The sequence below is a fragment of the Triticum urartu genome, chromosome 4, assembly GCF_003073215.2.
Source record: "Triticum urartu cultivar G1812 chromosome 4, Tu2.1, whole genome shotgun sequence".
NCBI classification, from domain to species: Eukaryota; Viridiplantae; Streptophyta; class Magnoliopsida; order Poales; family Poaceae; genus Triticum; species Triticum urartu.
Genome location: NC_053025.1, coordinates 20525218 through 20595794, shown reverse-complemented (window position 1 = coordinate 20595794; position 70577 = coordinate 20525218). Strand labels below are relative to the sequence as shown.

Below are 70577 nucleotides of genomic sequence, written 5' to 3'. Positions count from 1 at the left end.
CTTGCTCACCTCTTACTTTGATAAATAATCTTAGAAGTAAAGCTCCAAATCATATGTTTTGTGTTGGTTTTCTATGTTTGTTTATGTTGGTTCTCATGCGTCCACAACTTCATACTACATGGGTAAGCTTGTTACACAACCCATACCACGGATAAACCTCATTGACCATCATATTTTCATTCCAGGTGATGCCTTGCCAGGGAGCCAAAGCTGGTGGTGGGAGAGGCGCCATGCATAGACAAGGACTATTTCGAGATGAGAATGGGGTTCAATCTAATTTATCCAGAGCAACAGTCCTCCTCTATAATGAGCCTCCAATATAAGCTAAGCTTGGCCTCGCCTTAAAAGATGGAGTTAAGTTAGGTTCAGTTAGCCTCCAATATACTGTATAACTGTACTGAATTGGTACCCGGATGCTCTTAAAGTGCACATAATCTTTTGCCATCAGATTAAAATATGTAATGTGGTCGAAGAAGAAGAAGATAGCTATGGTAGCAAATGCTGGGTTGATTAAGTTCGTTGCTGCCATTTATGTAGTTGTTTCTTCAAGATACGGGAGCTCTAATCCATGTAAATCACTTTGGTTCTTGAACTGGTGCATCTACTTGCTTGGGGCAGCCATAAAAGAGTACCGTACTGCTGCAGAGCATCATTATATAGTAGTATCAGCGTACGTTTGATGGAAACATGCCTGACTTCGACTAGAGCCTCCCTTAAACGTGCCCGACTTCGGGACAATGCTGATACGACGTACTCAAAGACCTCATGGTCATGATCTTTCTTGTAGGAATCTTCTCTAGTAAAACAGAAGTCCATGTATTCGTAGAAATTCTTTGTGTTACATGCAAATGGAAAGTGTGAGATTTTTTATGATAGTATAAAATCGACCAAAACGTTTTATATTTTGAAACATAGGCAGTTAGGGCATCTCCAATGCTGACTTCAAATCAAACACCGTATTCATTCACGGTCCGTGGACAGTGATACGGGAGTCGGCCATCCAACCGCATCTCCTAAATGTCAGACAAGACCCGGCCAATTTGAAATTCAAATGCATGGCGTCCGATCACAATAAAAAGGAGACAAGTATGCATGGTTTTTACATGTCTGGTCACAAAAGAATCTCAGACTGACAGTCCATGAAAAAAGGGATTTTTTGCCCTATGGTATCGGCTAACCGAGCCCCCACCTTCACTCTGCCGCTGGCTCCTCCTCACCATCCGCCTCTTTCTCGGCTCCAGTTCGTCCGCCTTGCACTTCGACATCCAAACACAGATGGCTTGCACGGTCATCCTTGCATCCAGGGGCGTAGCCAGGCCCCGGGCTACCCTGACCGTGGCCCGGGGCGTGGAAACGAAACCTTCGTTGACTGTAGCTACAGTAAATATTGTAGTTACGAGTACGCATATTCTGGCTACGGCACTGCTTGCATCGTCATCCAATTCCTTCATCTTCAAGGCCAACATCTCTGTGTCCTCTAAAGCGGCCGTGATCTTAACATTCTTCTGTTCGAGCATGGTTTTCTTCTTTTCGAGCTTGAGTTTCTTCTCAGTCACCGCCCTCAACAAGTAAACCTCTCCGTCTTTTTTTCTCCTTGACGTCGAAGTGCTTGACACATGCCCCCAGTGCATGCCTCCTTCTTCGCCAAGATGTCCTCGAACCTCTCTGTCATCTTATCCGCTACCCCTTCTCTCTTCTCCTTCTCCTCCTCCCACTTCTTTCCACGAACCCTCTTCTAATCTTCTTGAGCGGCTCTTTTGTTGGGTCGGTTGAATCACCCGCTTCTTCCTCGGTGTCGATGCCGACGGTCTTGACGGTGTTGGCAATGAATAAATTCCACTTGGGTTGCCCAGTCAACTTCAAGCAACAATGCACGAGGACGAAGTTATTCTTCTCCACCTTCAAAAACAAGTTGCACGCACGGAAAGGCTACAAAGACAAACATTGTGACCAAATTGCATATCCGGTCAAATGACCAACACACATAACAACGTACTTGCTCGGTGATTTGCACACGACTTGGCCACCGACTGATTAGTTGCTTCAAATTGCCGCAATACTTGGACACGGCCTTTTGGATAATGTATCATCGATGGTTAAACGACTTTACCCCTTTTTGCCTCGGATCGATGCTAGTGGCCAACCACGAATCACACAACTCGCACTCCCTAATATTGAAGCTTTCTCCTCTACCCTTCTTCTTTGGATAGACAACAAATTCATTTGGATCAAGGTCGTCATCGCAATCCTCCCCCGGCTCCTACTGGCCGGTGTACGAATTTGGTTGCTGGGTGTACGTGTCTGACTCCATGCCTGGCTACGTGGACTCCGAGTCACCCACCTGCCTGACCTCGTAGCACCCTCCATCTTCGTCGTGGATCATCTCAAACATTTGCTTGTCTGTGTCGTTATACGCCGCCCCACACGGTTGAGACATTACCGTTGAACAGAGAGCGGGCACCAAGCTGCTCCATGCACGGTGCCCGCGTTCGGACAAGTTGTGGTGTTGTAGATCCCACATGCAAGAGGAGGCGTATCAACGGCCAACAACAATCAAGTCACAAAATCTGATGTCAAGAAGCGTGGATGCTGAGAGGACATGGATCAGGCTCAGCTTTGCGGTCCTAAAATAAAAACCTTTGTTTGAATAAAGATCTCTCAATTGCCTGAAAACATAGAAAAAGGGTAAAAAAGAAAACATCTCATTTTGCATCCTCCTTTAAAAAAACTTTCTTGGACAACTCTTTTGTTAGGACAGTTGGATCACCCGCTTCTTCGGTGACGATGCTGGCGGTCTTGACGATGTTGGCAATGAATAAATTCCACTTGTTGGATTGCCCACTCAAGATTAACCAACAATGCATCAGGATGAAGTTCTTCTCCACCTTCAAGAACAAGTTGCACGCACGTAAAGGCTACAAAGAAAAACATTGTCATCAAGTTGCATATCCGGTCAAATAACCAACACATAACAACTTACTTGCTCGGTGATTTGCAGGCCACTTGGCCACCAATTGATTAGTTATTTCAAATTACTGCAATACTAGGACACAGCCTATTGGATGATGTACCATCAATGGTTGAGCGACTTTACCCCGTGGTTGCGTATTAGTTCATCAATGTAGGGCTCGAAATGCTTGTGCTCATGAACCAAGTACAATGTTGGCCTAAAATGTAACGCCCTTTGCTATGTGCCATGGATCGGATCGATTCTAGTGGTCAACCACCAATTGCACAACAACTTGTCCTCCTTCATGTTGAACCTTTCTTTTCTACCCTTCTTTGGATCACCAGCAAGGTCCCCATCGCCGTCCTCCTCCTGCTCCTGCTGGACGGTGTACAAATTCGGCTGCTGGGTGTATGTGCCCGACTGCATGGACCCCGAGCCATCCACATGCCTATCCTCATAGCAGCCTTCGCCTCCGTCGTGAATCATCTCAAACATCTGCATGTTCGTCGCCAGTTTGCCCGGTTGAGACATACCGGCGAACAGAGAGCGGGCACCGAGCTGCTTCATGCCCGGCGCCCGCGTCCGGACAAGCTATGGTGATGCAGATCCCATGCACGAGAGGAGGCATATCAGACGGCCAGCAACAATCAAGCCACGAAATCTGATGTTAAGGAGGGTCGATGCGGGAGAGGACTCGGGCTAGGCTCAGCTTTACCATTCTAAATAAATAAAATGCCTTTGTTTGAAATAGAACTCTCTCAATTGCCAAAAAAAATAAAAGAGCGAAATCTCTCGTTTTTGTTGAAAAATAAAATATAAAAGAGAAAATCTCTCGTTTTGGTTGGCAGCATGGAGGATGTTGAACAACCAGGGCAATAATCACGGGAATTAATCACGGATTAATTACACGCCTTGGTCCCTGCGCACGGGCCGACTCTCCCGGCTAGCATGCCTTTTCTTTTGAAACATTCTCGCCAGGCTTTATTCAAACTGTTCCAACATTTACAGGAATAAAATTCAAGTCTCTGGGTTGGCCTAACCAAACATAACGACTAAACCCTAAAAAAAATGCATGCCTAGCGAGATTGTGAACCTCGAAATTCGAGCTCCTATACTCGTAAACAATGTTATAAGCAGTAAAAGAACGAGAGCATGCCTGTAGACTGCAGTCCTGTCCGGGCTCGAGATGGGCCGGCATGCCTACCGATGCGTTGACCAGGGCTCTTGATGTTCACAACTCGTTGACCTTTCTGGGAAGCATGCATGCCCGCGCTGCCCAAAACAGTAGGAGTAGTGCTCATGATAGAGGTCTATCGACATTTCCTAATTGCAGAAAATGAACCTGAACTGGTACAAAAATAGAGAATCAAATATGAGTCAGCAGGGCAACACATAGTAAATGTAATAATGTCTTAAATTATGAGTATATTGGATGTAATACTGTATTTTATTATGGGACAAGAGAGTAGTTTTTTATTTTCTTCAAGCTTTTTTTATTTCCTGGTCCCCTTCGTATTTTGGATCATATTTTTACCATGATTTTAACTAATAAAAAATAAGTTATACATACTCCCTCTATCCATCTATATAGGCCTAATTTATTTTTCGAGGCTAACATTGATCATATGTTTTTTCTAACTCACTGACCACATGTTAGAGCAATAATATATGACATGTAAATTACACAAAACATACCGTTAAATTCATATGTGAAAGGAGCTTCTAATGATATAATTTTTATATTATGTATCTCATATACTATTAATCTTATCAATGTCAATGGCAATCACAAAAAATGCATTAGGCCCTATATATATGGATGGAGGGAGTAGTAAAAATAACATCATTGCAAACTTTATTCAAGTACGAATTCAACAAAATTCTTTTATGACATGCATTAATACTTCCTCTGTTTCTAAATGTAAGTCTTTTTAGAGATTCCATTATAGACTACATACGGAGCAAAATGAGTGAATCTACACTTTAAAATATGTCTATATACATTCGTATGTAGTTTGTAGTGAAATCTCTAAAAAGACTTATATTTAGGAACGGAGGGAGTATTTTGCTAATCAAAATGATTAAATTTTGACCCAGACTACAATGATAACTAATAAATCAGGACGGAGGCAGTCCCTTCGTCTAGGTTTACTAGTCTCTATCATATTTTGGATCATACTTTGGTTGATCATGTTTTGAACTAATAAAATATAAACAAATGCGCATAGTGCGGTGACAGCATGCATAGGCTCGAAGCAAGACTACAATTTTATAGCCTATGGTGTTAACATGTGGTAGGTTTTATTACGGCATGTAGATCTAAGATAGTGTTTGGGATACAAGCAATCTCGTGAGTGTCTAAGATAGCTGGTTGTTTTTCTAGAGGGTGAAAAACTTTATTCAAACTAAGACAATGTTTGGGATACAAGCAATCTCAGGAGTGTCTACAAGCCGTGTGCCTCAAAGTTTGCCTCTCCCATTTCATGTGCTCCTTCCATCTATATAGGGAAGTAGGCCCTATATAGATGGAAGGAGGGAGTACAAAACACATTTGTGAAAACCAGCCCTCCTTGCTTTAATATCATGCATATCATGCTTCTAGTGCCCCAGCACTCCGCTAATTGTAAATGGTGCACAGGCACCTTGGTGCCCGTTTTTGAAAATCATTTTTTATAGCACAAAAAAATTAAAACTTTTTGTAAACACACACACGTGTATAAACTACATATGTGCAAAAAATCATAACATTTTACTTTCACACGTGGCGTATTTTCAGATAGGCCGGAATTTGTTTTTGTTGTACAACTTACAAATTGCATATTTTTTTTCAAAACAAAATTTCAGAGATCTGTAGTGAATACATACAAGTTGCCATAGAATTATTTCTGATTTTTAAAACTTAAATATGGTTTTCAACTCTTTTTTTTTTAAAAAGGCACCATGGTGCCCGAGCACACAAACTTCGCACTTCCCGATACTCCTTTAGATGTTTCATCGTCGTGAGATAATCAGTCGCCACCTGCACCGTTTGAAGATATAAATCTGACGCTAAGTTAAGCCGGGCTGTTTGGATGGTAGCCCACTTACCTTACCAATATTATGGTGTTGTGTTTCGTTTGAGGCCTAGCTTTCACGCCATGCGAATTTTTTGATATGCCAGTTGAGACACTGCACCATTCATGAGTGAAACAACGACGACGAATTTGCTCGCCAAAATTTTGGTACGCCCTTATTTGGCATGGTCATCTCAGTCGTCAACCAAACAGTCCCCTAAAAATCATCACTTGATGGTTGGCATCATGCTTTACGGTTCCAGCCATACACATATCTCTTTTAAAGGCGCCAGCCAGCCGATGCGTGGTGTTGAGCATAGGTGCGATTGTGCCATGGCTCCACACAGTTTTCTTATCCCGCCCCCTTCTGATGCCAACTCCAGGAGCAATTCACAGTTCGCACATATGAAATCGACAACTTATAATTGAAATCATATCATCCCACAGTTCAATAGCATAGTTTGCACAACACAATTGCATAGTGTCACATCATAACACTAACCACCATCAATTCGATAGAGTAATTGCACAATGCAAGTGCATACCGTCACATCATAACACTATTACCCATCAATTCAATAAAATAATTGCACAACAAATGCATGCCATCACATCATAGCACTAACACCTACAATTTAATAGCATAATTTATGCATCACATAATATCATAACAAGTTGCAAGGTCAAACGATCAAGTATCAGAACTTTTTCACATCTCACAGGTCATAACTCTCAAGAGTAGTTCTAGATGGCATAGTTCACACAAGACAACTGACAAAGATAAAGCTCAAATTTGAGCCAATGATAGATGGGTAAATATGTCAGGCCTCCACTGTTGGGTACCCATGGGTAAGGGCTATGGGTAATGGAGGAACATACTTGTACTTGTATTGCCTCTGGGAAGGTTTTTTTCCATTTACTTGCGCGTGGACACCAAATGTGACCAAAACTTGTACCCTCATAAGGGCATCTCCAAGGCAGACCCGTAAACCTCCCGCAACCGTCCGGATCGTGTTGTTCGGACCATGAAAGTCATCCAACGCCAACCTGTATCGGTCTGCGGAGCGGTCCAGACGTGATTTCTTTCGCAAACCGGAGAAAACGTGGGGGGGGGGGGGGGGGGGTTGTGGGAGTCCGGACCGATCCCAAGCCCGTATTCTGACTGCCCCGGTCCATCAAAACCCCCCTTCCCCGCGCGCTCCCGCTCGGTGCCAGCTGCCCGCATTCATGCCACTGTAGAGCATGCCGGTCAACATTGAAGGCGGCTCGGGGCGGACGCGACCTCTCACTGCCTCTGCCATTGAAGCGGCGCGCCGGTCGAGGGCGCCACCCACGACGCATCTTTGGTGCCTGCACCTGTTCAATGCCGGAGACGCGTGACTGGACGGGACGGGACGAACATTACCGTGCCCGTTCAATGTTGTTGTCCGTCCGTCTGCTGCCATTAAGCAGGCTCGCCCCTCGAAAAACCCACTCTGGCGCCGCGCATTGACGCGCCTGGACGCCCGGCCTCACCGGAATCCGCCTTTATATAGCAGAATCCGCCTTTATTGCCGCCGCCTGGCATAGTCGCCATGCTAGGTGGATCGAGGCCGGCTTGCCGGCCAGCCACGATGGAGACGGGCTCCGACACCGCCGGCCGGCTTTCGCGTCTCCTGTGCACGTCGGCTTCACCATGGAGCAGGCGCAGGCGTAGTTCAACGCCGCCATGGCGGAGGTGCAGCCTGCACATGCGCTTTTGTCGGTGTTCCAGCAGGCGCATGAGGAACAGTGGTACAACCTGTTCCTCCTGGTGCAGCACCAGTTGGTGAGGGGCCAGATCTACGGCGAGCGAGGAGGTCGTGGCGGCCATGGCCGCTGCAAACCCCAGCTTCATGGCAGAGCAACGTGCCATCTACGATGTCGTCTGCGCTCAACTCGCCACTCGCCAGGAAGCAGCTGCCGCGGAGGCGCAGCTTCAGGCGATCGCGGAGGAGAACAACGCCAACTACACCTCCTACGTGTTGCTGACGAACCATCACCCGGCCCAGTGGGACGAAGACAGCGCCGACACCACCATTTCCATCGTGCACCTCACGTCCACCAGCGACGGACAGGTCGCGGACTCCTTCGAGGGGATGAGTAGGCTACGGGAGGCGGCGGCGCCTTGTGTCCCATGTGGGCCGGTCCGTCTCCCGTGTTCTACTCTTCCTCGCCGAAGACTGCACCTTCACTTCATCGGTCTTATCACCGGTGCTCATGGATACGGCGGAAGGAGGACGATATGGGCTTGACGCCGGACGTCGCCGCCGTAGGATAGGTTTAGGGGCGGGTCTTTTTTTGTCCTAAATGTTTGAAATGTAGTTAAATCTGTCGTGTTTGTATGAAATCTGTCATGTTTGTATGAAATCCAGTCATGTTTGCATGAATTTCATCTGTTTTGTTAAAAAATAGTTTAAAATGTATGCGGCTACAGTTGGATGTCGACCTCCCGTATCCATGTATGCAGACTTGCCCCCACCCCCCCGGTTCGCGGACGAATGCGAGAGGTTATTTGCGAGTTGTCGTTGGAGATGCCCTAATAATAGAGTAATTACCCATCGGGGATCGTGTTACGGACGAATGCGAGAGGTTTTTTGTGAGTTGCCGTTGGAGATGCCCTAATAATAGAGTATTTACCCATCGGGGATCGTGTTACGGGTACCCATTGCTATCTTGAAAAGATTTTATTATCTCATGAGATCTACTAACACATTTTAGTCATAAATTTAGGCCTTGCTCACCTATTTTTTGATAAATCATCTTATAAGTAAAGTCGGATCATATGTTTTATTTCCGTGTTCTGTGGTCATGTATGTTGTTGCTCATATGACAACCCGATACTACATGAGTAAGCTTGTTAGAGCAACTCAGACCCTGCAAAAACACGACCCGCATAAGTGTTTTACGGGCTGAGGAAAACGAATTATAAGGGTCGATTTTAGCTGCGGCCGAACAGAACCCGTATAATCAACCCATAAAAAAACATTCTCTAAATATACCATCTTCTTCCTCACGCTCTTCCCATCTCGACTTTCGTCCTCTCGGCGTGTGCGCGTCCTGCCTCCACGCCCATCTCCTCGTGCTCGCCAGCGAGCGCGGCCAGGCCGGGGCCAGTAGCAGTGCCGACTGTAGCAACAGACGATCGCAGCGCGCGGGCAGAGGCCAAGGCCGCCGGGGCAGCATGGTGTAGGGGAATGCGACAGAAAACAAAAAAAATCGGTATAGCGAGCACGCCCAGGACCACTATGGAGACTGTATGCAAGGTTTGATATGTTCCGTACCGACTCGAAGCGCAACGGAAGAAGAGTCGGTGGAGATCGTTGGTGTAGATCCCCCCAGCTAGGAGTTACAACCTCCCAACCGCGAGGATGTACTCCCTCGCCGGACAGCCCTTCGGGAGGCGGTCGGACAGTCCCCCGGATGATGTCACGGACAGCCCTTTGGGAGGACCCTCGAAACTCGAACGGAGACTCAGACAGCCCTTCGGGAGGACACTCGAACAGCCCCTCGGGCAAAAGACCGAAACTACGACCTCTCTATGGGGTTGCACACATACTGTGTCAGCTATCCGGCAGGACTTCGCCGTCCAGAACTAGTTCCTGCCGGAACCCAGACAGCCTTACGGCTCTACGAAACTCTTTTCGTGGGAGGGAGAGCAGAAGCCAGATAATGCATGGCATGTGTATGAGAGCAGGGGATGAGGAGAATGTCATCCCCTTCTCCTCCTTTTATAGGCCAAGGCAAGGGGTGGGGTGGTGGAGCAAATATCAAAACACCCATGCTACATGTCCCACATAAAGGGTGAAATGGTAACTCAAGTGGGGCACCAAGGGGACACCATGGAGGCACCCCCTTGGCCAGCCACAACCTTGCACCCTCCCATGGGGGAGGGCAACAAGCCACCAACATGTCTCCTAGAAACATGGGTGCTCCCTAGACAAAAAGCCAACAAACATGTAACCCCCGATTCGTGGGATCTTATCCCCTCGTGCTGAGAAAAGATGATTTTCGCGAAACATTTTTTCTGAAAAATTCCGGAAGGTCCTAGAACATTTCCGGCACCCTCTAAAATTATTCCGGGCATGATCCGAAACATTTCCGGTGTGGTGATTTTTATCAGCGAAAAACAACAACGGCGGTTACGATAGCTCCGGAACATTTTCGTTTTTTCTCTCCAAAAATTCCCAAAAGTTCCCAGACCAATTCTGGGGCCCTCTAAGAATTTCCAGACGAGTGCCGAAACCATTTTGACCTAATAATATATTGCGAAACAACTTTTCGGTTTTACCGGAACTCTTTCAGTGTTCTCTCTCCGGAACTCTTCCGTTGTCTCCGAAACTTTTCCGGTGACTTTCTCTTAGACTCCCTGTTTAGTATTCAGCAGATAGATGACCCTTAAGCGTGTGACCCTATAGGTTCGGTGAAGTATAGACATGACCTGGAACCCCTTCCTATCAATGATCAACATCGGAGCCGTGGACACTCATATTGACCCCTATACCCACACGAATGAAATATTCGAGTGACCCTCTAGTTGCTGTGAGCTATTCCTGTTGCTTCGGATATGTCACAAATACCCGAGGTGAGATCTATTGCATTCCTGTGGGGCCAACACTTTGTCTACCATGCAAGTTACCTCGTTACCGGTTTTGTTCTCTTTTCTTGTTTCTGTGTTCCGGCATTGTTACGGCATATCTCTCTCAAGGTAGTTTTGGTGATTGATGACAACATGTTTGCGGACTAATCTTGTGCGTTGAATTATTCTCAGATTCTCCCCTGGCACGAGACGCTTTCTTCCCCTCGGAGTGTATTTAAAGATGGTGTAGCTCTTTCATTTCTTTCTAGGTGGACTAGTTGCGTAGAGGGCACCGTACTATCAAGAGGGGGTCCGCTGGGGTTTTGCTTGGGTGGAATCATCACGTACACATCAGCTTCTCACCCTCCGAGCTTTTCCTGTCCATTGAAGAGATCTCTCCTCTCTTCCTTGTTCTGTCTAGGTCTAAGCGGCAGTACCGCGCACCCAGCGGTAGTACCGCTGAGAAGCCACAAGCGGCAGTACCGCTTCGCAGCGGTAGTACCGCCGTGGCTCCACAGCAGTAGTACCGCTGGGGGCCTGGCACCTCCGCTGGTCCTCAGCTTATTTGAGAGATCCCTTCTCTCCCGCGCGCGCCCCAGCGGTAGTACCGCACTGCCTGCGGTACTACGGCCAAAGGGTCACAAGCGGCAGTACCGCTCCACAGTGGTACTACCGCCCTTGACCCCACTACCGTAGTACCGCTGGGTAGTTTGGTTCCTACCGCCTCGATTCGAGAGGACTTTTTCTCGTGTCGGGTTTTGCGGCACTAGTCACGGTTATAGTGGCGGTAGTTGTAGGAGATATGCCCTAGAGGCAATAATAAATGATATTATTTATCTCCGAGTTCATAATTATGTTTATGTTCCATGCTATAACTGCAATGATTCTCGAGTTTGCAATATCCACGAGGCTCGGAGGAAGACTCATATGCATGTGTGGAATAATAAATGGTAAGAAGTATTCCTAGTCTGCCTCTAAGACTAGCTCAAGTGTTGCATGATGGTTCTGTTTTCCTGATCATGGGCGTGTCTATGCCAGCAATTTTGAGGGCACAATGTTAAGAGAACATTTGTGTTGAATCGACCCAGATTGATGTTATGCTAAGAGATTCATTCGTCACAAGTTAATGGTGCATATCACAGAGATGGTTAACGTTTGCATGATTCCTTAGACCATGAGAGTATCGAGTTTCTTCATGCTTGCTTCATGAACTTTGGGGTTTGTTAAACGTCATCCGTAAATGGGTGGCTATTACGGCGGCTTACGGGTTCATGGAAAAGTGTGTCAAGTAACTTGATAGCTCAAGATTGGGATTTGCTCCTCCGACGATGGAGAGATATCTCTGGGCCCTCTCGGTGTTATGGTATCCATCATCGTCTGGCCAGACACAGTGTGATTTGATCACTGGGATGCCGGAACACGGAAACGAGAAAAGAGAACAAAACCGGTAACGAGGTAACTTGCACGGTGGACAAATGGTTCGTCCACGGGGATGCAACAAATCTCACCTTGGGTGTTTGTGACATATCGCGAAGCAACAGGAATAGCTCACTGCAATTGGAGGTTCACTCGAATATTTATTCGTGTGGGTATAGGGGTCAATATGAGTGTCCACGGCTCCGATGTTGATCATTGATCGGAAGGGGTTCCGGGTCATGTCTATACTTCACCGAACCTATAGGGTCACACGCTTAAGGGTCATCTATCTGTTGAATACTAGACGAGGAGTCTGAGAGAAAATCACCAAAAAAGTTTCGGACACCGGAAAAGTTTCGGACAGCGGAAAAGGTTCCGCAGAGAGAGGTCATCGGATCAGTTTCGATGAAACTGAAAAGTTGTTTTAGGGGATACCATTAAGTCAAATTGGTTTCGGCACATGCCTGATAATTCTTGGAGGGTGCCAGAATCATTCTGGAAGCTTTCTGGAATTTTCCGGGATAAAAACCGAATATGCTCCGGAGCTGCCGGAACCACTTCAGATGCTTTTCGCAGATGAAAATCACTAAACCAGAATTGTTTCGGAATGCGTTGAAAATCATTTTGGTGGGTACTGGAAATGTTCTAAGCCCACATAAATATTTTCAGTTCGAATGGACGCTGAAAAATGTCGTCGTGAATAGTGAAATCAGCTTTATGGTTACTTCATGGAAAGCCACCTTTTGGGGCTTTGCTCCAAAAGATCTTGGGGATGACATGGATGGATAGGAGCCATTTTTTGGGCCCCTCATGGGGGTGTGGCCGGCCACATGGGGTATCCCCCATTGGGGACCCTCTTGTTCCTTGGTTTCACTCCTAGGTCCTTGTGGAAGGACTTCATTCATGTGCATTTTGGGTTTTTGTGTGAAACTATCCTACCCCTTGGGATTTCCTATAAATAGAGGTGGAGGGGCAGCCCTCCACACTCACTCTTTCTCACATACAAGTGCCATGCATGATCTGGCTTCTCTCTCCCTCCCAGCGAAACAGTTTCGTAGAGCCGAAAGGCTGTCTGGGTTCCGGCAGGAACTAGTTCTGGACGGCGAAGCCCTGCCGGATAGATGACACCGTATGTGTGCAACTCTGTAGAGAGGTCGTAGTTTCGATCTTAGTGCCCGAGGGGCTGTTCGAGAATGCCTCCCGAAGGGCTGTCCAAGTGACGGTCCGAGTTCTGTGAGTCCTCCCGAAGGGCTGTCCGAGTGACCGTCCGAGTTTCGAAGGTCCTCCCGAAGGGCTGTCCGCAACACCGTCCAGGGGACTGTTCGACCGCCTCCCAGAGGGCTGTCTGAGGAGCAGATAAGGGTATACATCCTCGCGGTTGGGAGGTTGTAAATCCTAGCTGCGGGGATCTGCACCGCCGATCGTCATCGACTCTACTTCCCGCTGCGCTACGAGTCGGTAACAAAACAGATCAAACCTTGTATGCAGTCTCCATAGTGGTCCTGGGCTGGTGCGTAGGTCGGAAAATTTTTGTTTTCTGCTGCGTTACCCAACAGTGGCATCAAGAGCCGTACTATGCGTAGATGCAAGTTTCGATCTAGAATACATGGAGATGTATGGGTATTGCATAATATAATTAGGTTGTAGATGAGATCTATTGCTGAAAATTATTTATGCGGGTGACAGATGAAATCTGTTACCCGACATTCTTGTCACTTCCCTAGAATTTGCGTTTGCTCAATCTCGAGACAGCATGGTGGAATTTGACAAAGTTCTGGCAATCCGTGATTCTGATTGATCATGGAAGTGCTATCAGTTCTTCGGGTTCCGCCATAGTCAAAAGAAAGATGAAATTCGCTGATGAAAGGGCATTGCAGATATGATCTGCAGGGGGGTCATGCCTATGACGGAGTTTTAGTATGGGGCTCGAGATTTAATTATCTCGTGTTTCATACACCCCAAGATGTTAATCTAGCAACTTGAATAATCATACTTGATGATAAAACGTTGGTAGCTGCGGTTTAAGTCAAAACCTTAGAAGCCACGTAAGATAATCTTTTGCATGAACCGATTAGAGACGTCTAACTTGGTTTTGCAGGAGGGTTTGCATGTGCATATGATGTGGTATAGCAGTGCTCATAATAATTTGATTATGTATGAGATGGCTATATAATGTAAATTGATTAACATGACCTGCGTGTCATGATTCGGCATGATGGCTGGAGCCATATGATTGCACTTTAAATGACCTGCGTGTCAACCTTGTTGTAATGCATTATTTTATTAGCTATAGAGATAGCAATATCATGTGGTGCATCGACAAGGTGGTGGCAATATTCGCGAAGGTGAACACCGACGCGAGTGCCGAAGACGAAGAAATGAAAGACTTCTTCGTCAGAAAGGGCTATACCATATCATGCTAATTATGAATTGCCTGAGATGTTTATCCCTTTGATGCACCCTTCTTGATTGCGCCGTAGTCGCTTTTTATTAGGGTGATCTCTCACAAAAATATCAAGTAGTTAGTGTTCTCTCAAGTGTAGCACCGTCACGGCACCTATCTTTTCGGGGTGCGCCGTGTCACACAGGTACGAACGATTAGAGAAGTGTGAGGCGGGTGAGTTGAGACCTCGCAGCGAGATCACTTGGTTGTCTTGACGTTCAGGCATGACCGTCATGAGCTCGGAACACACACATCGAAAGATGAACAAGAGTCACATAGAGATGTGATTGGCAAGTTGGCCTACCGGTTGAGAGTTTCGTCATCAGTGGTGTTACACCAATGGCGTTGAATTAAAATGCGGATCTTCAATCGCTCACGATCAATTATGAGAGATATTAATTTGAGTGGGAGCGCACTGTTGAATTAACTTGTTTAATTCTTAGTGCAATTAATTGTGAACATTGTCTAAAGTGTTTTTGCCTAATAGTTATAGAATAATGGCTCGCGTTTCCACCCTCCCTATTAAAGTTGAATAGCTGTTAAATATCTGGTTAAAACTTTACGGTTGGTAATGTAATGTGAGGATTGTCCTCAAGAGTGCCGAGAAGGACTTTGTCCTATCGCATGCTTTCCGTATCCTCCCGCTAATGCTATGGATCATGTGACTCTCGTCCTTCGATCCAAAAGCTAGAATTCTGTTACGGTCAAGTGAAATATGTTTGCTTCCATGAAACCCAAACTTCGAAAGTTGGGATAGTTATATGATATTCATGGAACTGAAAATTATTTTCAAATACAAACAAAGTAATGTTTGTTTGCAAGTATTAGTAAAAGTGTTTACTATGCATTTGACTGTTGGGAAAGGGATCCAGAAGAACGCCTGTCATATAATGAAAGGTGAATAAAACAACAACTTAAAGAGAAAGGAAGTGTCCAAAGGGTGTTAGTATGACTTACACGCCTAGGAAGTCCGGGGCTAACGCCACTCTTAAGTTGGGTGCTTCTTTTGCGAGTAGGAGAAATACTAAAAGTTAAACTGTTAGAAGTATAAAGGTAAATAGAAAGAAGACTGAAATATCCAGCTCATGTATGAATGTCATACAAGTTTTTGATGTATAGAAGGCTGGTCAAAGATATAGTCCTTGGGAATTATGATTAAATTGTTGATCACTGATTCTTGGGTATTGTGAGTTAAATCACAAAGATACCCGCTCGATTGCATTCTGTTGCAACTCGATGTAAGAAATACTATGGCCTAAAAGACTAGCCAGAAATGAGGTTTAGGTATACACAGGGAACATAGTAAATGTTACTATACCTTCCATCGGTGTATTGCCGTCTGTATTTATTTTCATAATTCATTTAGAGTTTTACAAACTCTAGCCTCTTGCAAGAAGGTTGTTCATAAGAGAACTTTTTATGTCCGATGTTATGAATAACACAAGGGCCATACTTTCATTATGAATGAGATGTATGTTATGAATATTGATAATAATACAATACCTCTAGGTTTACTTTCATAATTCATTTTCGAGTTTCATACACTCTAGCCCATTGCACATTGTTTGTTGCAAAAGAGTTGTTCATAAAAACAACAATTGTTGTTAAGTATTATGAATAACATGAAGGGCCATGCTTCCATCCAAGATGGGATGTATGTTATGAATATTGATGGTAATATGATACATCCATAACACTGACGCTAAATGTCGCAAGACTAAAAGAATACCACACAAGTGTGGCACTGCATTTGGTCACATTGGAGAAACCCGCATGGAAAATTCCATTATGATGGATTTTGAAGTCATTTGATTTTGAATCGCCTGACACTTGCAACTTTCCTCCGAAAAGTGAAGTGACTGAAATACCTTCACAGGCCATAAGGAACGAGTAACAAACTTATTGGTGATCATACATTTGATGTGTGTAGTCCGATATAGGTTGTTAGTAGTGGATTTATCTATCTTCAGAAATGACTCAAGTAGATATATGGATATTTACTTGATGAGACGTTATTCTGGATCTTTTGAAATCATTTGAAAGGTTTTCAAAAATGAAGTAGAAGTTATTGTAACAAGAAAATTATATTTCTACAATTCAATTGCGGAAAGGAATATTTGAGTTACAAGTTTAGCGAATGTCTGATGAGTTGTGAAAAGAGTTTCATAACTTACACCTTCCGGAACACCACTATGAGTGGAATGTCTGTGAAGATGTAATCAAACCATTTATGACATGGTAAGGTCAAAGATGACATAAATAAATTTGCCATTATCCCTTTTAAAGTGATGCTTTAGAGACTGCGGCTTTTACACTGAGAAGAGCTACATCGGGTCTGTTGAAATGAAGCCATGGTATGGTACGCCCAACCATGTTATATCTTTTCTTAACATTTGGAATATGGGACTTGTGTAAAAGGTCACAAACCTATTCCAAATCAGACAAGTGCTACTTTGTAGGTTATACCAAAATGTTGGATATTCCTCCCTCACTATACCGAGGCAAATAGTTTTGCCGCGAAACGGTGTGCTTTTAAAGAGAATGGTTCTTTCAAAAAGGTGAGTGGGAGAATAGTGCATCTCGACGAGATAAACAGTATCTTCGTCATCAGATCAAAGGAAAGAGACCTTGGAAGTAATTCCAGAGTTTTCTACTGCGACTGATACGGAAGTCTCTACAATAAAATGTATGAACTTCGGTCGAACTTGCAGCTGAACCACGTAGGCAAGGCTCGTGCAAACCTCTCAGGTGCGCAAACGAGATATTGTTGTTAGACAACATTATACCTACGATACACAAGGAAGCGTTGATGGGCCCTGACTCCGGAATTGGCTAAATGCCAATACAACCCGAGTTAGTTTCCATATAAGTGATTCAAGATTAAAACCTTGATACACCTTTCGGAAGACTTAGAGTCTAACGAATATTTATGGAACTTAAAACTGATACGGATAAAAATGTTTTATCCATAAAGCTCGACTTGTTGAAATAACAAGTTCAAGGAGTTGACTACAATGAGATTGTCTTACCGTAGAGATGCTTAAAGTAGGTTCGGGTTGAACTAGCAATTAATACATATTTCAATCTTGAGATATGATACATGGATAACAAAAGGATTTCCATCTGATGGAAATGAAACCTAGGACTTGTATGTGATACAGTCCAAAGTAATTTGTCGATCCAAAGGATGCTAGTAGGTATGCAAACTTCAGAGTTCCAGCGATGGACAGAAGAGAGCAAAATGGAGTTGGAATCTTTGTGTTTTGATGAAATGGTCAAAAGGGGGTTTTGACTTCATCAATGGGTAATGAAGATGCTTGTAATTCAAGAAAGTAAGTGGGAGCACAATAATATTTCTAAAAACCTTGTGTGCTTGACACATTGCTAATTGGAAATAAATTCCTTGACACAAATTAGGACTTCATTTGAAAATAGTTTTTTGATGAAGTTCTTAGGCTAAATAGCCTCAATATTAGGCATGATGATCTATGGAGATAGATTTACCTAATGGGGCTAGGCAATGAATACATATTGACAAGATGCTAAAACCTTTTAGCATTTAAAACGCCAAGGAGTGATTCTTGCCGAAGTCACATGGATAGAGTTTTTACAAGACTCGGTGTCCCAAAACACTGATGAGTAAAATACATGATGGAGATTTCACACACCTTCGTGTTTTGGGTTAATCATGTATTCCATGGTATGTAAAACAACCAGATATGTCCGATACTCCAAAGGTGTTGTGAGTATAGATACCAAAGTGGTCAAAAGTACTGATCATAGGACAACAGTGAAAGATGTCATTTAGTACTAGAGTAGTACTGATGACATGTTTTCTCGCAAGTAGAGATTATGAAAGTGCTTGTTGTAAGTAATTACATCGATATAGTCTTCATCAATGCTCCATGCGATTTTTGATTTAAATTAAGGGTTTTTTGTGTGATACACAATATGGTGGCACGGTAGTTTGAAATTGTTCCAAACAATATACTGTGGCGATTTCTATAACAAGGGCTAAGTATGTTGACGCTTTAGAAGCGACAAACAAGATGTTGAATCATATAGTTCATTCATGAACTTAGTATGGTTCCAAGATGGCTTTTGTCAATGGGACACTACTGCAGGTAGTTGCTCCATAACTCAGTCTGAGGAATCCAGGTTCGACCTGTGATTCAGATACATACAAAGCCAAGTCCACACAAAATATGAATTTTGTGAAAGCGTGAAAACGCTAGGATATGCAAAGATACACACGGAGCTGAAGTCGTCAGATCCGTTGGACATCAGGCTATACCACAAGCGAAGCATATTTACACCAGTGTGCCACAGGTGTAAAGTGCATTAGCATTAACTAGATTATTGACTCTAGTGCAAGTGGGAGTCTGTAGGAGATATGCCCTAGAGGCAATAATAAATGATATTATTTATCTCCGAGTTCATAATTATGTTTATGTTCCATGCTATAACTGCAATGATTCTTGAGTCTGCAATATCCACGAGGCTCGGAGGAAGACTCATATGCATGTGTGGAATAATAAATGGTAAGAAGTATTCCTAGTCTGCCTCTAAGACTAGCTCAAGTGTTGCATGATGGTTCTGTTTTCCTGATCATGGGCATGTCTATGCCAGCAATTTTGAGGGCACAATGTTAAGAGAACATTTGTGTTGAATCGACCCAGATTGATGTTATGCTAAGAGATTCATTCGTCACAAGTTAATGGTGCATATCACAGAGATGGTTAACGTTTGCATGATTCCTTAGACCATGAGAGTATCGAGTTTCTTCATGCTTGCTTCATGAACTTTGGGGTTTGTTAAACGTCATCCGTAAATGGGTGGCTATTACGGCGGCTTACGGGTTCATGGAAAAGTGTGTCAAGTAACTTGATAGCTCAAGATTGGGATTTGCTCCTCCGACGATGGAGAGATATCTCTGGCCCTCTCGGTGTTACGGTATCCATCATCGTCTGGCCAGACACAGTGTGATTTGATCACTGGGATGCCGGAACACGGAAACGAGAAAAGAGAACAAAACCGGTAACGAGGTAACTTGCATGGTGGAAAAATGGTTCGTCCACGGGGATGCAACAAATCTCACCTTGGGTGTTTGTGACATATCGCGAAGCAACAGGAATAGCTCACTGCAATTGGAGGTTCACTCGAATATTTATTCGTGTGGGTATAGGGGTCAATATGAGTGTCCACGGCTCCGATGTTGATCATTGATCGGAAGGGGTTCCGGGTCATGTCTATACTTCACCGAACCTATAGGGTCACACGCTTAAGGGTCATCTATCTGTTGAATACTAGACGAGGAGTCTGAGAGAAAATCACCAAAAAAGTTTCGGACACCGGAAAAGTTTCGGACAGCGGAAAAGGTTCCGCAGAGAGAGGTCATCGGATCAGTTTCGATGAAACTGAAAAGTTGTTTTAGGGGATACCATTAAGTCAAATTGGTTTCGGCACATGCCTGATAATTCTTGGAGGGTGCCAGAATCATTCTGGAAGCTTTCTGGAATTTTCCGGGATAAAAACCGAATATGCTCCGGAGCTGCCGGAACCACTTCAGATGCTTTTCGCAGATGAAAATCACTAAACCAGAATTGTTTCGGAATGCGTTGAAAATCATTTTGGTGGGTACTGGAAATGTTCTAAGCCCACATAAATATTTTCAGTTCGAATGGACGCTGAAAAATGTCGTCGTGAATAGTGAAATCAGCTTTATGGTTACTTCATGGAAAGCCACCTTTTGGGGCTTTGCTCCAAAAGATCTTGGGGATGACATGGATGGATAGGAGCCATTTTTTGGGCCCCTCATGGGGGTGTGGCCGGCCACATGGGGTATCCCCCATTGGGGACCCTCTTGTTCCTTGGTTTCACTCCTAGGTCCTTGTGGAAGGACTTCATTCATGTGCATTTTGGGTTTTTGTGTGAAACTATCCTACCCCTTGGGATTTCCTATAAATAGAGGTGGAGGGGCAGCCCTCCACACTCACTCTTTCTCACATACAAGTGCCATGCATGATCTGGCTTCTCTCTCCCTCCCAGCGAAACAGTTTCGTAGAGCCGAAAGGCTGTCTGGGTTCCGGCAGGAACTAGTTCTGGACGGCGAAGCCCTGCCGGATAGATGACACCGTATGTGTGCAACTCTGTAGAGAGGTCGTAGTTTCGATCTTAGTGCCCGAGGGGCTGTTCGAGAATGCCTCCCGAAGGGCTGTCCAAGTGACGGTCCGAGTTCTGTGAGTCCTCCCGAAGGGCTGTCCGAGTGACCGTCCGAGTTTTGAAGGTCCTCCCGAAGGACTGTCCGCAACACCGTCCGGGGGACTGTTCGACCGCCTCCCGGAGGGCTGTCTGAGGAGCAGATGAGGGTATACATCCTCGCGGTTGGGAGGTTGTAAATCCTAGCTGCGGGGATCTGCACCGCCGATCGTCATCGACTCTACTTCCCGCTGCGCTACGAGTCGGTAACGAAACAGATCAAACCTTGTATGCAGTCTCCATAGTGGTCCTGGGCTGGTGCGTAGGTCAGAAAATTTTTGTTTTCTGCTACGTTACCCAACAGTAGTACCGTTCCAGGAGCGGTAGTACCGCCCTACCACCGCGGTAGTACCGCATTTGGGTCCGTTCCCGACTAAGTCTCCTCACCGCGGCAGTACCGCTGGTTGGCGCGGCAGTACCGTCGCCTGGCGGTAGTACCGCCCCCTCTCAGCGGTAGTACCACCCTGTGCGGGGCTGGTTGGTGGGGGGCAACGGGATTGTTGCCCCCACTATAAAAGGGAGTCCCCTTCCTCCTTCTTACCCACCTCTTCCTCCCCCAAGCTCCATTTATTGCTCAAGCTCCATTAAATACTCCAAGCTTCATTTCCGCCTGATCTATCTCTCTAGCCAATCAAATTTTTTGATTTGCTCGGGAGTGGTTGAGAAGGCCCCGATCTACACTTCCACCAAGGGATTTTCGATTCCCCCACCCATCCCTGGCGGATCTTGTTACTCTTGGGTGTTTGAGCACCCTAGACGGTTGAGGTCACCTCGGAGCCATATTCCATTGTGGTGAAGCTTCGTGGTCTTGTTGGGAGCCTCCGATTAAGTTGTGGAGATTGCCCCAACCTTGTTTGTAAAGGTTCGGTCGCCGCCTTCAAGGGAACCAATAGTGGAATCACGGCATCTCGCATTGTGTGAGGGCGTGAGGAGAATACGGTGGCCCTAGTGGCTTCTTGGGGAGCATTGTGCCTCCACACCGCTCCAACAAAGACGTACTTCCCCTCAAAGGAAGGAACTTCGGTAACACATCCTCGTCTCCACCGGATCCACTCTTGGTTATCTCTTACCTTTACTTGTGCAAACTCTTTATTGTTTCTACCCTTGCTTGCTTGTATGCTTGTTGTTATTGCATCATATAGGTTGCTCGCCTAGTTGCACATCTAGACAACCTACTTTGATGCAAAGTTTAATTCGGTAAAGAAAAGCTAAAAATTGGTAGTTGCCTATTCACCCCCCCTCTAGTAAACCATATCGATCATTTCAATTGGTATCAGAGCCTCGTCTCTTTATTAAGGACTTTACCGTCCAAAGAGTATGGTTGATACTGTAGACGGTGTGGAGGAACACTCCGGTGTGAATCCGATCTCGTCTACGGGAGATGGGGGAACTTCGGTCTCTCGTGAGGAGTTCAATGTGGCCTTGGAGACATTGAAAACCTCCATGACAACGGAAGTTGAAAGCATGTTTACTAAATTTCTTGAGGGGCTTAAACTATCCACCGCACCGTTGAAAGTGGGTGATTCCGCCAACAAGGTGTCGGATGCTATCCCCGACAAGGGGGAAGCTAGTAGTGAAAAGGCTCCTTCTTCTAGTGGCAAGAATGGCACCGACATCTTTGCCCATGTGGAACCACCACTTGTTTATGGTGGACCGGTTCCTTCCACTCATTTGAATCATGCCGGTCCTCCCCCTAAGATTGTGAAAAATGAGGATTTTGATTCTTGGGTTTACCGCTTTAAACGTCATTTAAATCATGTGAACACTAACCTTTGGAGAATCATTGAAGAAGGTTCCTATCCACATGATCCAAGCAACTTCACTCCTCGAGAAGCCGCGGGCAATCAATTCAATGAGAATGCTCTCTTCATCATTCAAGATGCAATTCCACCCGAAGACCTACCTCATCTTCGTCCTTTCGCCTTGGCCAAAGATGCATGGCATTGTGTCGTGTCTCTCTACCGAGGAAGCGCAAGCATTCAACGCTCCAACTATGAAGTGGTACAAGATGAGGCCGATGAGTTTGCAATGAAGGAAGATGAAGAACCTCATGAGCTTTATCGGAGAGTAACCAAACTCGCGGTCTCACTACGAGATCACGGGAGCAAGGACACGGATGACAATTGGATCAAGTGCAAATTCCTCAAGGAAATGATGCCCTACCACAAGGCCATGTCCTCCGTCATTCGTCAAAGACCGGACTTCCACACTTTGACCTCAAGCGAAGTGTTGGATGAGTTTGTGGCCATGAACATTTTGGACAAGACCGCCGACAATGCGGTGCTCCGTTCTCAACGGGCAAAGAAGCCTAACCTTGCATTGAAGGCCAAGCTCACCGTGGAAGAAGAAGAAGAGGAAGAAGAGGAGAGCAACCCCGAAGATACGAAGTATGCATATCATGAACACATGGCACTTGCTTCAAGGCAATTTTGGAGCAAGAAAAACTCAAGGCCCAACTTTAGCAAAAACAACTCGAGTGGCACAAGGGGCAAGCAACGTGTAAGAACTTGCTACAATTGCGGCAACGTGAGTCATTTCGTTGCGGAATGCCCGTATGAGAAGAGGGAAGACAATGGTGGCAAACTCATCCGAAAGGACAAGGCCAAGTCGTTCCCCAACAAGAACAACTTCACCAAGAAGACTCCTCCCAAGGCTTTGGTTGTGCAAGAAGAGTACAATGAGGATGATGACGATGATGAAGATGATGAGTCGGTTGCCATGGCCTCCGTTGCCATTGCAACAACGTCACGGGTGTCTCTCTTTGACTCACCCAACGAGAGCATCACCGCCAAGTGCCTCATGGCTAAAGCCACCAACAAGGTAACCTCCAACATCAAAACTACCATCATTAATCATCCTTCCCAAACGGATAGCATTAATGAACTTGAGGGAGCTAATGTGGAGGCTAACAAGTTTGAGGCTTTTATGGGCAAACTCAAGGGAAAATCCAAGAAGCACTTTGTTGCTCTCTTGGAACAACTTGGTGAGGCCAATGACATGATCGAGGCTCACGAAGACACCATCTCTAAGATGGAAGGGCATAGTCGTGACTATGCCGATGAGATTTCAGATCTTTCCAATGCTCTTGAGGAAGAGCGTGGTCTTCGTTTGGCTCTTGAGGAGTCACACAATGTTGATCATGCTAAGTTAAAGAAAGATTATGATCATGCCCTCATTGTTTCTCATGTGCTAAATTCCGAGAAGGCCAAACTCGGGGTTGATCTTGCTAGACTCAAAGAGGAGTTTGATATACTTGACAAGGCCCATGAGGACTTGAAGGGTATTCACGCTAGTCTCAAGGAGTCTCATGATCAACTCCAAGTGAAGCTAACTAAGGAGAAAGCAACTTTTCCTCATATGGTTTTAATTGATAATGCAAATGCTACTAACCCGTGTTGTGAGCATATACATCTTGTTGAGGAAAATGCTAAGTTGAAGGAGCAACTTGAGAGAGGTCTTGCGACTTGCATACAAGGCAAGAAGAACCTCAACGATCTCTTGACCAACCAAAAGGGAGGTGTGGCCAAGGAAGGGGTTGGGTACGTGCCCGACTCCAAGAACAAGAAGAAGAATGACAAGACCAAACGACCTCCTCCCCTCATGCAAACCTTTGTGAGGGAGGGAGAGAGTGCCCCCGAGGAGAATAAGAAGAACAATGCCAAGAAGGGCAATGTCATCCCTCCCAACAAAGCCGGCGATTTTAATCCTTCTTATGTGTTATGCCATGCTAGTGATGGGCATGTTTATGCCAAATTTGTTGGTTCTCTTCATGAGTACATTGAATGGTCTATTTGGGTTCCTAAGACCCTTGTTACTAACATCAAAGGACCCATTACAAAATGGGTACCCAAAACCAAGCATTGATCTCTTGTAGGTGTTTGCTTCCGGTGGTGGATCATGGTTGCTCGATAGCGGAGCTACAAATCATATGACCGGAAGCAAGGACTTGGTGGTGGACATGCACAAAGTTCCATCTATGCCCACCAATGTCGAGTGGGGTGACGCCTCATCCTCTAAGGTATTGGGACTTGGCAAGGTGGTCATCTCTCATGATCTCACGATCGAGAAGGTCATGCTTGTTGAGTCCCTTGCATATAATTTACTTTCCGTTTGTCAACTTGCAATCATGGGCTTTGCCACTTTCTTTGATATCGATACCGTGGCCCTCTTGTGGAGCAAGACTCTTAAAGTAGCTTTTGTTGGGCATGTGGAGAATGGTGTATATGTGATTAACTTTTCGGAGCGACCCACTAAGACCGCGACATGCCTAATGGCTAAAGTTGATGTGGGATGGCTTTGGCATCGCCGTTTAGCCCATGTCAATATGAGATCTTTGCAAAGTCTCCTCAAGGGGGACCATGTCCGTGGACTAACGAATGTTAGTTTTTAAAGATCGTGCTTGCAGTGCCTGTATCGAAGGAAAGCTACATGAGAAGGCTCACCCTCCCACGACTATCATTTATTCAAAGAGGCTTGGAGCTCCTTCACATGGATCTCTTTGGGCCCCATCCTTCGATAGTCTTGGAGGTAGGAAGTATTGCTTGGTGATTGTGGATGACTACTCAAGGTACACATGGGTGTATTTCTTCAAGAGGAAGAGCGAGACCCAACAAACCGTCATTGACTTTGCAAATGAAGCACAACGTCAACACAATGCAAAGATCTTGACAATAAGAAGTGACAACGGCACCGAGTTCAAGAACTACACCTTGGATGAATTTCTTAGTGATGAGGGAATCAAGCATCAATATTCCGCACCATACACCCCTCAACAAAACGGTGTTGCGGAGAGGAAGAACCGGACGTTGATGGATGCGGCAAGGACCATGATGGCGGAGTTCAAGTCTCCATACAACTTTTGGGCCGAAGCCATCAACACCGCGTGTCATGCATCCAATCGGCTCTACCTCCGCAAGGGCTTGAACAAGACTCCATATGAGATACTCACCGGTAACAAGCCCAACCTCAAGTACTTCCGGGTATTCGGGTGTAAGTGTTTCATTCTCAAGAAAGGTGTTCGGTTTGTCTAAATTTGAGACTAGAGCTTATGAGGGCATATTTGTTGGTTATGCTACAAACTCTCATGCTTACCGTGTCCTCAATAAATCCATGGGACTTATTGAGGAGACGTGTAACGTGGAGTTTGATGAGAATAACGGCTCCCAAGTGGAGCAAAGTGGCACTTGTGATGTAGGTGATGAAATTCCTCCTCAAGCCATAAGAAGAATGGGTGTTGGTTTCATCCTACCCATTGAGGAACCCCTTGTGGCTGAAGGAGAAGGACAATGCTCCACTCAAGTGGAGCCATCACCAACCCAAGGCCCACACGCTTCCGAAGAACAAAGTGAAGGCCCTCAACCTCATGAACAAGACCAAGGTCAAGATCATACTCAAGACGGTGTTGACACACCAAGTGATGCCCAAGGTCAAGTTCTCTCCCTCGAGCAAGTTCAAGATCAAGAACAAGTTCATGACGGGGCTCAAGATGATCAAGTAACCGCTCCTCAACTCACCACCGAGGAGGAATTAGAGCGTCGTGCCGCCAAGGTTGCTTCCAAGCTCTCCACCAAGGATCATCTCATGACGAATGTGCTTGGAAGCTTAAGAAAGGGGTAAGCACTCGTAGACAATTAGCAAATTATTGTGAGCATCTCGTGTTTGTCTCTTGTGTGGAGCCCCACAAGGTCTATGAGGCGCTAGAAGATCTGGATTGGCTCAATGCCATGCACGAAGAACTCAACAACTTCGAGCGCAACAAAGTGTGAAGATTGGTGCCAAGGCCAACGGGGAACCATAATGTCATTGGAACCAAGTGGATATTCAAGAACAAGCAAGATGCCCATGGGATTATCATTCGCAACAAGGCTCGTTTGGTAGCACAAGGCTACTCCCAAGTCGAGGGTATCGACTACGGTGAAACATTTGCTCCCGTTGCTCGTCTTGAATCCATTCGCATGTTGATTGCATATGCTTCTCATCATAACTTTAAGTTACAACAAATGGATGTGAAGAGTGTTTTTCTTAATGGTCCCATTAATGAATTGGTTTACGTCAAGCAACCCCCCGGGTTCGAGGATCCCTACTTTCCCGATCATGTGTATCAACTCGATAAGGCACTCTATGGCCTTAAACAAGCCCCACGTGCGTGGTATGACCACCTTACCGAGTTGTTACAAGACCGTGGTTTTGAAGTTGGGCTAATCGACGCCACTCTTTTTACTAAGAAGGTCAAAGGGGAGTTGTTTGTGTGCCAATTATATGTTGATGATATTATCTTTGGTTCTCCTAACAAAGCTTTCAATGAGGAATTTGCCGCTCTCATGACCTCAAAGTTCGAGATGTCCTCCATGGGAGAGTTGAAGTTCTTTCTAGGGTTCGAAGTGAAGCAAAGAAGAGAAGGAACTTTCATCAATCAATCCAAATACACTCAAGACATGCTCAAGAGATTCAAGCTAAGTGACGTCAAGCCGGCTTCCACTCCAATGCCCACGAAGTGCCAACTTGACTTAGATCCCAATGGTAAAGTGGTGGATCAAAAGGTATATCGTTCCATGATTGGATCCTTGCTTTACCTTTGTGCATCTAGACCGGACATCATGTTGAGTGTGGGAATTTGTGCACGGTTTCAAGCCGCACCTAAGGAAAGTCACTATGTGGCGGTCAAACGAATCTTTCGATATTTGGCTCATACCCCAAACTTTGGCTTATGGTACCCAAGAGGATCAAACTTCAAGCTTGTAGGGTACTCGGATTCCGATTGGGCGGGAGACAAAGTGGATAGGAAGTCCACTTCCGAAGGGTGCCAATTCCTTGGTTGCTCTTTGGTAAGTTGGTCTTCCAAAAAGCAAAGTTATGTGTCTCTCTCGTCCACCGAAGTGGAGTATGTGGCGGCCGGTAGTTGTTGTGCACAACTCTTATGGATGAGGCAAACTTTAAAGGATTACGGTGTCACTTGTGACAAAGTGCCTCTTTGGTGTGACAATGAAAGTGCCATCAAGATCTCTCTCAACCCGGTGCAACACTTCAAGACGAAGCATATTGAGATCCGGTATCACTTCATCCGGGATCACATTAGGCAAGGAGAGATCGAGCTCAACTATGTCAACACTCATGATAACCTTGCAGATATCTTCACGAAGCCCCTGGATGAAGCAAGATTTCGTGAGTTAAGGCATGAGCTAAATATCATTGATTCGAGCAATGTTGCTTGAACTCGCGCACACCCTATCACGCTCAACTTGTTGTCTAGTTTAGGTGTAGGCATGGACATAGGGGGAGTGTTGTTCTCTCAATGAACTCTCCCTCCCCCATTATGCATAAATTGATCAAGTCTTTCACCTTAGCCATTGTTGATGGCACTTGTGCTTCAAAGACGAGTTTTGGTCATGGGCCCAAGGTTAAAATCTTCGCGGTGCCATACCTTTTGACTCAAATATAGGTGGCCTCGGCCACCGCCCTCTTTTGAAGAGGTGTGTCTTGGTCGTTTGCTGTTGTGCTTTGTTGTTTCTCTCTTGCCATGTTTGTCGTTTCGTCGAGCTAAATCCGTGTCTGTTTAGTTGCCGTGGCGTGCTGGGCGGTACTACCGCTGGTGGTGCGCGGTACTACCGCTGAGGGACGGGACCTGAGGGTTAAGTCGAGGCAGGGGGAGGTTTCTTCTCCCCCATACCCATTCACTTCGCCCCTCTTGTCTCTTCCTCTCTCCAGCCTCCTCTTGCCGCGGGAGGGCTCCGGCGGATCTCCGTCTCCGGGGCGTCCCTCTCCATTTCCTTTGGTGGAGTCGATCCCCACCTCGTCCTCTTGCCATGGATGCCGGTATTGCCCCCGTTCCTTCTTTCGTTTTGTCTCCTTTTAGTTCTTGTTTCTTAGGGGCAATGGTGGTTGCATCTCTAGATTTTTGACGAAATCTAGGCATGAGTTGGTTGGAGAAGGCAACTAGACTTTCTAGATTAGAGTTTGATAGGATTATTTTTGAATTTGGTAGGCCGGTAGTGCCGGATCTGACCACGGTAGTAGGAAACCACTGTTTCACCGCCTTCGTGCTATGAAACTGATGTTTATCCGCCTCAAGCCGTACTACCGCTCCCTTTGGAGCGGTACTACCGCTTGACCTAGAGCGGTACTACCGCTTCCTTTGGGGCGGTACTACCGCGGGCAGGTCACGGTACTACCGCTGCATGCCAATTTCCATCATTCTCCTGCCTTACCTTGATCTTTTTGTTGTGTTTGTTGGCTTATGCTCGTTCTTTCTGGTTGTTTCGCATTGTTCTTGTGTTTGGCTCCAGGTGATGACCGTTCCGAGCAGCAAGGTCGCCGTATCAACCCCGGGCGTGCCACATCAAAACGCTACCGCACCTCAGAGCCTGCCGGTGGTTCCTCGAGCAGCCAACTGCCTCCAGCAAGTGCTTCTGCAAGTGTTCCTCCACCTCCTCAGCAATCGAAGCGAGCCGCCAACAAGCCAAAAGGGAAGACTGTGACTGAGATGACAAACAAGGAGTTTTGGGAGAAGCGTCGCCGCAACCCCTATGCGGTGGACCAAGAACCTACTTTGGTCAACCGTCCGTTCTGGAACCATTTTCAGTTTGCCATCTACTTTGATGTGATCAAGGCTAAGAAGAATCTTTTTGTTGATGTTCGCTCCATTGACACCGATGCTATGGAGAAGGATCCGGAGTACTTTGGCGAAGCTCTTCAGATGTGCACTCAGCTAAACATTCTCAGGATCATGCAATTCAATAAGGATTTCGATGCGGATTTGGTGGCTCAATTCTATGCCACCGTCCACCTTGGGACGGATGTCGACAGGACTCTGACATGGATGACCAATCAAGCTGCTTTCTGTCAAGTGGAAGGCTTTCATGGAGTTACTTGATGTGGTGGATACCGGGCTTGAGACTCCTATCGGTTTCCGTCCTCACCGCAATGCTACATCCACCCACAAGCAAGCCCTTTGGCCCTACTGCACTGTGAAGGTTCATCCAGTCACTCAGAAGAAGACCTATGAGCTGTCTCCGTATCTGGACATTCTTCATCGCATATTCTGTGAGACTCTCTTCCCTCGGATCGGGAATCTGGATATGGTCCACTCTTACCTCGTGGACATGCTCCTTTTCTGTCAGCATGAGAAGGAAGCAAGCACTGGAGAGAGCCTGGATATCTCTCATGTCATGTGGTCTGAACTTCTATCCACCGTGTCTGAGCGCAAGTGCCCTATCTATGGTCCATTCATCATGAGGCTCATTGAGAGGGCCTGGGCACAGACTTATCCCAGAGTGCTGCTAGAGACTGGAGACTTGGTGTCTCATGAGATCAAGCGTCTGAGGAAGAAGGACAACTGGACAGCGCCTCACACAGGGGGTCCATCTGCTACTGCTGCCACAGGGGGTCCGTCTGCTGATGCTGCTGCTGCCATGGGGACCGAGGGTGAGGCTGCTACTGATGATCATGAGGAGAACTTTGGCCCCTCTAGTGCAGAACCGTCGTGGGCCCAGAAGCTTAAGCGCAAGATGAAGAAGCTTTTCTGCATGGAGTCTCATGGTCAGTACATGACTCATGTGGCGGAGAAGCATGCCAGGACGTGCCACAAGGAGCTCATGCGTCAGATGGGAGCAATTGTTGTCAGTGGGTCTGAGGGTCAGATCACTGAAGAGGAGGACTGGATTCATCAGAATTGCCACTGGACCGACTCCGATGCCGAGCAGTTTTCGACCCATGATGAAGATGCAGAGATGTGATGTTCGAGACCTTCCCCTCCCATCACTTGGAGTCGTAGTGTCACTCTATGCCCTTTTTGGTGTCTCGCTGCCAAAGGGGGAGAGAGTGTAGGGATTTGCTAGGGATTTGCTTCTTGTGTCGTGCTTTGAGTCGTCTTGTGTTTTCTTGTGTGTTCCTTCTTTGGTTTGGTTTAGTGTGAGACCTAAGTCCTAGTCATATGGTGTAAGACATATGCTCCCTATCGCTACCTTATTACTTATGTCACTTCAGAGTACTGTAGTTTATATCGAGATGCATGCTTGTCCTGTTTATTCTCTTCTCTCATATATCTTGTGCTTAGTGTTGTTGGACTATAAAATATAGGGGGACTGTTGATCCGAATGTGTGTGTCGTGCCTTATCTTGGTGCACACATTTTGGGGGAGCCCGTCTATATTTTGTAGTTCTTAGTTTTATTCATTTTAATTCTTTTCCTTGCGCAAATCCCTTGTTGTCATCAATCCACCAAAAAGGGGGAGATTGTTACGGCATATCTCTCTCAAGGTAGTTTTGGTGATTGATGACAACATGTTTGCGGACTAATCTTGTGCGTTGAATTATTCTCAGATTCTCCCCTGGCACGAGACGCTTTCTTCCCCTCGGAGTGTATTTCAAGACGGTGTAGCTCTTTCGTTTCTTTCTAGGTGGACTAGTTGCGTAGAGGGCACCGTACTATCAAGAGGGGGTCCGCTGGAGTTTTGCTTGGGTGGAATCATCACGTACACATCAGCTTCTCACCCTTCGAGCTTTTCCTGTCCATTGAAGAGATCTCTCCTCTCTTCCTTGTTCTGTCTAGGTCTAAGCGGCAGTACCGTGCACCCAGCGGTAGTACCGCTGAGAAGTCACAAGCGGCAGTACCGCTTCGCAGCGGTAGTACCGCCGTGGCTCCACAGCAGTAGTACCGCTGGGGGCCTGGCACCTCCGCTGGTCCTCAGCTTATTTGAGAGATCCCTTCTCTCTCTCTCTCGCCCCAGCGGTAGTACCGCACTGCCTGCGGTACTACGGCCGAAGGGTCACAAGCGGCAGTACCGCTCCACAGCGGTACTACCGCCCTTGACCCCACTGTCGTAGTACCGCTGGGTGTTTGGTTCCTACCGCCTCGATTCGAGAGGTCTTTTTCTCGTGTCGGGTTTTGCGGCACTAGTCACGGTTGTAGTGGCGGTAGTACCATTGCAGGAGCGGTAGTACCGCCCTACCACTGCGGTAGTACCGCATTTGGGTCCGTTCCCTACTAAGTCTCCTCAGCGCGGCAGTACCGCTAGTTGGCGCGGCAGTACCGTCGCCTGGCGGTAGTACCGCCCCCTCTCAGCGGTAGTACCGCCCTGTGCGGGGCTGGTTGGTGGGGGGCAACGGGATTGTTGCCCCCACTATAAAAGGGAGTCCCCTTCCTCCTTCTCACCCACCTCTTCCTCCCCCAAGCTCCATTTATTGCTCAAGCTCCATTAAATACTCCAAGCTTCATTTCCGCCCGATCTATCTCTCTAGCCAATCAAATTTGTTGGTTTGCTCGGGAGTGGTTGAGAAGGCCCCGATCTACACTTCCACCAAGGGATTTTCGATTCCCCCACTCATCCCTAGCGGATCTTGTTACTCTTGGGTGTTTGAGCACCCTAGACAGTTGAGGTCACCTCGGAGCCATATTCCATTGTGGTGAAGCTTCGTGGTCTTGTTGGGAGCCTCCGATTAAGTTGTGGAGATTGCCCCAACCTTGTTTGTAAAGGTTCGGTCGCCGCCTTCAAGGGCACCAATAGTGGAATCACGGCATCTCGCATTGTGTGAGGGCGTGAGGAGAATACGGTGGCCCTAGTGGCTTCTTGGGGAGCATTGTGCCTCCGCACCGCTCCAACGGAGACGTACTTCCCCTCAAAGGAAGGAACTTCGATAACACATCCTCGTCTCCACCGGATCCACTCTTGGTTATCTCTTACCTTTACTTGTGCAAACTCTTTATTGTTTCTACCTTGCTTGCTTGTATGCTTGTTGTTATTGCATCATATAGGTTGCTCACCTAGTTGCACATCTAGACAACCTACTTTGATGCAAAGTTTAATTCGGTAAAGAAAAGCTAAAAATTGGTAGTTGCCTATTCACCCCCCCTCTAGTCAACCATATCGATCCTTTCAGGCATCCCAGTGATCAAATCACAAGGTGTTTGGCTAGACGATGCTGGATACCGTTACACCGAGAGGGCCCGAGTATATCTCTCCATCGTCGGAGGAGCAAATCCCAATCTTGAGCTATCTTGTTACTTGCCATACTTTTCCGTGAACCCATAAGCCGCCGTAATAGCCACCCAGTTACGGATGATGTTTAACAAACCCCAAAGTTCACGAAGCAAGTACGAAGAAACTCGATACTCCCATGGTCTAAGGAATTATGCAAACATTAACTTCCCTGTGTTATTAACCATTAACTTGTGACGAAAGTATCTCATAACATAACATCATATTGGGTCGATTCAACACATGTGTTCTACTAACAATTGTGCCCTCAAAATTGTCGGCATAGTCATGCCCATGATCAGGAAAACATGATCATCATGCAATACTTGAGCCAGTCATGGAGGCTTGACTAGGAATACATTTTACCGTTTATTATCTGATACGTCTCCAACGTATCTATAATTTTTGATTGCTCCATGCTATATTATCTACTGTTTTGGACATTATTGGGCTTTATTATTCACTTTTATATTATTTTTGGGACTAACCTATTAACCGGAGGCCCAGCCCAGAATTGCTGTTTTTTGCCTGTTTTAGGGTTTCGAAGAAAAGAAATATCAAACGGAGTCCAAACGGAATGAAACCTTCGGGAACGTGATTTTCTCACCGAATACAACTCAGGACACTTGGACCCTACGTCAAGCCAATTAACAGGAGGCCACGAGGTAGGGGGCGTGCCTGCCCCCCCAGGCGCGCCCTCCACCCTTGTGGGCCCCTGTTGCTCCACGACGTACTTCTTCCTCCTATATATATCCACGTACCCCCAAACGATCAGATATGGAGCCAAAAATCTAATTCCACCACCGCAACTTTCTGTATCCACGAGATCCAATCTTGGGGCCTATTCCGGAGCTCCGCCGGAGGGGGCATCGATCACGGAGGGCTTCTACATCATCATCCAAGCCCCTCTGATGAAGTGTGAGTAGTTTACTTCAGACCTACGGGTCCATAGTTAGTAGCTAGATGGCTTCTTCTCTCTTTTTGGATCTCAATACAATGTTCTCCCCCTCTCTCGTGGAGATCTATTCGATGTAATCTTGTTTTTGCGGTGTGTTTGTTGAGACCGATGAATTGTGGGTTTATGATCAAGTCTATCTATGAGTAATATTTGAATCTTCTCTGAATTCTTTTATGTATGATTGGTTATCTTTGCAAGTCTCTTCGAATTATCAGTTTGGTTTGGCCTACTAGATTGGTTTTTCTTTCCATGAGAGAAGTGCTTAGCTTTGGGTTCGATCTTGCGGTATCCTTTCCCGGTGACAGAAGGGGCAGCAACGGCACGTATTGTATTGTTGCCATCGAGGATAACAAGATGGGGTTTTATCATATTGCATGAAACTATCCCTCTACATCATGTCATCTTGCTTAAGGCGTTACTCTGTTTTTAACTTAATACTCTAGATGCATGCTGGATAGCGGTCGATGAGTGGAGTAATAGTAGTAGATGCAGGCAGGAGTCGGTCTACTTGTCTCTGACATGATGCCTATATACATGATCATACCTAGATATTCTCATAACTATACTCAATTCTGTCAATTGCTCAACAATAATTTGTTCACCCACCGTAGAATACTTATGCTCTTGAGAGAAGCCACTAGTGAAACCTATGGCCCCCGGGTCTCTTTCTCATCATATCAATCTCCATCACTTTATTATTGCTTTGCTTTTACTTTGCTTTTACTTTTTACTTTGCATCTCTATACCAAAAATACCAAAAATATTATTTATCATCTCTATCAGATCTCACTTTCGTAAGTGACCGTGAAGGGATTGACAACCCCTAAGCGCGTTGGTTGTGTTGAGCTATTGTTTTTGTGTAGGTACGAGGGACTCGCGCGTAGCCTCCTACTGGATTGATACCTTGGTTCTCAAAAACTGAGGGAAATACTTACGCTACTTTGCTGCATCATCCTCTCCTCTTCGGGAAAATCCAACGCAGTGCTCAAGAGGTAGCATTATCCCACACGTGCACATGAGTTTCCCTCCAAGCCTCGTTTTATTTGCAGACTCGAGAATCATTGCAGTTATAGCATGAAATATAAACCTTCATTACAAACCAGGAGATGCAAAATAACTGTTATTACTGCCTCTAGGGCATATCTCCTACACATGGGTGGCGGCCGAACTCCTCCATTTGTTAGCTACACATGTATCCATTGAGCTGCTAGCTAGCTAGCTAGCTGATCCATTCGAATCGATTCGGTTAGCTAGCTAGCTAGCTCCTCGTCAAGAAAACCGCAGGCCGGCGCGGCGGACGATTGGCAGGCACGGTGGACGGCCAGCAGGCTTGGCGGACGGGGTGGACGGCTGGTGGGCGCGGTAGTGGGGGCCGGCGCTGCGGCCGGGGACGGGCGGACGGGAGCGAGCCATGAAGTTTCTGGTAGTTGGACTCCCGTCAACGGTCTTTCATGTATACAGGTCGTCCTCGGGTTGTCTCCGAAATCCTTATTTTCACGGGTTCGGTCGGGATGTTTGTGGTGCCTCTTAAAAAATTTACAAGTTGGGATGGTTTATGGGTTCTATTCTGGTCGTTTTTTCCGCCTAAAACTGTAAAATGACGGTTATTTTGCAATTTCGTGCATTTTGCGGGGTCTGGTAGAGTTGCTCTTACACAACCCACACCGCGGGTAACCCTCATCGACCATCAATTTCCATTCCAGAAGTACCCCCATTCATCTACGAGTATTGCTACAGTAGCCCCACCAATTCCTCATGGAACGAAGCATCGGCATTGACTTTCAAGGACCCATGCATAGGCTTTCTCCATTTATGATCTTCATTCTTCCTCTCAATCTTAACGCTTGTTGCTCGCATGACGTTTGTGGCTCTTGACATAAGTTATTTGTTCTTCCCGCCGGCTGAACGACCTCGCCCGTTTGTCAATTGACGACGCCGCCCCCAAACATACCAAGAAGCAACAACCATAAGCTTAGAATAAGGACATAATCTATGAGGTCTCCTTTGATTTATAGGATATGAATATCATGAAAATAGAAAATATAGGAAAAGAGATGACAAGTGTCTCAATTCCTATAGAAAAAAGATGTGATTTGGCTTACAGGATACAAATTTTTTCATTGAGTCAAGGGTAATATATTTTTTTCTTTGAAATGAGAAGAATCGTTTTCTACCCTAATAGAAACATGAATGCATTTGTACGAATCAAATGACTCAGGTCTCTTTTGATTCATAAGATAGGATTATCGTAGGAATAGGAAATTTGTAGGAAATGAAATGACATGTATCTCAAATCCTATGAACAGAAATAGGAAACGAGATGTCATTTGGTTCACACCAAAGGATTTTTTCTATTGAGTCTAGACTCATTTTCATTTTTCTATGAAATGTGAAGGATAGGAACCAATCCTATATAGGAATAGGAATCCATTCCTATAAATCAAAGGGCTCCTAAGGAAAAAATCGTATGAGAATTCTATCATCTAGAATTACTATGAAATTCCTCCAAACCAAAGAGGCCTTAAAATGTTTCTTCCCTGCAAAATTCCTATCCTTTGAAATTCATACAAAAATCCTGTGAACCAAAAAAAAAGGCCCGAGTTTCTTCTCGGCACTGTTAGCAAGCAGTTGACTCTGCATTGATTTTGATCCTGATCGGTCATAGCAGGTTTGCTTTGTTAATGAATTCCAAGAGACCCAACTGCTTCCAGACTTCACCGACACGCTTGCACCCAAAGATTCCGGCTCGTTGTGTTAATCAACTTGAGGACGAATCAAGTTGCAGCAACTATAAAACCACCGCATTCAAATCTGAGTATTCTTCGGGTTGGCTGAGTGGTCTCGCCCTTTGTCAATCGACGAGGTTGCCCCTAAGCATATCAAAGAAGCGCCCTAAGAGCAACTCGTATTGGCCGACCCAAACGGACGGTGTTTTTATTCGTTTTTTGTTTGTTTGAGTTGATCTGGCAGATACAAACGTCCGCACTGTGTTTGAATCGGCGTGAGCACCCAACGCTGACCCGACCCATTTCATCGGCGCGCCAAAAAAAGTATTGCAAGCATTTTGAAAATAAATACATGCATTTAATTAAACATAAAAGCCGGCCACGAAGGCCGGCGAAAGTCCACATTACATTAATTAAAATACTAAAAACTAGAAGACGCGCTGCCCTAGGCGTCCTCGTCGGCGGCGGCGTCTGCGTCGGGACCGGTGAGTCGATCAACATCGGCGCAGGGTCGTCCCAGGGGAACGCCGTGTTCCAGACAGCGGTGATGTCGGGCTTTGCCGCCGCTGCCTGGGCCTGGCGTGCCTCCTCTTCGGCCTCGCGCTCGAGCATCTGCAGGCGCTGGCACTTCCGGCGGTCCTCGGCAAGCCGAACGCGGCGCCAGTGGTCGAGGTAGGCCGCCTCCTGCTTCTCCGTCGCCCCGAGCCAGATCGGCGGAGCGCTGACCCACTCGCGGACTACTCCGGTCCAGGAGTAGCGCTCGATGTAGGCCGGCTCCTCCGGCTTGGCTTTGGGCAGGGCCACCGGCGGCACGACGCAGTCGCCCGCCGCGGAGAGGGCCATGGCCTCCGCCATGGCAGCCTCGAAAGCCGCCTCGTCCGCCTCCCTCCACCGCTCCTCCTCCTCGCTCTCCTTGATGGCCGCCTGGTAGGCGGCCTCGGCCTCCTGGTCCTCATCGCGGACGACGAGCGCGGGCGGCGGCAGGCTGTGGTCGACGCCGCGGACGCCGCGTCGCCTCGCCTCCTCGTGCTCGATGGCGAACCATCGAGCCCAGTTGAGCGAGTCGACAGCGAAGCGCGGGGCGGCGCGCTGCTCCTCGCTCAGCAACGCCCGCCGGCGCCGCACCTCCTCCGCATGGGCCCTGGCCGTCCGCGGAGCCGCCGGCACTGGGATCCTCTCCGGATCCAAATGCCAGTCGTGCGGCAGCGTCACGTCCGGGTACGGCAGAGGCACGCGGTGGTGCCAGTGCCACTCGGCCTGGTGCACCGGCACGTTGATGCGATGCCTCTGCCCGGGAGCGCGCGCCGGCGCGGGGAGGGCGGGGAGGGAGGGGGAATGGCGGGCGGGGGCTTTGCCCTTGCGGCTGCTGCCGACGCTGGAGAAGAAACCCATGCTGGCGGTGACTAGGGTTGTCGCTGGCGTGGTGGCAGGGGTGGCCAGATGGGGACGGGGGCCGAGTGGTAGTGGATGAGGAGGCCCCGCCGCACGCCCCGCTTAAAAAAAAACGACCGCCGTTGCTGACGCGTGGGCCCAAAGTGGGCGGTCATAATAAATTATGTTGACTGTCGTAGTTCGACGGCCGCCAGATGGGGACACGGCGGACGGCGAGGAGACGCGCGACGCGCCCGCTTTGCCGCGCCGACGCATTCCAGACGCAAATTTGAGCGGAAAACGGATCAGCGCGGACGCTGGACGGACACGATTTGAATTTAGGTCGGCGCGTTGGACCGTCACTTTTATCCGCGCCGACGTAAAACGGATGAAATGGGTCACCCTGTTGAAGTTGCTCTAAACTACCGCATTCAAATCTGAGCATTCTTCGAGTTGGCTGAGTGGTCTCGCCCTTGACGACGTTGCCCCTAAACATACCAAAGAAGCGCCCTAAGCTCAGGGATAGCAGTTGACTCGTGTTAAGTAGGCCCGATCGGTCGTAGCAGGCTCCTTCCAGACTTCGCTGGCACGCTTGCACCCAAAGATTCCGCCTCGTTTTACTAATTAAAATATAAGAAAAACACCGTATTTTGCGCTCCCTCGTTTCAATAAATAAAAAATTTCTAAAACCACCCCATAAAAAAGCAGCGAGGCCACGCTCCACTGCTGGCATTCCGCTCACTCACCTTTTGCAGAAAACCCACCGAGCTCTCCGAAGCATCCCATTTCCGCCCCCCCCCCCAATCTCCGCACCGCACCGCGAGCGGCGGCACGCGCGCGCCAGATCGCCCGCCCCCTCGCCGCCGCACCGGCGCAGGTCCGCCGCGGCCCCGGCTGCCGCCATTGCGTGCGGGCGAGCGACCCCGCCCCACCCCACCCCGCCCCCCTGAAGGACGCGAGGCGCCGCACCCACCCCGCGCGCTGGGGGGAGGGCGCCGCCGCGGCGCACACGGCGATGATGATCAGCAGGCAGCTCCTGCTCACCTACCTCTACCTGCTCATCTACATCTGCCTCTCGTCGGGGGTCATCCTCTTCAACAAAGTACGTCCCCTTCTAGCGCCGGCTTCGCCACTCGGAAATATTTGTTTGTGCCCAGTCCCACTATGTGGCGGAGTGGAGCAACTGACGACGTCATGATGAACTAACATTCGTCCTGTTCACGGTTTCATTTAGATAGTATTTTATTTCCCGTCGACGATTTCAGGTGTAGTGTCGATTAAGTTTGCTAGCTCCAGTGTGAATGCCTGCTACTTTGATTGCCCGTAACTTGTTGATTTGGTGCGCGGTCTATTACAAGGCCACTTATGCTCTGTAGGTGTTTTTGTCTTGTTTGGTGAATCAAGGTTTTGCTGCGTCACATTTTCAGTAATCTGTAGTATAATGTAGCTCAAAGGGTTGACCAATTTGAGGAATCTTCTATTCGCATGCTAATAGTGCAGATCCAAACTCCAAAGCATTGTGTTCTTTAACCCCTTTTGTTTTTGGTATTATGTGCTTTCTTGTGTATATGTGACTTTGATTATGATGTATGTATGTTTTTCTCAAAAATATTTTGTTTATTTTTACAGTGGGTGCTATCTCCCAAGTACTTCAAATTCCCCTTTCCTATCACTCTCACAATGATTCACATGTCATTTTCTGGAGTCGTGGCATTCTTCCTAGTCCGTGTTTTCAAGGTATGTTTCTCCATGCCACTTCCGGTCTTCCCTGATAGAGCCTTCTATTATCCTTGTGTACTACTATCTTGTCTCTTATTTTCCCTTCAAAAAAATCTTGTCTCTTATTTAACGAATAATGGTGAGCCTGCTTCAACAGAACGACTTGTAAATCAATAATATTCTCATGCAGCAATTGTTCTGGCAAGAACATATGCAAAGCTTGGGCTACTAGCTGTAATTGAATTGTTAGTTTTTCTAGTGATGTCATTTTGTTTTTCCTAGATGAGCTAACGGAGTCACTTGTATTTTGGTTATCCAGGTTGTTGCACCTGTCAAGATGACTTTCCAAATGTAAGAGCATTCATTTTTGTTCCTTCATTGTATAAAGCTGAGCATTCATTTTTCTTCCTTCGTTGATAAAGCCGAGCAATCATTTTTGTTCCTTCATTGTATAAAGCTGATCATTCTTTTTTGTTCCTTCATTGTATAAAGCTGAATCTTAGCAATTTGTGTCCTCCCTGATGCAGATATGCCACATCTGTAATTCCCATTAGTGCCTTCTTTGCGTCAAGTCTTTGGTAAGCTGATTGAAGACAATGTGAAGTTTTTTTTCCATCTCTTTTTATTTCTCTAGGCTTCTTTACAATACCCTACATGCAACGGCAAGCCTATGCAGGCATGTAGTATGTGAATGTATATATGCCTAAAATGGTGAAGCATCTTAAACTAATTTCGACTATTAATATTGCATGCATACTTGCATCGTTGGTGTTTGTATCAACCGAATTGTTTGCCTTGAAATGATTATGTGTTTGTGTTGAAGTTGTTTGCAAACCAAGCAGGTGCTACGATGTTCTTTGTGTTGGACTGTCTTATTGCCCAATTTGCCTGATATACCTGTTGCTTGGAATTGGATGATGCAACTTCCTTATTATGTGAAATTGCTTAATGCAATAGCAATCTTAGTTGACATCGGTTGCTGTATGGACAAAGGAGCCTTTGACTTAATCTGGTTATGTTTACAAATTGAACATTCTATACCAAGTTAATTTACTACTTTCCATTCTCAAGCTCCATATAGTACTTATTGTCCACTGAATGGCAGTTTGTTACTTTTCTTTAGAGTTGTCTTAACTCAGGTTTTGCAGCATGTCTCTCCCTCACATAATATTCATGCAAAAATTTATTGATTTTTGTTTTTATTTTACAGGTTCGGAAATACAGCATACTTATACATTTCAGTGGCCTTCATTCAAATGCTCAAGGCTTTGAGTGAGTTTACTACACACCTTCCTTATATTGTCGCTAAGATATGGTACTGATTTGAATTAATTCGAATTGCAGTGCCTGTGGCAACATTTATAATGGCCGTTCTATGTGGTACTGACAAATTAAGACGGGACCTTTTCTTGAACATGGTGCTGGTCAGTGTTGGTGTTGTAGTTTCATCATATGGGGAGATTCATTTTAATGTGATAGGAACATTATACCAAGTAACTGGCATTGTTGCGGAAGCCCTCAGGCTGGTCCTGACACAGGTCCTCCTCCAAAAAAAGGGATTAACCCTGAATCCTATTACAAGCCTGTATTACATAGCGCCTTGCAGGTACCGGATACTTTCTCTAAAATTCTGAATACTTGCTTGCTTATTATATTCTCTCTTGCAGAATCCTTGTACAAAAATATGTGAATTATCATTTCTATCTAACAGAATACTTGGAAAAATGACGACTGACATTTTCTTAAATTCTCTTAAGTGATACTAATGAGCCAGTGACTTAAAATGCTCTTAATGCTTGATAGATGATGGATAGGGATGCCAACTTAAGGAATAGAGATGACAACTTTACATGAGATTGAGGCCACTCAACTATGTTTGTAATATATGTGTGTAAAAATAAACTAGAACACGCTATGGTTATTGGTTTTAGTATATGGATATTCTGAACCGAATCAGTAGTTCCCAAAAGGCATATCAAAATACATATATAATCCTATTAGGCGTATGTTCAAACTCTGTAATCATGTAATGTTTCTGGTAGACGTACATATGCATTATGCAACAAGCCCATATGTGGTAGGTTTATCTGTTCATGACAACTTTCGCTAGGACTTCTTTATATGACACTAGGACTCTTATATGAGGTTGTTACTAACAAACATTTGCTGCCTACTTTTCTCCAGGACTCTGTTCAAATGAGTTGTCAAAATTAATTAACTTGCTATATTTGATTGGTCATATTACTGAAGTCTTCATGTTCATTGGTGAATTTAGGTTCATAACATATGTTGCCTATATGTTAACCAAAGAATCATGTGCATATATTGAAGGGCTTAAATTATATTGGATGACTATTTACTCGTTATAAAGTGTTCTACTTTACAATGTTTTGGTACTAGATTAATATCCGCGAAATTATAGTCAAATGTACTTTACAAGGAATATTTGTTTTTTAAGCATAAACCGTCAATTCTGTTTAGCCATCTACAACCCGTTGGCCGTTGCTTAGCAATAGCATTGCCCATTTTAGTCTAGTTGAGTGTCGAGTCAATTTTGTCGTAAGCCTAGTTAGCTGAAATCCTATACTTTGTGAAGTACACATGCATCTAGAAACATTTGACTTCTCATGATTGTTATGACTTATGAGTGTCATTCCTTTTCATGCTTTAGAATAGCATTTGCTCATAATGATTTAATTAAGTATGAACTCTCTCAGTTTATTCCAGAAGAGCTTCTTTGCATTACTAGAAACCAAACCATATGCACTATTCTATAAGCTATATATGTTGAGTAAAGCAAGCAGAGTTTGCCAATACTAATGACTAGCTCAATGCTGTTTCTTTTTAAAACATGCTGTGGGCATATCTTTCATAGACATTCCTTTGCAGCCTTTATCATTTCCATTTGAGGTTATTATGCAACTTGTTCTGTAATATAACTAAATATTGCATGTTCTATATGTCTCTAAATTGCTTTAGTCTTCCACATTTATTCTAGATGCAATTTATCTAATGTATTATTCTTTCATGCAGTTTCATCTTCCTATTTGGTCCATGGTATTTACTGGAAAAGCCAGAAATGGACATCTCTCCAATTCAGTTCAATTATTGGATATTTTTCTCGAATGCACTTTCTGCATTTGCATTAAACATATCCATATTCCTAGTTATTGGAAGAACAGGAGCAGTCACTGTGAGAGTTGCAGGAGTTCTAAAGGACTGGATACTTATTGCCCTCTCGACCGTTATCTTTCCTGAATCTACCATTACAAGCCTCAACATAATTGGATATGCTGTTGGTAATTATTATGCATTCAGTTTCCGTCGAGATATAATTTGCAAATGGATCTTGTAATAATAAGTTGATATGCCTGTTTTGAATATATATATTTTGCGAACAAGCTCTTAACTTGTAGTAATTTAATGTGCAGCGCTCTCTGGCGTTGTCATGTACAATTATTTGAAGATGAAAGATGTGACAGCAATTCAACTTCCAATTGATAATACTGCTGATAGAGCTACCAAGGTTAGTGTACAGCTCACACTGTAGTTTCTATATTTATTTTTCTTTAGTTTTTTAAGGTCGTCCATTGTACAATGTCATCAAGAGAAGCCGCAGCCTTTGATGTATCACTACTTCAGAGGGCATTATTGTGCATTTTTCATATATATTTTTCCATTTCCTTTCCTTCTCCCAACTTTTATTCGGTGTTGCGTATGACACCTGTAGTACAAAAATTCAATTGTTTTGCCCTGCTGATGTGTATCGTGTTGTCAGACAGGACATATGAGGTTGTTGGACCATAGATGACTATTCTTATTCCTTAGTTCTCTCACCATTCCGTGCATGCCTTTGTATCTTCTATTCTTCAGCTTATTCTTGTTCTACCATCTAACAAACTTTTGCAATCATCTGAGCACCTGACAGCGACCATCTTAGTGTCAGACACGCCTGGCATGCTGTTTCTTCACTTAGCTTCCACTAAAGTTGATACGTAGAACATATGGTTCGAATTTGTAACGTATGTCACTCTGGTTCTCATCTGGTCACAAACATCTTATTAATCAACGGATACTAGTTTTGGAGTTTGTCTCTCGGGGATGTCAAGTTGTATAATATAAGCGTTCCTCTGTCCTTCCAGTCATGAAATGGCTGCCTTCAGTTTCTGATACATCCCTTTTCCTCTTTCAGGATAAGAAGGTTGTCAACATATACAAACCCGACAGTTCCATTGACAGTATCGATGAAACTGTTGTTGGAGGTGTGGCAGTTGGAGCTCTGGCAACAGAAGCTGCAGCTGTTGACGAGGAAGCCCCATTGATCCCTTCATCACGCCTCTCCCATGTAACCCGGACACAAACAGGCGGTCTCAGTAGCAGATGACCACGGTTTTCTAAAGTTTTGAGTCTGGTTGAGGCAGCAAACTTCATGCCAGATTGACCATCATCCTATCTTCCTCCTGGATAGTCCGAGAACTACGAGAAGACCCTCTTTGGAAGCTCCGCCGATCGACCGATTGGTCTTGCACGTTCCTTTTCTCCACGACACGTTTTGCTTGGATATCTTGCTAGTAGGCACGGAAAGCTGTTTCAGGAGACACCTGGAGGTGAATTAGAGAAAGTAGCAGTGATAGAATGATTCATTACTTGTTATCTGTACCTGCATATTTTGAGAATTTTTTTGCGGTAGTCCATGTTAGATATACGACATTTCTTAACCAAGCGTTTACGCTGTGGGTCATAGATGGTGTAAGGCATCTTTGTAGATGCTAAATCTAATAGCAGAGGTTCCATTCCGTCAGTCGATGTGTGCTGTTCTGTTCTTATTGTCTTCAGTATGAGTGCCAAATGTGGATTTCGCTGGATAATATGATCTGATATTCTACATGGTAGTGACATGGAGCTTTTCCAGTGAACAGACGTAAACACCAAATGCATGGGCCTTTTCTGTTGGATAGTGTACGTGCAAGGGTGCAAGCGCTGTTCGGGATGTTTTTGTCAAAGTCCAAGCATGTAAAAATGTAGGAAAAACTATAATACAAGTTTTTTATTTAGAAGAATCAGATCTATTATAAAGATTCAGCGGAAGCACAAAGCATCTTAAACGTGATAAAAATTACATTGAGGTCCATGGACCACCACATGACCGTTCTTGTCGCCATTCTCATACTATAGTTGGCCTGGCTTTGTCGACGATAGCCGGGAAGTCTTTATGCACGTGCTTCTAATGACCAACGCTTCGGAGCCACAATCATCATCATTGAATGGATCTGAAGAATCTGACACCAAATCTCGCGGTTGCCTATGCACGGCGAGAAACTCTAACCTCGCCGCCCCGAAGAGTTGACAGGAATCTACGCCAGAGCTTCATCTAATTTGTCCCGACAGACAAACTTGAAGAGGATCGGAATCCTAAAGAATGACTCAAAGAAGAAGCGCCGCCATGTGTCGTTGACCCATAGTTTTCAATCGGGGTCACTTTCAACGGTATGGTGGTTTTGATGTGTTTAAGTAATCCAGCTCTCTCAAATCATATCTTAATTATGTTCTCAAGGTCATATTTTATGCAAAGTGGATAATACTTGATACAAATGCGACTACACTAGCAACATTTTTTACCCCATCAATGCAAATAAGGTTTTTTCCCTAGTCCATATAGATACACATTGTAGTGAGTAAGCAACATTGAGTCGTTGACTCGGAGCAACTCGAGCTATAGCCTTTAAAATTCCCCTCACCCTAAACACTATTCCGGGAGATTCTGGGAGGGGGGGGGGAGCTCACAAAATAGTCTCTTTTTTTAGTGGCATTACAATGATATCCTCCAACCCCCCCCCCCCCCCCCCCCCCCCCCCCCCCCCCCTCCCAAATTTCTTGTTCTTCTTTTTTCCCATGAAAAGACAAAATAAGAACTCATTGATGGTGAACCACGACAAGTGATGGCGGGAGGTGGCGGACTACGACAAGAAACGACAATTGTCCGTGGACAACGGTCGACAATGACATATACCGGCCAACAGGATCCAGGAAGGACTGGAGAGCCCCCCTACACATTTGGGAGAAAGATAGTGTGGATGGAGGGACCCCCAAGATGAAAGAGGAGTTGGAGTAGGGTTTTAGCTTATAAATCCCTAAACGAGAGAGATGAAAGGACTCCTCCCCCAAGAAAAGCTTAGGGTTCCTCTGCCTCCCGACGGTGTCGCCGTCTGTCCGCCTCGTCTCCGATGGCTTTAGGGCCATGGAGGCGCGGTGGATCCCGGCCCTTGCCGGTGGGAGGGCTTTGTTTTTAGACGTTTCTTTGAATTTTGTTAAGGTTTGTGTGATGCTCAGGAAGATGAGTCGGCGACGGCTCCCTGAAGATGGAATAAGGTTCTCCTTGCCTAGCCCTCCATTCCGGTGGTGCGTCTAGCATCATCGGTGGACGTGTGGAGATGTGTCTTCGGCGGATATGGTTGTAGTTCGTCTACGTTCGTGTTTCTTCAGGTTGGATCCCTTCGATCTATGCTACTCTTCATCGACGGCGGTTGCTATTCTGCCGCGATGGTCTTATTATGCGGCCTTAGCATGACAACTTCCTAACTGTCTACTACAACAAGTTTTGTCCGGCTCCGGCGAGGGAGGGGCGATGACGACGGCGCGCCTTCGACTCGCTTCAGTGCTCGCAGTCGTCATTAGATGGTCTACAGATCTAAATTAATTTTTATTAATTCTGGTGTTTGTTGTATTGCCATGATTAAAAATGAATAGACTGGAAGTTTTTCCGAAAAAAAAGAGAGAGAGATGAAAGGAAGAATGGCGACATAATTCGAAGTTACAAAAAGAAAAAACTGAAGTTGCTCTCACCGGTGTCGCCTGATCTAACCCCTCTTCCCGAGCCCGGCCCGGTCCGGCCTGCTACCGTGTTCCTGGCCCTACCCAAAGCTCCAATCCGACCCGACCCAGTGCTCTAAAACCCGTCCTGCAGTGTGCAGTCCATCGCCTCTGTGCTACGCCGTACCTTAGCGTCAACGCCGACGCCCCCCTTCCCACACGTAGCCCCCTCCGCCCGCCGCCGCCGTCGCCGTTCCACCTCGTCGCCTCCACCGCGTCCGCAGTCTCCGTCATCGGCTTTTGAGGTATACCGTCCAGTCATCCACGGTCGGATTACTTGAACCGAAAAACTTTTGACTTAGATTTGGGGCGTGGCGGCGCGCGCCCGGCGCCATGCCGCCTAGAACCCTAGATCCGCCTCCCTGCAGCCGGGTTCGGGCTTAGATTTGGCCAGGCTTCTTTTTTCTGCGTTTTTGCGGCGTTGTTCTTAGCTCTACTATGCTCAGAGATCTGGTCGGATTAGTTGCTTATTAGGGTTTTTGTTTTTTCGTCTTTGCTGCTGCGGATTGGTGGCTCCCGTAATTTTGTGCGCCCCTTTCCCTTGGTATAGGCATGTTCTCATCGGTTTGTGCCTATCGGTCCTATTTTACATTGTTTAAGTATTTTTTCCCCTGGTGCTGGCTAGATTTGATGCTATGTTCGATGAGAAGCACCACTTCTAGATTAAAATTGACTCACAATTGTACAGTTCTATGTCTTAGGGGTGCCAGAGCGGCGTCCGATCCGCCCCGCTTTGTAGTATAAACAGATCACGTTAGCTATAATTTCCTCATCCAAATTTAGCTTAGTTTGCACTATTTCCCTACTTATGCGGGATATGCGGGATGCCCACTTGCATCTATGTTGGAGGCTTGGTCTATCATATTTCCTATTCTTGAGCACACGCTATTCGTTAGTGCTGCGTACTAGTAAGAAGTAGCCTGCAGTTCTAGATCTTCTGGATCTTGAGCTTTTTGGAGGTTTTTCGAAGCCGAACGTTGCATGGCGGTGTGCATGTAACCGCCATGTAGCGTATGTTTAGATTCAATTTTGAGGACCTCGAACGCCACATGCTTTCTGCCTTTTGTAAGGTTATAACATTTCTTGCTTGATATGATACGCAGAGCTCGCTTTGTTTTTTTTGTTTGAAAAGAATCATCACGTGATTCCTGGGCTATTTCCGAATCGGCCGACTCATATATATGGTATTTTTACCGTTGCTGGCATTTTCAATTAAATTGTAGAGCTTAGGTGGTTATCCACTTCGCTACCTGCCATTTTTTTCAGGTAACGTAGATCACGTGTTGGATTTAATTCTTTTAGTGTTTTAAGTAAAGTGACCGTGCAGCTACTGGAATAGGTTGACAGGTTGACATACGTTGTCGTATTGCATTGAATGTCTCGCTCTTTTTCCCATGCAAAATCTAAAATCAATTTTCTTGCAGCTCTTAGACTCCCATCACTTATCAGCACTCTGCTCATTTCTTACACTTGATAGTTTCTGTATTCTGCAGGTGAACTGAGCACCCAACTTTTGTCAAGATGTCTGATAGTCATGAAACCGACAAGAACATTGAGATGTGGAAGATTAAGAAGCTGATCAAGGGACTTGAGTCTGCTAGAGGCAATGGCACAAGCATGATCTCTCTGATTATGCCTCCACGCGATCAAGTCTCGCGTGTGACCAAGATGTTGGGTGATGAATATGGTACTGCTTCAAACATAAAGAGTAGAGTCAATCGTCAATCTGTTTTGGGAGCCATCACCTCAGCTCAGCAGAGGCTGAAGCTGTATAACAGGGTTCCCCCAAATGGATTAGTTCTCTACACTGGAACAATTGTTACTGATGATGGCAAGGAAAAGAAGGTTACAATTGATTTTGAGCCATTCAAGCCCATCAATGCGTCCTTGTACCTTTGTGACAACAAATTCCACACTGAAGCCTTGAGTGAGCTCTTGGAATCCGATGACAAGTTTGGCTTCATCATTATGGATGGTAATGGAACTCTTTTTGGCACACTTAGTGGCAATACTCGTGAAGTGCTTCACAAATTCAGTGTGGATCTCCCCAAGAAGCATGGAAGAGGAGGGCAATCTGCTCTGCGTTTTGCTCGCCTTCGGATGGAGAAGCGTCACAATTATGTTCGGAAAACAGCTGAACTTGCTACTCAGTTCTTCATCAACCCAGCTACCAGCCAGCCTAATGTTGCGGGACTAATATTGGCTGGTTCTGCTGATTTTAAAACAGAACTGAGCCAATCTGACATGTTTGATCAGCGCCTTCAGTGCAAAATACTTAATGTGGTTGATGTTTCTTATGGTGGTGAGAGCGGTTTCAACCAGGCCATTGAGTTATCAGCTGAAATTCTAGCAAATGTGAAGTTCATCCAAGAGAAGAAGTTGATCGGGAAGTACTTTGAAGAGATTAGTCAAGATACTGGGAAGTATGTCTTTGGAGTTGATGACACCCTGAAGGCTCTTGAAATGGGTGCTGTTGAAACTTTGATGGTGTGGGAAAACCTTGATGTCAATCGGTTTGTGCTTAAGCACAGTGCAACTGGAGAAATTATCATAAAGCATCTGAACAAAGAAGGTGAAGCCGACCAGAGCAACTTCCGTGATCAATCTACCAATGCTGAGTTAGAAGTCCAGGAGAAGACCTCACTTTTGGAATGGTTTGCTAATGAATACAAAAAGTTTGGGTGCACCCTTGAGTTTGTTACCAATAAATCTCAAGAGGGCTCACAGTTCTGTAGAGGATTTGGTGGCATTGGCGGTATCCTCCGCTATCAGCTGGACATTCGCTCCTTTGATGATCTTGATGACGACGAGGGTGTCTATGAAGACTCTGATTAGCAACCAATCAATCACATGCCTGATGTGGTCGCGGTTAAATCTGAATTTGATGTGACTATTTGCTCCGGAGCACCTCAAAGAAGCTGTGAGTTTCCTCATATGCAATTAGCCCGTAATTCCCTTGTCATTTGCATGATTTCTGATGCTCTCCTGTTCTATTTTCAGATCCATTGAATGATGGGCGCGGGTCAGCTACATATTATTATGCTTTAGAAGTCTGAGACATACAACCGCAATTCCTCTATTAAAAGACGTCAAGATGTTATCCTAAATCGCAATGATGACTCTGTGTACCGAACCTTGGTTGTTACCTCCTGTTTTGCCCATCTTTTTTCCCAGGAACTCCTGCGTCGCTGTTGTCTGAACTGACTCTGTGTCTATGGTTCAATTTAGCAACTTGTCTGCCCTGATGGTAGAACATGGCAAATGTCTGCCCTGAATTTGAGTTGTTGTAAGCTACTTATTGTTGTTGTCATGCGGGAAAGGTTGAATTGGGATTCATTCAAGTGTGTCTTTTAACTTCCGGTCTGTTACCTCCGTCCCAAATTATTTGTCTTAGATTTATCTAGGTATGGATGTATATCTGTCTGGACAAATCTAAGTCTCGAATGTCTTAGATTTATCTAGGCATGGATGTATATCTGTCTGGACAAATCTAAGTCACCTCATTCGAGACGGAGGGAGTATTTATCATCTGCATCTGCAGTATAAAGAGCACCAAAAGCTTCATCTGCATCTGCAGTACAAAGAGCACCAAAAGCAGCTGACCGGCTGCGTTCGATTTTGCTAAAGCGCATGTCTCCTACCTTTGGAAGCGCTCCTGGAAGGCGCCACATCGCTCTTTTTTCATTCCTTTCGATCTTCACACCGTGGTTCACAGATGCTCCTGCAACGGAGGTGCACGAGTCTCTCCATGGATGACCACGGCGCAGGTTGCAACACCGGCGAGTGGACTTGCTGCAATGGGTCGAAACCAGAGCTGGAACAGCAGTTGGTTTTTGCTGCAAATAAGCAAGTTGAAAAACCACAGTTAGTTTTTCCTACGACCACATCACCTTTTTTGCTACAACCAGCGTCACTATTTGCTACAATCTTCGGCGGTGTAGTTTGGCGGACGGCAGCGACAGATGAATGTAACCGAGAGACCAGAAAACTGCAAACCATGCTATGAAAAAGCTATGACTGACAACAACAAAAGTGACGACCGTCGGACTGATTGTTGCAACCAGCAACGGCGAACTTGTGGACGGGGACGGCAGATGGCTGCAACCTACAAAGGAGCCACAACTGTCGTCCAATTTTGCTACAACTTGCGTCGTGTCGTGCTACCACCGGTGTTGAGTTTTGCTACAACCGGTGTCGACGGTTGGAAAAAAGCTTCAACCGGCGTGAGAAAAAGCTTCAACCTGGTGTGGAGCGGTGATGCTGAGAGCTGCGGCCAGGGGCACGGTGGTGTTGCGACGGACATCCTATGACGGCGGCGGCTAGGTGTTGCATCGACAGAGATGTCGGGCATGCTACAAGACGGCGTCGTTTTGCTACGAGGGGAGGGGGGGGGGGGGGGCGGGGGGGGGGGGGGGGGGGCGTCCTGCTGGAACCGGCGAGGACGTGTGCTGCAAGGGCGACCACTAGTGACGAGGCAAGCGGGCGAGGACGACCGCCGAGCTGGCTGGCATCTCGGAGGATCACGACATAGACGCGGTGGACAGGTGCCATGGCTTTCCTTTCTGTTTTTTGAACGAAGCAGATGGAAGAGAGAGAATATCGTGCGGCTATAACTAGTAACTAGGCAGATTGTACGTGTGCAGTGCGATCGTCTAAAATTTGACCGGTCAACTGGCGCCTATCACTGGCCTAGCAAAAATTACATGAAGGTCGACCAACTAGTGACGACTACAAGTATTGCGTAAAAATGAAGAATGAATCCAAGCAGATCCATTTAAGATTAACATGGATCGAGATCTACTAGAGACACATCTTTACACGTCTTTCAACAACGCTAGACCTTATACAACTTTACCGAAAAAGGCTTTCACCCCTTTTTATATATATAAAAGAATAACCAACTTGCAACGAACGATACAACACTACAATCGCCCAAGGCAAGATACAAAGATGCTAAGAAGCAGGTAACACTCCCATAACAAGTCCAAGTAAACAACAGATATACACTAAGCCTCGCTAGGAAATCGGGGGGGAGGGGGGGGGGCATTCAACTAGGAACAAGCCACCAAGAAGAGACCAAGCCGCACGTCGTCGATCTATGAGCCTCAAGGCGATGCCTTCAAGAAGGATACGCCACCGGAGTGCTGCCACCACCTGATTGATCCAGAGGATCACAATTTTCATCTAGGGCATCTTGGAGGATATGGAGTAACCACGACGAAGCCTTCAAGAGGATGATGACGTCCACGGACGCTGCCTCTGCCGACCCGGGAAAGCCAGGCAGGGTATTCACCCCGGTAAACACACTCCAACTTCGCAAAGGTTGTGGCCAGTCCCGGGGATAGATGTCACATCACAGCCACCGATCGACAAGCACTAACCGCCATGCCGCCCACACGACCATAGAGACTAGCCTGCACTTGAGCCGCGAGCTCCGCTCACGAGCACGCCGCTCCCGCCACCAAGGCCATCACCTTGCATCCCGACGCTCCAGAAACCAACAAAGGAACATACTTGGAACCGTCCGGCAAAACCCAAGCATCAGAAGAGCCGCCGGTGCCCAGACTGCCCCGAACAACTCAATCTGGAGCTCGGAGGCGCTAGGCAGGGGAAATGAGGACAAGAAGATCGGAGCATGTCCGGACCGACGCCCCCTGCGTCCATGGCGGGTAGAGAGACTACCCATCCCTCCTGCAACCTCCCCAAAAGTCACCCCTGACGCCACACCACGGCCTCCAGTCAGCTCCATGCGGGGCAATAGCAACCACCCGTCCACCGGCCTGTCCGCATTCAACCACCAAAGAGGCCCCCAGAGCGCCCATCCACCGAGGGGCCACCACACCACGTCAGCCACCGCCCACCGCAGCAGCCCACCGCGCGCTTCCGCGGCCCACTCCCAGCGCCACGACCACGCCAGGTCATGGCCAGCCCCCGCGCTGCCTGTCGAGGGAGAGCCACCAGATCCAGTTTTGGGCCCCCGCAGCCGCCTCCACCACCGCTAGCACATCCCCGCCGGCCACACCACACAACCCTCCAAGCCGGGGCAGCATCCACTAGGCCGCCGCGCCCCAGAACGATGAGGCCATCCTGGGCCGCCCACCACCTCTCTGAGAGGAGAGGAGGCCTCGCCGCCGCTACCGGTCGGGCTTTGCCCACCAGCGAGCTCCGGCGGCGACGAGGAAAGGGATACTCAACCTTCACGGAGCTGCCTCTGCCGCCTCGCCTCATGAAACAAAAAACACCTAAAACAAAAAAGCAGGATCCCTCCCACCGGCAAGGGCAGGGGTCCACCGCTCCTCCATGGCCTCAGGGCCAACGAAGACGAGGCGGACCAGTGGACCAGCGCCGACGGGGGCAGAGGAACCCTAAGCTATTTTCATGTCAAATTCAAGTGTGTCTGTTCTCCTATTAATCAGTATCTCATTGCATAGTCTACATCACACTGGAATCAGCTGGTGCTCTACATCATCGACATCATACATACAGGAAAAAAGAAACCAGGAAGGTATTCTACAATGGAGGATCGTCATCAGGACGACGTCTTTGGGTTTGCCTTCTCCCACCCGCCGCAGGAGTCGTCGCAGCAGCTCTCCTCGCCGATGACCCGGTTGACGGTCCTGCCGACGCAGCTGGACGAGGCGCAGCCGCCGTCCCTGGCGTTGTCGAAGTCCGGCGCGAAGCCGAGGAACATGGGCGGCTGCGTCTCCATCCCGTGGCTGCTGCCCAGCGTCCCGTACTGCTTCTCCACGCCGCCGTCCTCCCGGAACCGGACCTTGCACCCGCCGCCGTCCTCCCTGCAGAGGAGCACGTCGTGGCCGGGGTTCCAGAAGATGCGCACGCCGTGCGCCCAGCACAGGTTGGCGCCGCGGTAGGAGCAGAGCACCTCGAACACCTCGTCGCCGCGCACCGCCGGGATCGACATGCGCGCCTCCTCCGCGCTGGGGATCTCGGCCCGCTCCGACCAGACCGGCGCGCTCAGGTTGTGCTCGCTGTAGCCGTGGCACAGCAGCTGCACGTTGCCGTCCGCCATGTCCAGCTCCTCGCCCACCTGCTGCTCGTTGGTCACCACGATCAGCAGCTTCGGCGCGGCGCCCGGCAGGAACGGCGACGGCAGGCGGGGGCACCGGTACCGGAGGAAGTAGCTGGTCGCCACCACCGCGGCGATCAAGACGGCGAGGACGACGACCTTCACCGGCCCCGCGGCCATGACGGCGACGACAACGACGACGACGATGCTGCGACGGCGGTGGCGCGCCGGCGGAGCTTAGGACCGTGGAGATGGGGCTGCGCGTACGTGTGCGGTCGAGGCTGGCATGCAAAGTGGCGCGCGCCTCGCTCATGCATGTTTCGCCGTGATCCTTCCTTGGGCTGAGGGAGGCCACAGCGGAGGAAGACAAACTTAGCCAGCGGACAGAGCCGAATGAGCTCGTTTTTTCCTCTAGGAGGCCATGGGCCGCACTGCCTAATTTTGGGGCGTTTGTTCACCTGGCTAAATTTGCCGATCGGCGAAGAACACAAATGCAACACTCAAAATATCATGCCAACTTTTATTTCCATTTGGTAGCAGTCTGAATTATGGTTCCATTCGAACAACAGTAGGCACAAACTCAGAATGATCATGGTGATGATGATGATGACAACATCAGTGTTGCAGAAGGTCTCTGAACCAGTAGGCCGACGCCTTGGGGTGCCGGTCCAGGTTGGGGCTGTTGAAGTCGACGTAGACGATGCCGAACTTGGAGGAGTAGCCGGAGATCCACTCGAAGTTGTCGAGGAGAGACCACGCGAAGTAGCCGAGGACGTTGGCGCCGCCGTCGATGGCCTTCTTCAGCTCGCCGAGGTAGCTCCGGTAGTACCGGACCCTCGTCGCGTCCCGCAAGTACTGGTCGCGGGTGAGGCCCCCCGGCTGATCCATTCCTGGCAACATGATGATAACAAGGTTATGATATGTGCATGACAAGATGAAGGAGAGGCATGATACCGAGCAAAGATGATATAGAGCTTCAAAAAAAAAGATGAAGTATTTATCCAGTACCGTTTTCGGTTATGACAATAGCTGGGTTTCCATACTTCTGGCTGAGGTAGTGCACGCACCCGTACATCCCCGACGGCACGATGTAAAGCCAGTTAGAATTCGCCTGCAAGAGTTCACGCATCGACGAGGATTGATCATGTCAATTTTCAACCCAACGGTGCAAATATGGTCTGAGAAAAAAGAGCTGAAAAAGGTTGCAGCTAAGAGCCTACTACATACCTTTGGTCCAATCGGTTTGCCATTTCTCTCAACTGCAAAAATTTCGGCAATGATTAAAGGGGTGAACCAACAACATTCATCGGAATGCAATGGTGTAAAACCTAGAGCTTAAGACAAGAAACTCACAGGCATAGGTAACCTGCCAATCGGCTGAGTAGCTGGTCGGCGTCTGCTGCGTCAATTTCTGGCCCTTCATCAGGCTAGCCGTGTACTGGTTGATCCCAATGTAGTCTGCTGAGCCCTTGACCAATTTAGCTTCATCGGGAGTGAACCTGGGCAACCTCTCTTTCACAAGGTCTTGCATTATCTGCGGGTAATGCCCGTTTATCAGCGGGTCGACAAACCTGCATCCAATGCAACGTTGATGGTATAAGCATCGGTATATATTTTGTTTATCTATCTGAAATGCTTTGTCAGAGGATGCTAGTATGGCTTACCAGCCAACATGGAAGTCCCTGGCTCTTTGAGCCGCTGCTTGGTCTTCAGTTGAGTTGGTAAGAGCCTCGTACCAGTTGAAGTCCAGAACTATTCCAACCTTCCCCTTCTGAGCTGCCTGCATTTTTTTAAATTTTTATTCAGATACTATTCTACCATCAGTTTATACAGAATGGTGTTCAGTTCACCACAAATCATACATATCTGATATTTCAAGATTTTTATCACTTGCATGCCCAATGGATTTGGGAAATAATACTAATACATTTGTGGATATATACACAATAATAGAAATAGACCATGATTTTTTGGCCGGAAAAATAAAATAAATCATGTTGGGCGGGCATTGTTGCACAATTAATGCAGATTGACCCTGCCTGTCACACTTGATTTTGTAAGAAAAAATAATTCAAACTACACTCCTGAAGGCTGAGCCTAGTACAATTTAAGGTTCAAGTAGAAAAATACCTGATACTTAGTCCGGTATCTTGCAACTGCATAACCATGTGCTAAGAGAAAATTGTGAGCAACGATGTAAGGCTCTGTTGCTGAGTTGCCACCGGCAGCGCATTTGCTGCACCTCTGAGGAGGATTCGACCCTACATCGTAACCAAGAAGCGCAACAATCCTTGGTTCGTTGAATGTAAACCAGTGCTTTACACGATCGCCGAAGGTCTTAAAACAAAAGTCAGCGTAGTCTGCAAATAGTCCCCTACAGAACAAATATTATGAAGATAGTCATGCACTGCTCATTGTTCAACCTTTCATATCAGAGGTACATACGAGATATAGCATGCTGTATTTACCTAGATAAACATATAGTGCTTATATGTTGTGCATTTTACTTTCGGGTAAACATACAAAAACTTCCACATGCATAATCTTCATGCTCAATACGCAAAGTCACTTTAGACAATTATTACTGTACACAGAGTCACAGAGTAACTGGTAATTTGTCTAAACCATTTTAGCTTTCTCAGTATATATGCTAGTTTCTAATTCCAAACTACAAGTACTCCAAAGTGAGAAGGTAAATGTAACACATGAGTACATAGAAAGATACTAGAATATTAGTTTGACTTACACTGTCTTAGCATTTAACCAGCCTCCATACTTCTTCTCAAGTGCAAGAGGGAGATCGTAGTGGTAAAGATTGATATAAGGAGTAATGCCTGCTTAGTTTCCATGTAAACATTCAGATAGCATTCAGGTTCCCATGTTAGTTTCACAGGTTGAAATACATGCTTAGTTGCGCGCAAAAAGGGAAATACTATACCTTTCTGAAGAAGGTAGTTTATCAGATTATTGTAATACGCGACGCCTTCTTGGTTAACTTTTCCGTCACCATCTGGGTAAGTCAAAGATGCATAAGGGTGCTAACTCTTGTGTTTCATTCAGAATAATATTGGAGTTATGTATTAGCATTTAGCATGCTACGGTTCCAGCCAAATTCAGAATTACCTGGGAAGATTCTGGACCATGAGATAGAAAACCGGTAGGCATCGAAGTTTAATCCTTTCATGAGATTAACATCTTCCTGTGCCAACATAAAAGAACATATCATAAGGCCCTGGGAGTTCTTTCTCTGACAGTTGTAGTGTGAATGTTAACAATTAGTACTGCACTGGGATATGTCAACCAGCTCAACTTTTGTGAACTGTGATATATGCAGCTGTAATTTTGTAGTGTTTACAATTAGTACTGCGCCGGGAGATGTCAATCGGCTCAATTTTTGTGAAATGTTATCTCTGCAGTGTAATTTTGAATGGGTACAGGTATTTCACTTGGAGAAAGCTTGGTCAGCCATCACTTGACTGACCAAATGAAGATGGACATTGCCACCAATTAGCTTCTATTGACAAACAAAATATGGTACTACTCCGTCCCATAATTTTTTTGACATAATGGGACGGAGGGAGTATCTACGTCTTGCACGGTGTTATAAAGGTCCCAGAGGAGCAGCAGTAAAAGGAATAGAGATTTCAACTAATTTCTGACATGGAGGTCATTATGATTTCTAACACTAAAAGATGCGCCTCTGTTTGCTTCGGATGTGGCAGTACAGTACCTTGTAGCGATGGTACTGATCCGTAGTAACGTCTGCATTTTGATTGCCCGCAATGTTGCCTGCTCGTTGCAACACAAACAAGAAAAATGTTAGTGTGGATGGATGAGAGGTCGAAGAAGAATGCACTTCGGATCTAAGTTTAAATTCTAGCAGCACGTTGAGTGTTTACTCACCTATCTACGCACAAGCAAAAGATGCATAGGTCTTTATATATACAATCATCAAACAATGAGCAGTACTATCGATCAAGACAGAATTAATCGTTCTCCAGCATTCGTACTCGGTACTACTGTAGTACTCCCTCCGTTTGTTTTTATAAGACGTTCAGACTGAACGTCTTATAAAAACAAACAGAGGCACCCCTTTTTGTTCATTTTAATGACAAGTATTTTCGGACGGAGGAAGTAGTACATAATAAGTGATTTTTTTGTCCTTGGCATATGTTCGAATCGGAACTAGTGCTGAGCAGCTCACAGGCGTTAAGGAAAAATGAAGCAGCTCACTGGCCACTGGTAAGGCGCTGGTGCTAAGCAAGAGACAGAGGAGACGGGCGAATCTCACCTGGGACGTGGGCGAACGCGTCCCAGATGGAAGGCCCGCGGCCGCCGCCGGCGGCCATGCCCTCCACCTGGTACGCCGACGTGGCCGTCCCGAAGACGAAGCCCTTGGGGAAGGACGCCCGGCTCAGGCCGCCCAGCCAGTTGGGCCGGCGCGGCGACGCCCCCGCGGCCGCGGCTCCCACTCCATGGCACGCCGCCACCAGCGCCAGCGCCAGCAGCAGCAGCAGCAGCACGCGGCTCGCCGACCTCGCGGCCATCTCCCCCGCCATGGCACGAGACGCAGAGCCCCTTCAGTTCGCACCCACCCACTGGCCTGCGACTGGCAGCTCGCTGCTCGCTAGTGATGCCAGAGCAGCGGCACGCTCTTCAAGTAGTGTTTGTGGGCGCGTCCTGCCTAATAATTGCCGGCGCGGTGGGGCGGGGCGGGGCGGAGGGCATCTTTTCTGGCGGTGCGCGCGTGGTCGAGGCTGGCGGCACGGGCGTGCTGGAGTAGTCCACGCCGGTGATAACGCCGCGTGGGTCACGGTGTCCCAGGACCAGGCGACGGACGGTCTACGGGGGGAAGGATGGAGGCGGTGACGAGGCGTGGCCGGCCGGAATGATTAATGGTGGCCAGTTCACGCCTGTCGGGGAGCGTCACGTGGCGGGGCCTTCCTCCGGCCGGGGATCGGCCATGTGACGCGGCATGTGGGAGTGTGGAGGATGGTTCCGTCCTGGCGCGGATGGCGGAGGTGCGAGCCCCGAGCCAGGCGGCGGCGAACATGTCGCGGTCCGTGCGCGCGTGCGTTCGGTGTCCACCGCCGTGCACGGGAAACCTCGGAGCTGGACTGGGGCTCTGAGCTGCACGGCTGCACCGGCGCCGGTCGGTGCTGCCTACACTAGGCAGGCGCCAGGTAGGTTGGTACAGATCGGACACATGCTGCGGGTGAAACCTTGCACATGGTCACGGGAGCACAGGTAAAGAGCAAGTCCATCGCGCCGACGCAAAACTGTCAGCGCGTAATTTGTTTGGCTTGAAACGGATACAAATCGGTGCCCCACTCAAATGGACAAGCGTCCTATTTTTTGTCCGCGCGTGACCTATTTCAGGCCCAGATTTGAGCCAGTTTTACGTCGGCGTGGACACGGAGCGGATGCGCGACGCCCATCCTGGTCCTGCCCCTGGCCCGCCAGTCGGTGGCACAACGTCCAACGGCCAACACACCTGGCCACCCCCGCCCCTCGCCGCTGTCCCTAGTTCCGGCCGGTTGGACGCTGCCCAGGCCACCGTCCGGACCCATAAACCTTCCCTGGCAGCATGCCGCACTCGACGACCGCTCTTGCCGGCGTTGGCGGACTGTTTTCGCCACCGTCGTAGCACCCCCACGACCACGCCACCCCCCTCGCCTTCGCCGTCGGCAATGACCCAAGCTCGGCGTCCTCGCTCGCCGGTCGCCGCCACGGTCGCTTCCACGCCGATAGGCTTGCCGCCTGGTCTTGGAAAAACGTGGGGCTCTTCACCAGCCGGCTTCTACCTCCATGCCTCAGAGGTGTGACCTGGGGCTCTGAGATGCACCAGCACCAGTCGGTGATGCGTACACTAGGCAGGTTGGCCACCGCTTCCCCCTTCCTTCTCATCCCTCACCGTCATTAGGGGGCGAAGCCTGGTCAACATTGACAACACTGGCGCCTATTCGTCCCCCGCTCGATGGGGTTGACGTGGGAGGGGTGGATGTGATGGTTGACCGTCAGGGTTGACGCGGGACGGGCGGATGCATGCGGATGTGATGGCGGTGTGCGCTTGGCGTGGATGCGGCGGTGGATCGATTTGTTCCTCTATGAGGCAAGGGCTGTGGGCGGCCGTCTCTGTCGTGGCAGTTGGCTGGTGGAGGTGGGCGGTAGCCCACCTCTGCTTACGTTGTTGGATCGGAGGACGATGGCGGATCTTTTTGGACTGCTGCTCGTGGATCAACGTGTGGCCTCGATGGCTGGCCGGTGTGGCAGGGGCCTTCCCGAACTTATTAGTCGATTTAGAGCATCTCCAACAGCCGCGCTACGCGCCACGCGCTAGAAACTACTTTGTCGCGCGCCTTTCGCCTGGTTTTGCGCGGCCGACAGCGCTGGCTCCAACAACCGTGCCAAAATGCAGCGCGCGCGCCGCTCCAGCAGCCGTGCTAAAATGCAGCATGCGCTATCGCATGCACATAGAAAAAAATCCTTGTGCCTTTTCCAATAGATATTTTACATTCATAGATAAACGATACATAGATATTTTACATAGTTCCAAAGCATAGACAGATAACTACGGTGCAACGGCATAAAAAAAACTACTAGATTGTGCGCATGTACAACTTCTTAAATGCCATTGGATCTGAGATCCAACGACTTCCAGAAGCCCATATCATGGTATCACCTAAGGGCCGGTAGCACCATATATTTTCCCCTATGCAGAATGCTTGCCAATCAATGCATGAAATCGATTAGTTTCTAAACAATTAAATAAAAGAAGTTTAGCTAAAAAAACTGAACACATATGCACTGAAAAGATTAGTTGTTAAGCCTTTTAACGCACTTAGCATCTCACCAAACACTGAAAGAAGTCTTATAGGTCAATACTGAGGTGGCATATCAACTAAAGAAAAAGAGAGGCAAGTAATATGTTAATGAAGAGATGACTTTTAACACGTCCCTACGCGGTCTTATTCTCAGATCTGACATAACTTCTCTCCCTAGTTTCCTCTCGTTCCCTTCTCTCTACAACGAGGACACAATGTTTGACATGCAAACATGATCCAATTTGCTCTGTGTGATGGGAGCTTCAACTCTTCTTTTTTCCCTTTTCTTTTTTTGCCAAAACGACCTGGGTCGATTATAAAAGTTCATCAGAAGTACAAAAGCTTCAACTCCTCTTTGAATCTCCGTTTGCATCCACATACATAGGGTTGGTTCTCTTCCATTAAAGATTGCATCGATTGGCAGTGGTGCCAATACTACCAACTCTACGAACAAGGGCACATTTTGGTACCTTGCTCCAAGGAGGACGACTTTACTGGTGCTGGTGAGGGAGCTGTCTAATTTCTCAATTGGAACAAGTGAGTAACCATGATGAGGTTGTTGGTGCGGTGAGCTTTTACATTAGTGGCAGATCATCACCAAAGTGGCAGCCGCGGCTCAATTTCAATCCGTGTAAACCCACAGATCTGGGTGCACGCAAACAATAGTGTGAAACTGCGCAAGGTTGTTCCAATACACTCTACGCTGCAGCACATTTTCACAGACAATATGCTGCTGGCGTCCACTGCTTATCAAGTACTGCTAGCTAGCTGCCACAGCAAGAGAAAATAAACTCACCACTAGAAGGAGAGCATGAAGATGGAGGGAAGAAGCAGATACAAGCAAACCAGCAGGGAGAGCAGAACCCGGGGGCTGCTCGAGGTGGCCGAACCACCAGCTGCTGCCATGTTGCTGCCTGACACGCCGGAGCCAGCCTGAGTGCCGCCGGAAGTAACCGTGCCGTCTTTCGAGGAGCCGGGCCCCGACGCCTGCAGCATCTTCTTGAACCAGTAGGCCGAGTCCTTGGGGTACCGCTTGAGGGTGGTGAAGTCGACGTACACGATGCCGAACTTGGAGGTGTAGCCCGACAGCCACTCGAAGTTGTCGAGGAGCGACCACGCAAAGTAGCCGACCACGTTCGCGCCGTCGTCGATCGCCTTCTTCAGCTCCGCGAGGTACGTCTTGTAGAACTCGACCCTGGAGGCGTCGTGCAGGAACTCCTCGCGGGTCAGGTTCGCGGGTTGGTCCATTCCTGGCACCATATCATATCACCGTGATTCGTATTATATATGTATATATTTGTTTTGATGGACATTGTTGCATGTAGAGTTTGTTTTTTCAAGTTGTCAAAGGAGGATAAGGCCGTTTTTTCAAATACCGTTTTCGGATATGATGATCGTCGGGTTGTTGTACTTCTCCCTTATGTAGTTCACACATCCGTACATGCCCGTCGGCACGATGTAAAGCCAATTGGAGTTCGCCTGCACACAAATTGACACACCACCAGATACTCGCTTGTTAGTTTTCGCACTTGTCAAATCTTGTAACGCTGGCAGAAGAAACTGCAATGTGATGTTGCAGGAGGAAATGGCTATACATACCTTCTGTCCAATCGGTACGCCATTTCGCTGAACTGCATGTGTAAAGGAGAGGGTGAGAAGTGATGTATCTTGAGTAACTGCATTGATTTATATTTATAAAACCTGAATCATACATATAAGTTGACGACTCACATATATATTGAACATGCCAGTCTGATGAGTAGCTTGTTGGTGGTTGCTGGGGCGTTGGTTGGTCCGCCATGTAGGTCGCTGTGTACTGATTTATCCCAATATAATCTACAGAGCCCTTGACTAACTTGGATTGTTCAGGTGTGAAACTAGGTAACCTCTCTTTTACAATATCTTGCATGGTCTTCGGGTATTGACCATTCAGTAGTGGATCAAGAAACCTGAATTTCCGGTATAATTTTTTTCAATAAAGGGCAATTGCATCAAATGAAAACCTGAAGTTTGTGACGAATTACTGCCATGGTCTTACCAACCAACATGGAAGTCCCTAGCCCTTTGAGCTGCTGCTTGGTCGGCGGGTGAGTTGGTAGCAGCTTCATACCAGTTGAAGTCCAGAACTATCCCAACTTTGCCTTTCTGACTTGCCTAAATTATGTCTGAAGTCAGATGACAGGATCGTACACAGCAATACAAATACATATGTGACATAGTTGCCTCAATACTTACTTTTCCGCTACAAATGCACATGACACTTATAGTCACATATTAGAAGCACATTATTTTAGTAGACAAAAATGCTTTCCCTACCATATACAAACCATATGGCAAAGCAAAAGAATTTCAAACTTGCAGCCGAATATCCTTCTTTGAAAAAAAAACGTTAATAAGAAACTTTAGCCACTTGGCATAGCATGGATTATTTTTTGCAAGATACTGAATTTAATTACATTCAGAACTAATTCCAGAAAGCAACCAAAACTTTATGCTGACAAATTAGGCTAATTATTGTGTACATATACAAACTACCATGTTACTAACCTGGTACTTGTTGCGGTATCTCGCAACTGCGGTAGCATGAGATAAGAGAATGTTATGAACAACAGTGTAAGGCTCTGTTGCTGAGTTCCCACCGGCAGCGCATTTGGTGCACCTGTTAGGGGGATTCGTTCCAGTATCAAAGCCAAGTGCTGCCACTATCCTTGGCTCATTGAATGTGAACCAGTTCTTAATTCGATCACCATAAGTCTTGAAACAAAATTCAGCATAGTCCGCAAATATGTTCCTACAGAAAAAGGACGGAGAAATGTTTTAATGCTCCTTGACCCATGTAAAAACTGTCATAAGCATAGAAGTTGCATTCTTATATGTACCAACAATTATACACAGAAATTACATATTATGTTGGTATGTTCACACTGGAAAGTGAAAACTCAGTCATGGTCAAGAATTGTGGTTGTTAAGCTTCTTTTCTTTCTGCTCTTATATAATCTTGGAAGAAAACACCTTTCTTTAATATACAAGTAATGCAGCTCTCCTGCATATCCTGTATTATAAACAATCAAGTCTAGACTAAATACGTTTAAAATGTTGGCAAAGTCCAATATCTACCTTATCAATGTGTAAATTACTCCAAAATGGCAAGGCAATACCAATAGACAGGTGCGTGTGCGTGAAAAGGGACAAGTAATATTTAGTGTGACTTACGCGATCTTTGGGCTTAAAAAGCCATCATACTTCTTCTGAAGCGCAAGAGGGATATCATAGTGGTTGAGATTGACATAAGGGGTGAGCCCTGCTCAGTTTTGACATAAGGAGTGAGCCCTGTTCACATAAACACTTGAAGAATTGAACTACTCCATTTGATATTTTGATGCCGTACCTTGCTTAAGGATGTAGTCTATCAGATTGTTGTAATACGTTACACCTTCTTTGTTGACCTTCCCCTCCCCATCTGAATCAAACCAAAATGCATCAGAGAAACAGCTGGAGTAGATGATACAGCAAGAGTCAGATTTGATGTACCTGGGAAGATCCTGGACCATGAGATTGAAAACCGATACGCGTCGAAATTCAGGCTTTTCAGGAGATCAACATCCTCCTGCAGTGGCATAAAAGGGCAACGAATATCAGTCTGGCAGAATCCCTTTTTTTAACTCAGCAGATTTATTTTTACAACAGATTGTTGCGACTCCCAAAATTGTAGTCAAAATGGACTTAGTGCACATCAACGCAAGCATCTGTTTTCAGAATTCAGATTACAGTCCACTTGGAAAGTTGCAATTTTCTTTAAAAATACCCCATGCTTGATTATGCTTGAAGGTAATAGTGGAGACAACTAGTACAACCCGAAAGATTAAACACCGAATTTTATCTACATGTAAGCATGCACAAGTAGATGGGATTTTCTTTTTGAACCGATAGATAAAATACTCAGAGGGAGAGGAGTGAGCATTTCTCAGTCCTACCTTGTAGCGATGGTACTCATCCGTGGCGACATCTGCATTCGCGTTCTCGGCAATGTTCCCTGTCGGCGGCAGGCGGCACAGAGCAGGCCGATGTTAGATTCCTCGAAGAAGCCAATCAGTAATAACATGATAACGCGGGATCTAGCTAGCATAGCAGCCAGAGGAGCAGAGGAGGAGGTCGTGGCGATGCGTACCGGGGGTGTGGACGAAGGGGTCCCAGATGGAGGGCCCGCGGCCGCCGGCGGTGGCCGCGCCCTCGACCTGGAAGGCCGAGGTGGCCGTCCCGAAGACGAAGCCCTTGGGGAACGACGCGCGGCTCAGCCCGCCCGTGTCCGTCGCGGCGCGCGCGCATCCGAGCAGCGCGGCGGCGGCCAGCAGCAGCAGCCGCGGCGGCGGCGCCATCATCTGAGCTACTAGGCCGCTGGTACCGAGCGAGCAGCTCTCAGTCTCACTCTCGCTCGCCGGTGGGAGTGGGCAGTGGGCCGTGAAAAGAAAGTGAGCAGCGCTTTCTGTCCTGACCGTCGTGGCGCATGTGACGCCGCGGCCCTATTTTTTGGCCGGTGGTCTGGTCGGACCACCGGGGTCCGTGGGTGGTGCTACAGTACAAACCTGGTGAGAGCGAGCGGCTCAGTCTCACTCGCCCACTGTCGTACGTAGCGACAGTGGGCGCTTTTCAGGCCGTGGTGCTGTGATCCAAATTTTCCGCCGGTGGTCCGGCGGGCCAGCCGATCGGGTATTCGATCCGGGTTGGATCGGACTGGATTGGAACGAGGATGTGTACGCACGCCGATGGTGATGCGATCTCTGGCTCGCCGTCGGCGGTCCCGTCCGTCGGCACGCTAGCTGCGCAGCACTCAGCAGGCAGGCTGGAGCGGTACAAATTGGCGGGCCATGCTTCCCGAATCGCGACGGCGCGCTGTATCATAAGGCATCTCCAGCCGCGCCTCATAAAGACCTCCACAGACGATTTTTTCGCGTCGACATTAAAAAAACGGTCCAGTCGCGTCCCCAGAAGCCCGATTTTCGCCGGCCTGGGCCGAAAACAGCGCCGGTGGACTTAGGCCGAACCCGACGCGCTGGGGGGTGCCCGGGAGCGCCGGGGCGAACTGTTTTGGCGCGAAACAGCCGCGGGCCCGCCGCGTCAGCGACACGGCGCCTCGTCTTCCCCCAACGGCCTCGATTCCCGCGGGGAATCAATGCCAAGGCTGCCGCCGGTCAGCCTTTCCATTGATTCCTCACGGGCGGCGCGTCACGAGACGGCGCGCCGACGCCTCCCCTCCCTCGCACGCGTACACACGGGTGCGGCGCAGCTATATAGCCGGTGGCCTGCACTCGCCTGTGCCCACACCAGCCCCGCCCGTCGCTGCCGCCCAGCTCCTCCCTCTCCCTACCTCTCCCGAGCGTCGCCGCCCAGCCCCTCCCTCTATCTATCTACCTCTCCCGAGCCCGTCGCCATGGCGGAACGCTACCCCGGAGACGAGGCGGCGGCCAACGGCTTCGGCCGCCGTTCGCTCCGCGAACAGGAGTCCTGGCTCCTATTCCAGGCGAACATCTCGGCGCCGCCGAACATGCGCGTCGGGCCGACAGGGTGGAGGCTCAGCGCCGGGGGAGTGCCCATTCCCCCGTTGCCCGACGCCGTGGCGAAGCCGACGTACTTCGCCGAGGAAGTCGAGGTCGTGCGCGCCTCCCTCACCGACGCCCAACTCTCCCTCCCCCAGTACGCCGCCGACAACCACGCGTGAAAAGGCAATTCCCAACTTTATGTTTTGGATGATGATGACAACCCTTGGTGGTCTAAACGTGTGCTTTATGTTTCAGGTTCTTGATGCTTAGGCTTACATCGGATTGCTATTACCTCTCAAAGGAAAAGATCGAAGACGTGTCCTCTACGGTTTTATTTTCTTTGGTCGTAGAGTACCCGTACTATCAAGAGGGAATCCTCATTAGGAAGCTCTGGGGGAATCAGTTCACGTACACTTTTCTCACCCTCTCTTTGCCTTCCTCAGGTGTGTGTGTGAGAGAGAGTTTTTCCTTGCCTCTTCCCCTCTTTTCTTTTCTGCTCACTTTTTCTGCCCAGCGGTTGTACCGCTCTCTGGAGCGGTTGTACCGCTGGGTCTTGTCGCTCACCAGCTGTGCTCGAGCGGTTGTACCGCTGCCTCCGGGCGGTGGTACCGCCACCATGCTCTGCAACAGCTGGGGCGGTGGTTCCGTCCATGCACCGCTCAAGTACCGCTCTCGCTTCTGGTTTGATGCGGTTCTTGGACGGTAGTGGCCCGGTTGGTCTGGTAGTTCCACGATGACCGGTACCATCGGTGGTCCGAGCGGTTCTTCCGCTCAGGACTTAGCCACCCAAGAGCTCAAGGCCATACGGTTGTTCCGGCCAGGCACCGCCCAAGTACCGGTCAAACTCCTGTTTTGATGCGGTGATTGTGCGGTGGCCAGGCGGTTAGTTCGGTTATTTTTTTAGCCGGTACTACCGCCCCCTTGGTCCGGTTGTACCGCTTGGTAGGGTTCTACAGATACACCGTGAGTCCCGGTTGTACCGGGACGAGGACCGGTTGTACCGTTACAGTGCTAAATTCGCAGTAACGGTTGGAAATTGAGGGTGACTATATAAGGGAGCTTCTCCCACCTACCTCTTCCACCTTTGACCTCTCTCACTCCAACATTGATGCCCTTCAAGCTCTCTTGCCTGATCTCTCTCTCTAGCCACTCAAACTTGTTGATTTGCTAGGGATTGAAGGAGGAGACCTAGATCTACACTTCCACCAAAGGATATTTGGTTCCCCCATACTTTCTTGTGTGGATTTTGGTACTCTTGGGTGTTTGAGCACCCTAGACGTTGAGGTCACCTCGGAGCCATATTCCATTGTGGTGAAGCTTCGTGGTTTTGTTGGGAGCCTCCAATTAAGTTGTGGAGAGAGCCCCAACCTTGTTTGTAAAGGTTCGGTAGCCGCCTTCAAGGGCACCAATAGTGGAATCACGGCATCTCGCATTGTGTGAGGGCGTGAGGAGAATACGGTGGCTCTAGTGGCTTCTTGGAGAGCATTGTGCCTCCACACCGCTCCAACGGAGACGTACTTCCTCTCAAAGGGAAGGAACTTCGGCAACACATCCTCGTCTCCACCGTCTCCACTTTTGGTTATCTCGTGCCTTTATTTAAGAAAGCTTACTTGTTTCATATCTCTTGCTTGCTTGTGTACCTATCCTCGTTGCATCATATAGGTTGCTCACCTAGTTGCATTTCTAGACAACCTATTTTGATGCAAAGTTTAACTTGTTAAAGAAAAGCTAAAAATTGTTAGTTGCCTATTCACCCCCCTCTAGTCAACCATATCGATCCTTTCAATTGGTATCAGAGCCTCGTCTCTTTATTGAGGACTTTACCGTCCAAAGAGTATTGTTGATACCATAGACGGTGTGGAGGAACACTCCGGTGTGAATCCGATCTCGTCTACGGGAGATGGGGGAACTTCGGTTTCTTGTGAGGAGTTCAATGTGGCCTTGGAGACATTGAAAACCTCCATGACGACCGAAGTCGAAAGCATGTTTACTAAATTTCTTTAGGGGCTTAAACTATCCACCGCACCATTGAAAGTGGGTGATCCCGCCAACAAGGTGACGGATGCTATCCCCGACAAGGGGGAAGCTAGTAGTGAAAAGGCTCCTTCTTCTAGTGGCAAGAATGGCACCGGCATCTTTGCCCATGTGGAACCACCACTTGTTTATGGTGGACCGGTTCCTTCCACTCATCTGAATCATGCCGGTCCTCCCCCTAAGATTGTGAAAAATGAGGATTTTGATTCTTGGGTTTACCGCTTTAAACGTCATTTAAATCATGTGAACACTAACCTTTGGAGAATCATTAAAGAAGGTTTCTATCCATATGATCCAAGCAACTTCACTCCTCGAGAAGCCGCGGACAATCAATTCAATGAGAATGCTCTCTTCGTCATTCAAGATGCTATTCCACCCGAAGACCTACCTCATCTTCGTCCTTTCGCCTTGGCCAAAGATGCATGGCATTGTGTCGTGTCTCTCTATCGGGGAAGCGCAAGCATTCAACGCTCCAACTATGAAGTGGTACAAGATGAGGCCGATGAGTTTGCAATGAAGGAAGATGAAGAACCTCGTGAGCTCTATCGGAGAGTAACCAAACTCGCGGTCTCACTACGAGATCACGGGAGTAAGGACACGGATGACAATTGGATCAAGCGCAAATTCCTTAAGGCAATGATGCCCTATCACAAGGCCATGTCCTCCGTCATTCGTCAAAGACCGGACTTCCACACTTTGACCTTAAGCAAAGTGTTGGATGAGTTTGTGGCCATGAACATTTTGGACAAGACCGACGACAATGCGGTGCTCCGTTCTCAACGGGCAAAGAAGCCTAACCTTGCATTGAAGGCCAAGCTCATAGTGGAAGACGAAGAAGAGGAAGAAGAGGAGAGAAACCCTGAAGATATGAAGTATGCATATCATGAACACATGTCACTTGCTTCAAGGCAATTTTGGAGCAAGAAAAACTCAAGGCCAAACTTTAGCAAAAACAACTCGAGTGGTACAAGGGGCAAGCAACGTGTAAGGACTTGCTACAATTGCGGCAACGTGAGTCATTTCGTTGCGGAATGCCCGTATGAGAAGAGGGAAGACAATGGTGGCAAACTCATCCGAAAGGACAAGGCCAAGTCGTTCCCCAACAAGAACAACTTCACCAAGAAGACTCATCCCAAGGCCTTGGTTGTGCAAGAAGAGTACAATGAGGATGATGACGATGATGAGTCGGTTGCCATGGCCTCCGTTGCCATTGCAACAACATCACGGGTGTCTCTCTTCGACTCACCCAACGAGAGCATCACCGCCAAGTGCCTCATGGCTAAAGCCACCAACAAGGTAACCTCCAACATCAAAACTACCATCATTAATCATCCCTCCCCAACGGATAGCATTAATGAATTTGAGGAGCTAATGTGGAGGCTAACGAGTTTGAGGCCTTTATGGGCAAACTCAAGGGAAAATCCAAGAAGCACTTTATTGCTCTCTTGGAACAACTTGGTGAGGCCAATGACATGATCGAGGCTCACGAAGACACCATCTCTAAGATGGAAGGACATAGTCGTGACTATGCCGATGAGATTTCGGATCTTTCCAATACTCTTGAGGAAGAGCGTGGTCTTCGTTTGGCTCTTGAGGAGTCACACAACGTAGATCATGCTAAGTTAGAGAAAGATTATGATCATGACCTCGTTGTTTCTCGTGTGCTAAATTCCGAGAAAGCCAAACTCGGGGTTGATCTTGCTAGACTCAAAGAGGAGTTTGATATACTTGACAAGGCCCACAAGGCCTTGAAGGGTATTCACGCTAGTCTCAAGGAGTCTCATGATCAACTCCAAGTGAAGCTAACTAAGGAGAAAGCAACTTTTCCTCATATGGTTTTAATTGATAATGCAAATGCTACTAACCCGTGTTGTGAGCATATACATCTTGTTGAGGAAAATGCTAAGTTGAAGGAGCAACTTGAGAGAGGTCTTACGACTTGCATACAAGGCAAGAAGAACCTCAACAATCTCTTGACCAACCAAAAGGGAGGTGTGGCCAAGGAAGGGGTTGGGTACGTCCCCGACTCCAAGAACAAGAAGAAGAATGACAAGACCAAACGGCCTCCTCCTCTCATGCAAACCTTTGTGAGGGAGGGAGAGAGTGCCCCCGAGGAGAAGAAGAAGAATAATGTCAAGAAGGGCAATGTCACCCCTCCCAACAAAGCCGGTGATTTTAATCCTTCTTATGTGTTATGCCGTGCTAGTGATGGGCATGTTTATGCCAAATTTATTGGTTCTCTTCATGAATACATTGAATGGTCTATTTGGGTTCCAAAAACCCTTGTTTCTAACATCAAAGGACCCATTACAAAATGGGTACCTAAAACCAAGCATTGATCTTTTGTAGGTGTTTGCTTCCGGTGGTGGATCATGGTTGCTTGATAGCGGAGCTACAAATCATATGACCGGAAGCAAGGACTTGGTGGTGGACGTGCACAAGGTTCCATCTATGCCCACCAATGTCGAGTGGGGTGACTCCTCATCTTCTAAGGTATTGGGACTTGGCAAGGTGGTCATCTCTCATGATCTCACGATCGAGAAGGTCATGCTTGTTGAGTCCCTTGCATACAATTTACTTTCCGTTCGTCAACTTGCAATCATGGGCTTTGCCACTTTCTTTGATATCGATACCGTGGCCCTCTTGTGGAGCAAGACTCTTAAAGTAGCTTTTGTTGGGCATGTCGAGAACGGTCTATATGTGATTAACTTTTCGGAGCGACCCACTAAGACCGCGACATGCCTAATGGCTAAAGTTGATGTGGGATGGCTTTGGCATCGCCGTTTAGCCCATGTCAATATGAGATCTTTGCAAAGTCTCCTC

The 70577-nt window shown here is 47.3% G+C and overlaps 4 protein-coding genes and 1 long non-coding RNA gene across 5 annotated transcripts in view; 3 read left to right on the top strand and 2 right to left on the bottom strand.

Moving 5' to 3' along the window:
• Positions 1 to 621, top strand: part of LOC125550361 — a 5196-nt gene extending 4575 nt beyond the window's left edge. Inside the window, exon 2 of the long non-coding RNA XR_007301585.1 lies at positions 186 to 621. This is a non-coding gene — a long non-coding RNA (uncharacterized LOC125550361). The remainder of the gene's footprint in view (positions 1 to 185) is intronic.
• A 37897-nt stretch (positions 622 to 38518) lies between these two features.
• LOC125550359 (probable sugar phosphate/phosphate translocator At1g48230) lies at positions 38519 to 44263 on the top strand. The gene is made up of 9 exons (XM_048713337.1): positions 38519 to 38845; positions 39373 to 39480; positions 39782 to 39813; positions 39990 to 40040; positions 40673 to 40734; positions 40807 to 41068; positions 42496 to 42761; positions 42894 to 42988; positions 43655 to 44263. Exons 1-9 carry the CDS (start codon positions 38759 to 38761, stop codon positions 43844 to 43846), a joined length of 1155 nt encoding a protein of 384 aa, XP_048569294.1. The 5' UTR covers positions 38519 to 38758; the 3' UTR covers positions 43847 to 44263.
• Positions 44264 to 46420: 2157 nt separating this feature from the next.
• LOC125550358 (eukaryotic peptide chain release factor subunit 1-3-like) lies at positions 46421 to 49668 on the top strand. The gene is made up of 3 exons (XM_048713336.1): positions 46421 to 46577; positions 47826 to 49252; positions 49333 to 49668. Exon 2 carries the CDS (start codon positions 47854 to 47856, stop codon positions 49165 to 49167), a length of 1314 nt encoding a protein of 437 aa, XP_048569293.1. The 5' UTR covers positions 46421 to 46577; positions 47826 to 47853; the 3' UTR covers positions 49168 to 49252; positions 49333 to 49668.
• Positions 49669 to 53865: 4197 nt separating this feature from the next.
• On the bottom strand, positions 53866 to 58045 carry LOC125550357 (beta-glucosidase 7-like). Its single transcript, XM_048713335.1, has 11 exons — positions 57651 to 58045; positions 57090 to 57148; positions 56483 to 56558; positions 56298 to 56369; positions 56106 to 56193; positions 55490 to 55733; positions 55024 to 55139; positions 54713 to 54930; positions 54587 to 54618; positions 54368 to 54470; positions 53866 to 54249 (listed from the first exon to the last, which is right to left on the bottom strand). Exons 1-11 carry the CDS (start codon positions 57916 to 57918, stop codon positions 53975 to 53977), a joined length of 1551 nt encoding a protein of 516 aa, XP_048569292.1. The 5' UTR covers positions 57919 to 58045; the 3' UTR covers positions 53866 to 53974.
• A 2732-nt stretch (positions 58046 to 60777) lies between these two features.
• Positions 60778 to 64696, bottom strand: LOC125550356 (beta-glucosidase 8-like). Its single transcript, XM_048713334.1, has 11 exons — positions 64352 to 64696; positions 64158 to 64216; positions 63715 to 63790; positions 63572 to 63643; positions 63397 to 63484; positions 62731 to 62974; positions 62222 to 62337; positions 61915 to 62132; positions 61783 to 61814; positions 61560 to 61662; positions 60778 to 61433 (listed from the first exon to the last, which is right to left on the bottom strand). The coding sequence occupies exons 1-11, from the start codon at positions 64560 to 64562 to the stop codon at positions 60982 to 60984; spliced, it is 1671 nt and encodes a 556-aa protein (XP_048569291.1). The 5' UTR covers positions 64563 to 64696; the 3' UTR covers positions 60778 to 60981.
• Positions 64697 to 70577: the final 5881 nt, after the last annotated feature.

Bases quoted from the DNA above. Each gene is read 5' to 3' on its own strand.
- LOC125550357 (XM_048713335.1), bottom strand. From the start codon at position 57,918: ATGGCGGGGGAGATGGCCGCGAGGTCGGCGAGCCGCGTGCTGCTGCTG. The intron at 55,140-55,489 runs GTATTTTTCTAC...AAAAAAATGCAG, and splicing joins GATACCGGACTAAGTATCAG to GCAGCTCAGAAGGGGAAGGT. The intron at 54,250-54,367 runs GTACTGGATAAA...TCATGTTGCCAG, and splicing joins TATTGTCATAACCGAAAACG to GAATGGATCAGCCGGGGGGC.
- LOC125550358 (XM_048713336.1), top strand. From the start codon at position 47,854: ATGTCTGATAGTCATGAAACCGACAAGAACATTGAGATGTGGAAGATT.
- LOC125550356 (XM_048713334.1), bottom strand. From the start codon at position 64,562: ATGATGGCGCCGCCGCCGCGGCTGCTGCTGCTGGCCGCCGCCGCGCTG. The intron at 63,485-63,571 runs GTACGGCATCAA...AAAACTGAGCAG, and splicing joins AGACTACATCCTTAAGCAAG to GGCTCACCCCTTATGTCAAT. The intron at 62,133-62,221 runs GTAAGACCATGG...CCGGAAATTCAG, and splicing joins AGGGACTTCCATGTTGGTTG to GTTTCTTGATCCACTACTGA.
- LOC125550359 (XM_048713337.1), top strand. From the start codon at position 38,759: ATGATGATCAGCAGGCAGCTCCTGCTCACCTACCTCTACCTGCTCATC. The intron at 40,735-40,806 runs GTGAGTTTACTA...TTCGAATTGCAG, and splicing joins TCAAATGCTCAAGGCTTTGA to TGCCTGTGGCAACATTTATA. The intron at 41,069-42,495 runs GTACCGGATACT...TCTTTCATGCAG, and splicing joins TATTACATAGCGCCTTGCAG to TTTCATCTTCCTATTTGGTC.